Here is a 71,317-nt window from a genome sequence, read left to right as displayed (position 1 = left end):
TGCTCATTGCAAAAAAAAGGGCACAATATAGTCTATCGATGAATGACCAAATCATTTTAAGGGTACTTGTACAAAATCCCCCCCTGGCCTAATGACTTACCCGGCCACACATTGAGTGTTTCTCAAAGGAATTTGGGAGACTGTGTTTGGGACACTGGACCTTTTAAAGTAAAATTCATCAATCAGGTGCACTTTGAGAAGAAAGCTAAGGCTAAATCACCTATGTCAATGTGGGCTATTTAGTACTATTTTCTGGAATAATTTGGAGACACAGAATTACCAAAAAGCAGAACGAAATAATGTACATGTTTGAAAAAAAAACAGTCAGCTTCGGATTTTGTTAAATAATCCCTTATCCCGAATTCTCTCTTTGAAGTCTTCGTTAGGCCCCTGATCTCCGTACTAACAATATCCTATTAAGGTAAATACAAGATTACTGCAAGTCTTGTAACATAGAAATAACTTATGGTTGGGACAAAATAATATAACTAGCTTATATAGCTTCATGACTGATTTAGTACCACCAACCCACTTTGCGTAGTTAAAATAAAATGGGTGGACAGCTTTTAAGATATTTCAATAACATTTGAGGAACAGTTCAACATTAAAATCTGAGCTTTAAAAGGCCCTGAACAGTTAACATGACTCTGGTCTTGACTCTGACCTTTCATCTTCCTCGTTGCTGCTGGTGGATGCTTTCATCCAGGAGAGCAGAGAGCTGAAAATGACTGCTTGGTTATATTACAACCAGGCACAAGGCTACTTTTTCTGCAGGCAATTGGGATCCAATCAATCAGTACATTTTGCATTCAGGGATGGAATAAGTCATAAAGTCCCTCAATATACTGTAGTTTCTTAATGTAAAGATACTCTGTTGGGGGCGCCCTTAGCTCAGTTGGTAGGGCGTCCCCCCCATGGGCCTCGGCCAGCAGCGGACCCAGGTTCGATTCCAGCCCGCGGCCGTTCTCTGCATGTCACTCCCCTCTCTGCCCCATTTCAACTCTGTCTCTACACTATCAATAAAGCATAAAAATGCCAAAAAAATATCTTAAAAAAATAAAAATAAAATAATAAATACTCTGTTGAGGGAAAATCCTGCCCAAATTTCCTTGGAGTATCCAAAGTAAAGGTACTTCTAATGCAGAAAGGCCCACTTTGGAGTGTTATATTATAATACAAAACAAATCATAATAGACTGTTATCATTGATGGATTGACATGTGCAGCACTTGGCTACTGTTGAGCTTTATTCTTCTTATTTCATATAGGGTTGGGCAGTTTAACCTATAACAATGCATCATATTTGATAATTCACAGTAACATCTGCTGTGTAGGGCTAACTCTATCTGTAACTACACCTGCTATGGTGCTATAACTTGATGGTAAGGCACATTCAGGACTGTCCTATCGTACTTATCTCTCATTGGTTAGTAAGAGGAGAGTGAGTCCTGCCGTCATATAAAATGTCTTATGTTAGATGGTTCCCATTTGGGAGGGGAAAATGTCTCAAGTAATAACGTGGCTTGTTTTCATGGGGCTCCTGATTGCATTTGGAGCAGCAGAGCCGGAAGCTCCTTCGTGCCAGTTACTGGGCAGCCCAGAATCCCCTCTGCTTTCTAAGAAGGGCGATGTCATGATTGGGGGAGCTTTTTCCATACACAGCAAAATCACACAACCTCCACTTTCTTTCACAGATAAACCAACACCTCTCAGATGTTCCAGGTAATTTTGAGCACTGTATACAAACACTCTCTTATGAGCTTTAGCCAACAGAAGATTGCATTTAGCTCTTTTTTCCCCCCGCAGGGTCAACCTCAGGGAGTTTCGATTTGCTCAGACCATGATCTTTGCAATCAAGGAAATAAACAGAATTGAATTTCTTCTTCCCAATGTCTCTATCGGATACCGTATTTATGACAACTGTGGCTCGACATTATCCTCAATGCGAGCAGTGATGGCGCTGATGAACGGTGATGAGTTGATTGTGGGGAAGAGCTGCTCGGGTCAATCCACTGTTCATGCTATCATTGGGGAGTCTGAATCCTCTTCAACAATTGTTCTCTCACGCACTACTGGACCATTCCAAATACCCGTGGTAAGAGGGATGTATATGTGTAATCAATGTGTCTATTCTGTGCAAGCTCTCCTTATACTGTTGCTCTCTTTGTGTATTTTTGCAGATAAGTCATTCAGCTACTTGTGAGTGTTTGAGCGACAGAAAGGAGTACCCCTCTTTCTTTAGAACCATTGCCAGTGACCTCTACCAAAGCCGAGCTCTTGCCCAGCTGGTCAAGCACTTTGGCTGGACCTGGGTCGGGGCCGTCAACAGCGACAGTGACTATGGCAACAACGGCATGGCCATCTTCCTTGCCGCGGCCAAGGAGGAGGGAGTGTGTGTGGAGTATATAGAGAAATTTAACAGGGCAGAACCGCAGAAACTTATGAAAGTGGTAGACGTGATTCAAAAGAGCTCTGCCCGTGTCATCGTTGCTTTCCTAGCCCATGTAGAGATGAACAACCTCCTCCAGGAGTTGAGTCTGCGCAACATCACAGGCCGGCAGTTTATCGGCGTGGAGGCCTGGATCACTGCTGACAGCCTGGTGACTCCCACCAGCTTCAGTGTGCTGGGAGGTTCACTGGGTTTTGCGGTAGCGAAGGCCAACATTAGTGGCCTGGATGATTTTTTAATCAAAGATTTCTGGGAGACAGAGTTTAAGTGCAAGGGCAGTGCAAACACGGTGACAGAAACAGCCCCTTGCAAGGAAAATGGGGAACTACTTGAGCACAAAGATTATGACCATGATGTGGCAGAGCTGAGATATTCCACTAATATCTACAAAGCCATCTATGCTGTTGCCCATTCCTTGCACAGCATCCTTGAGTGTTCTAAAAGTCAGGGTTGTGACAAGACTGTAAAGGTTTCTCCATGGCAGGTAAAAAAAAAGAAAAAATATCATTGAACTTTATTTTGTTTCTTATTTCTGTAAATCAAAATACTGTCTTGGTGCTTTTTAGGTGGGGGAGGCTTTGAAGCAGGTGAATTTTACCATTAAGAATGGGGACCGGGTGTGGTTTGACAGCACCGGAGCAGCTGCGGCTCGATATGAGGTGGTGAACTGGCAGAGTGGATCGGACGGCTCAGTCCAGTTCAAACCGGTCGGCTACTACGACGCGTCACTACCTCCCGGACAGAGGTTCGTTCTCAAGACGGAAGCCATAATGTGGCCCGCGGGGGAAACACAGGCAAATATCATCCAACAGTAAAAGCTGCATTCATATCATGGTTTGCCATAACCATGTAGTTTGACAATATTTCATTATAAATGTCTGTTATTTTCTTTGATTCAAAGTTGCCTGTGTCGGTGTGCAGTGAGAGCTGTCGTCCAGGAACTCATAAAGTCCTGCAGAAAGGAAAGCCTGTCTGCTGCTATGACTGTATACCATGTGCAGAGGGAGAAATCAGCAACAGCACAGGTACATGTACCACACACCTGGGATATGGCAATTTGCATGAACTGTTTTCTTTCCACGCTCTGTGCATCATGCATAAGTTTGCAATAGTAAACACATTTTTTTCTGTTTTTAGGTTGTAACATAAACAACATACTTGTAATGATATTTTTATTACAGATTCTAATGTCTGCAAAAAGTGTCCTGAAGAATATTGGTCCAATCATGACAGAGATGTATGCATACTGAAAAATGTGGAGTTCCTCTCCTTCAATGAGATTATGGGTGAAGTACTTGTATGTTTCACTTTGTTTGGAGTGCTCCTTACTTTAATTGTGGCCACTCTATTTTTCATGAAGAAGGACACTCCCTTGGTTAAGGCCAACAACTCTGAGTTGAGCTTCCTGCTGCTCTTCTCCTTGACTCTGTGTTTCCTGTGTTCTCTGACCTTCATGGGCCGGCCCTCTGAGTGGTCCTGCATGCTGCGACACACTGCATTTGGCATCACCTTTGTCCTCTGTATCTCTTGTGTTCTGGGGAAAACCATAGTGGTTTTAATGGCCTTCAGAGCCACACTTCCAGGCAGTAATATGATGAAATGGTTTGGGCCTGCACAGCAGAGGCTCAGTGTGCTGGCTTTCACTCTCATACAGGTTGTGATTTGCATACTTTGGCTGACAATCAACCCTCCTTTTCCATTCAAAAACATGAAACACTTTAAAGAGAAGATTATACTGGAGTGTGCCCTGGGGTCACCTATAGGGTTCTGGGCTGTGTTAGGATACATAGGACTCCTAGCCGTCCTTTGTTTTGTGCTTGCTTTTCTGGGCAGAAAGTTGCCTGATAATTTCAATGAAGCCAAATTCATTACTTTCAGCATGTTGATATTTTGTGCAGTATGGATCGCTTTTATCCCAGCATATATCAGCTCTCCTGGGAAGTTCACTGTCGCTGTAGAGATATTTGCTATTTTAGCCTCCAGCTATGGGCTGCTTTTCTGTATATTTGCACCAAAGTGTTATATTATTTTACTCAAACCTCATCTGAATACAAAGAAACACATGATGGGGAAAATGCAATCGACTTAAAGGTTAAACCCAGTTTAATGGGAAAAATACACTTTTATTTCACATTTTGTGCTTTGGTGTTTGACTGGATTCATGAATCTTGTATGGTTCTATATGCTATTACTTCAATGCCCCAAATTATTAAACATTTTTGTCAGTGATAATTGGTTGTAATGAATTAGGAAACACAGTATCAATCTTTATTCTATATCATTAATTCAGATTTAAAAACTATCAATTGTATTTGACTCTTCAGTTTAATTAGAGTACTTAAAGGGATAATTCAGAATTTTTGAAGAGGGGTTGTATGGAATACTTAGGCATAGTTGCAGTCTTTTAAAGGAGTCTGGGGGATATAGTGTGTTGCTGTAGCAGAAGTCAGCATTGTACTGTTACAGTTGGAGCCAGAAGAAAAAAAAATGTCTCAACATAAAGTTAAAACCTAAATATCCATGCAATTCTATGCTAAACTGAGATTTTTCCACAGCTATAGTTTTTCACACAAGCATAATATCTACATATTTTACACAAGCATGTGGTTCAAATGTGTGTCAAAAGGCTTTGTAAATGTACAAAGCTGAACTTGGAAACTAATACTCACTGTTTTCTATCTTCAGTATGGCCAAACAAAGCTAGTGAAAGTACACATAAATATCTTGCCTTTATTAATTCAGGGAAGAAATCCAGAAATGCTTATTTACACCCAACCAGTTACAAACATCCACATCTTGAATCTCACCAATATAACACCAGACTGGGTAGATAGCAGATAGAAGATCTGAAGCAGGCAGGGAGTCAACTGCCTTGCTCAAGGGCACATCATCGGTCTTTGGATTTAACCAACAAACCACAAGTCACAAAAAACATGACACATATCATTTCATATATTATATCATATCAATAGATTTCTTTATTTTTCTTTGAGCATATTGTGAGGGGGATTCATTCCGGCTAGAATAAAGGATGTAATGTTCAATAAACACATAATCAATGTAATAAATAAATATAAAACACTGATGAATGGAAAAGTGTGATTTATGATTCAATATTCTTTGTTCCTATTCGAACCGATAAAGGATTTATCCTATGTACAGTGCTTCATTTCAGATCAACCTTATCAGGTTAAGTTCTAAGATGTGTTTCAGTTAGTATAGTATTGGACTCAGATATGGTATCACTTATGTTTAAACTTAGTACATTAACATGAATGCAAACAACCATTGGATCTTGACTTTCTGGTGTTTAACATAACATTTTGCATGTTAGCATTTTTGCATTCCAGCCACCCTTCAGTGCTTATCATATTATCAAGCCAGCCACTTCTGTAACAGCGCAAATACACATACACTGACTGGCTTGTCCTGAATGGGCACTGGCTTTTCTAATTGCTCCAAAATGTTATGTTTTACTTTTGAAACCAAAAAAAACACATGATGAGGAGAAACCAAGAAAATCACCATAAATGAGTATGCAGACACACTAAATTGTGTTAATTTCTGTTTTAACATTATTGTAATAAAGGGTATTGAATATGACCTTGCTGGGAGAAAGTCAAATTAATGTTGGATTCAATAATTGCCCTGAAAAAGTTACAAAAACTTACATTAAGCAACTTGCAAATGACTTGCCTTCATATGCACTGTAGTTCTTTGCTAAATCAAAACAATTTGTCTACTAATAGGATTTTTTTCTTGAGCAGTTTTGCAAAGATTATTAAATGCAATAATTTTGCAAAAATTTCAGTGTATTGTTATCCCTAAAAGTCCATTCTAAATTGAATACTGTCATATGTACTGAATTGACTCAAATCTAGATGTCTTTATTTAAAAGGGACAGAGCACATTAATAAACATGAGCAACAAAGTTCAACATGTAAATGTGCCAGATTTAGCCATGCAGGCTAATTTTCACCTGTAGTCCCCGGCAGGTAGAAAAGAAAAAAAGAAACATTAAAAAGAGAAAGAAACAAAAATACAACACATAAGCACACAAACAAATGACACAAGCACAGGCAAGTAAAATGACACAATCACTTTTCCAGCACATAACAGGTTGGTGATGCGCGAAAAATATGAAGCATACAGAAACAGATAAAAGTGCATGAACATATAGCACGATTAAAACACACAAGCACCCAAAGAAAGACAAAAAGCACAGACAGGGAGCACACAAGCGGCATGAACGCAGACAAAAAACACACAAGCACAAACAAGGGCATACAGGCAAGGAGCACAAACCCAGACACAAACACAACCAGCAAACACCAAACACAAATCAGTACAAAATACTGTACATTTGAAAGGGAAACAGATGCATGCATTAAAACATCGACATCAATCTGATTCAGATATGGCTACATGTTGTCTAATTTCTTCACATGATTCCTGTTACACAATGTATGTGGAAAACCAATTTCAGCTCCTTATAATGAGATTTCATTCCATATCTTGAGGAGAGATTTTTCTCCTTCATACAGTGGTCCAATATTCCAATATATATATATATATAATGTATTGGGCTTTCTAACAGCCCCAATCGTCATTAGTTATGTCACAAGCGCTGTCATTGGTGGAGAGAAACACAATATTCATATGGGTTGCACCCAAGCCGCTTTGGCTTTGCGATAGTAAAACGAACAATCCTATAAAATGATCAGAGTCGACAGGGTTTATCTTTGGGCCTTGGGTGGTAAATATTGAGGTGGGCAACTATGCTACTGATAGCAGAGTTGCTACTTATTTCCTTTCTGGCTGTCAGAGGAGCGAAGCCTGTGTGTCAAACATACGGGACAAAAGAGCTGTCTCAGTTTTCTAAAGAGGGAGACATCGACATTGGAGGCATTTTCTCCTTCCATCAGAACCCAGTCAGTGTCAGTCCAGATTCTCAAGTCAAACAAGAAATATTTGAATGTGAAGGGTAAGACCGTGGTGATGCATTTTATTTCGTTTTTAACTAATGAACATTTGAGTTGTTGATTCATGTCCTAAGTGTTTTTCTTTTATGTTTAATTTTGCATATTTAACTTTTTGTTTACTTTTCACAAATTGTACAATTTGGTCCACCTCATTTTTTCAGACTGGATCCAGGGGAGCTTCAGTATGCATACACTATGATGTTTGCCATAGAGGAAATCAACAACAGCTCACAGCTGCTGCCAGGAGTGACACTTGGTTACAGGATATTTGACTCATGTCCAAGTATCCCTCTGTCTATCAGGGCATCACTTAACCTGATGAATGGGTATGAGAGTGCTGGAGACCGCTGTGACAAACTCTCCAATGTGCATGCGGTTATAGGGGAAACCACATCCACCTCTACTATAGGTATTGCACGCACCATGGGACCCTTCCATATACCTGTGGTAAGCATTGGGAGCATACACACTCTCTCCTGACATGAACTGCTAAGCAAATGTGTGTTGTTAAATGAAAAGTAATATGTATTGCAGAAATCTGAAGATTTTGTATTTCTCTCTGTAACCTGTGCTTTCCAGATCAGCCATTCTGCCACTTGTGCATGTCTTAGCAACAGAAGAGACTATCCCTCTTTCTTCAGAACCATACCTAGTGACTTATACCAGAGCCAAGCCCTAGCAAAACTTATGAAACACTTTGGCTGGACCTGGGTGGGGGCTATAAGAACTAACAGTGATTACGGGAATGGTGGCATGGCCACTTTCCTGGAAGCAGCAGAGAAGGAAGGCGTGTGTGTTGAGTACTCCCTGGCTATTTATAGAACTGATCCGAGGAAGTGGTTCTTAGAGGTGGTGGACATTATAAAGAAATCCACCTCAAAGGTTATAGTGGCATTTGCCGATGGGACAGACCTTGACATACTTATTAAGGAGCTGCATGCACAGAATGTGACAGGCCTGCAGTGGGTGGGCAGTGAGGGCTGGATCACTTATCGCTATATTGCCTCACCAATGAACTATGCCGTTGTCCAGGGGGCGGTGGGCTTTGCAGCGCTAAACGCTCACATCCCTGGGCTGCAGGAGTTCTTGGCTAACAGCAGGCCCTCCACCACACAGGGAGACAGGGGGCTGGTGGAGTTGTGGGAGACGGTGTTCAGCTGCACCCTGACTCCTGATGCAAAGACTCAAACCGAGCACTCAGTCCCAGCCTGCACTGGCAAAGAGTCTCTGTGGAACACAAACACGCGTTTCACAGACGTCTCAGATGCCAGTCTGCTGAATAATGTTTACAAGGCCACATACGCTGTCGCTCATGCAATGCACATGCTATTTACTTGCAAAGATGGAGAGGGGCCTTTTGAGAACAACACTTGTGCCGATAGGGAAAATGTACAACCGTGGAAGGTAAACATTAACAAATAACTGTGCCTAAATCAAAACTGCTGTGTGTCTGTGAATGATTATACAGTTCAATAACAACATCTCCAATTCTCTGCAGGTGCTGCATTACCTCACACAGGTCAATTTCACCACTAAAATTGGTGAAAATGTGTTCTTTGATGAGTTGGGGGACCCTGTAGCACGCTATGCACTGGTAAACTGGCAGATGGATGAAACAGGTTATATACTCTTTAATACCATCGGCTACTATGATGCCTCCCGGCCTGAGGGTCAGCAATTTGAGATGGAGGCTGGTGTGAAAGCCATCTGGGCAGGCGAGAATCTTGGCGTAAGTAGATGTAGACAGACATAAGCTTTTAAAATGTTTTATTTAGACTTAACATTCTTTATTGTCTTAATTTTTTGACACCCTTGATCACTAACATCAATAGTAATTCATAAATTGTTAAGTTATTTACCTTACTTTTTTTCATACATACATGTCACTGTGATGCAGGTGCCAAGGTCGGTATGCAGTGAGAGCTGTCTGCCAGGGACCCACCGTGCTTTCGTCAAGGGCAAGCCTATCTGCTGTTTTGATTGCATCACATGTACTGATGGGAAGTACAGCAACAGCACAAGTGAGACAGCAGGATTCCTAGCCTTTTCTCTAGCACTCATCGTGTTTCTCTTCGGCAAAATCACTGCCAGCACTTTGCTGGTCTACTTGAAGATGTGTGCGCTGTACAGCCTAAACATATTTGTACTTTCAGATGCAGTGAAATGTGACAAATGCCCTCGCGAATACAAGTCCAACGAGAAGAGGAATAACTGTGACTTGCAAGCTATTGAGTTCCTCACCTTCAGGGAGTTGATGGGAATACTGTTGGTCACCTTTTCTGTCTTCGGTGCCTGCCTGGCGATGACTATAGCCCTGGTATTTTTCCATTATAGGCAGACTCCTATAGTCAGGGCCAACAACTCTGAGCTGAGCTTCCTGCTGCTCTTCTCCTTGACTCTGTGTTTCCTGTGTTCTCTGACCTTCATGGGCCGGCCCTCTGAGTGGTCCTGCATGCTGCGACACACTGCATTTGGCATCACCTTTGTCCTCTGTATCTCTTGTGTTCTGGGGAAAACCATAGTGGTTTTAATGGCCTTTAGAGCCACACTTCCAGGCAGTAATATGATGAAATGGTTTGGGCCTGCACAGCAGAGGCTCAGTGTTCTGGGTTTCACTCTCATACAGGTTGTGATTTGCATACTTTGGCTGACAATCAACCCTCCTTTTCCATTCAAAAATACGGAACACTATAAAGAGAAGATTATACTGGAGTGTGCCCTGGGATCAACTGTAGGGTTCTGGGCTGTGTTAGGATACATAGGACTCCTAGCTGTCCTTTGTTTTGTACTTGCCTTTCTGGCTAGAAAGCTGCCTGATAATTTCAATGAAGCCAAATTCATTACTTTCAGCATGTTGATATTCTGTGCAGTCTGGATCACCTTTATTCCAGCTTATGCCAGCTCCCCAGGGAAGTTCACTGTTGCTGTAGAGATATTTGCAATTCTGGCTTCAAGTTATGGAATGCTGTTTTGTATTTTTTTGCCCAAGTGCTACATCATTCTATTAAAGCCTGAGAATAATACAAAGAAACACTTGATGGGCAAAATGACCCCAAGAGCCCCTTGAGTTATTTGGGAAATGTCAGCAATAGATTATTTGTTTTATACATTTTCTATGTCTTTAATTAGTTTTTAAAATGTAAAGTGAAATGTGACAGCTGAGTTCTCTTATGCAATAGGCTCAGGCATATAACCATTAAGCTTGTGTTTCTATCACTGTGTATCTGTTTTCAAGGTTAAGAATGAACCTTTACATAAATTAAATTAAATGTTACATTAATATAATATGTTTGAAATCTGCTCTCTTTTTTTGTTGTTTTTACCGCTATAAAAAAATGATCAACTCCATAGCATTCTTCACATTACAGTTACATTATAAAACTGTACATGAATTCCAGAGTAAACTATGTCAACACACATTTGCTGTGCAGTAGACATTATCAAGACTGTATAATTTCTGAATGTTTTGATCAATGAAAGTGTATGTATGAGATCAGATCATAAAATCTTTAAGTAATCACAATAAAAAAACTAAGGCTTTGTCAGTCACTCACATGCATCTAGAATTGTACAATGTATTTAAGATAGACACATAGGCTTATTCAGAGAATCTCAGTGAGTTTATATATATTTATTCAGTGTCACATAGGGTCACGCAAGTTGGGCCTCTCTGTTTATAGCACGAAATGTGCTTGTACACAGTTTTGAATATCTATGATATTCAAGATAGGGGAGAACGGGGTAATCTGAGCCACTTTTTACATTTGCTCCCCTCTAAGTGAGCTAAAATTATTTATCACTCAAATTTACACATTTCCCATTAATTCAGGATGTTTCCTAGAAATGGGCATTAGCAGATTTTTTTCAAGACAAAGGGCAGTGAAAATATGATTGTTTTAAAAAAAGTTGTCATGTGGCTCACTTTACCCCAGCTGTGGGGTAAACTGAGACAGACCAGAAAAATCAAGGGGGTAAAGTGAACCAGCTGGGGGTAAACTTTTCCACTCTGAAACTACCATAACAACACATATTGTAACAGTTAGAATTCTGAAAGCTAGCCACACATTCCAGAACTAATGTCGGACTAGTAAAAGAATGATGGGGTTTGGTCAATTAAGCAAAGCAAATTTTCTAAACACTTGAAAGTAACTCTGAACAAAATCAAATACAACATATTATAATTCAAAAGGTTTTAATAAGATTCAAATGAAAGATAGAACCAGTTAGATTAGAACACAGTCTGGGGGTCAGAACACAGGACCCTTAGAGCCAGCTTGTGTCTGGGGGTCAAAGCATAGGAAAATCAGTACCAGCGAGAACAGCCTGGGACTCAGAACACAGGAGAAGATCCAACTGGATTATAACATCAGCCATACTCTACAACTAGGCCTACTCTACATTCCAGCCCTGAAGGTTACAGGGAAAGATGAGAAGGTGCTCTTTCCGTGTGGTTGCCCCAGGTCGTCTTCCTGGTGTATTTCCTTGGCATGATGGCTTTTCTACAATGTGTATGACATTAAAATAAAACATATGTTATGTAATATTACATTAAAATATGTTTATGACTAAACTTAACTTGTGCCTCATGGTGGGGAAAAGTGAGACAGTGTCTCACTTTCCCCCACAGCATTTGGCTCACTTCCCCCCACCACCACAATTTGAGAAAAAACTACCACTGTTAGCATTTCAAGCTAATCTTTAGCTAATATCATCACATGGTTTTTATATGTTGGTAGTTCATCAACACGTATGATAGAAGTTTTTCTACGTGAATACATTTGCTTTGGCACAACAGTTGATTAAGTTGACACCAAGAAAATTTACTTTTACATGCAAAATACCTATTTTGGTGAAAAAACGCTAAATGCTTACCACAGCATCATGAGGTCCTCTCTTTCATGGCCATGGGGAAATGAGAGGGGCTTAAAAACATATATCTCACATGACCACAAATGTTTTCCATTGCCTAGATACAGGGGGTGGCTCACATTACCCGATGCCTCAGATTCCCCCGTTCTCCCCTATACATATTCAAGTTACTGTTATGTAACAATCATGTTATCCCTACTGATTTCACCAAATGTAATGCAGTTTATTAAATTGTCATTGAAGAATGAAAGAGAACAAACAAAAAATCTAGTTTGGCTCTCCTTGATTGGTTTTCTTTTAACTCCTGAAGCTAAAGTTCAATAAGGACAACTTCCTCCAACAAAAATCCTCTAATACATAATCAACACAATTATAAGGTTGAGGTGCCCAATGACATTTTCACAAATTATTTTAGATTAAAATATACATTTTACCTTAACTATATACACTATAACGTACATATGTATAAATCATTTTATGTAAATACAATGTTTATAAAGCACAATCAATATTGTTTTCTGAAAACAAATACAGCTATTATATATAAAAAATTAAAAATCTAAGCCTCAAAAGTATTTTTTTCTGTTTTGGCACCTCCCTCCCTCTGTCCACAGAGACTAAACATCCTTGCTTGAATAGTATTTTTCATGCTGCTCCAAAATGTATAAATATCGGTGCAAGCTTTTGATTTATACGATAAGGAACATGCCAGTGGTGTATCCCTCTCAGACAGCATGACATTCACACAGAGGTGGCCAGAGCAGGGCTGGGCACTCTTACAGCTTTTGCTGGTGGCTTCTGTCTCACAGGCGGAGGAGCCAGTGTGTAGGAGGAAAGGGGATCCTGAGAACCCCCAGCTATTTAAAGATGGTGACATCATGTTGGGGGGAATCTTCTCTTTCCACAGCAGCTGGAGAGACAGACAGGATACCTACATGTACAAACCACTGCCACTGCAATGCACCAGGTAAATTATATTGTAGAAATATATTTCATTTTGAATATGTAAGAGGATGTTGGTTCAGATACAAAATATGTTCAGAAAATGTTAAACATTGAATTTAAAAATAAGAAATACTCATTGCTGTTTGTTTTCATGTTATATGCTATTCTTTACATTTTATGTAAAACTATATTTCCAATTAAAAAAATGTATTACTGTCTGCATCCAGTTTAAATTTCAGAGGGTTCCAGTTTGCCCAGGCTATGCTCTTTGCTATAGAGGAGGTTAATAACAGCACAGACCTACTGCCTGGCATCTTTCTCGGATATAATATATATGATGTTTGTGGCTCCATTGCACAAGGTGTGAAGGTCGCACTGGCATTGGCTAATGGTAATGAAGTAGTATCTGCACCCTCTGAGGCACCATGTATCAGACCAGCCCAAGTGCAGGCCATTATGGGAGAGACCTCCTCCTCTCCTTGCATGGCCATAGCTACAGTCATCGGACCCTTTTATATACCACTGGTGGGTAAGATTGATAAAATATTAAATAGTTTTTGGGACAAAAAAATTATCTACTATTACAGTTTGTCATAGCAATGGGGGAAATCAAACTATTTGTAGTACACTGTCTAAATGTTTTATATGATATATCTTTCTCATGAGAAATCACTGTGTTTTTCTTTTAGATCAGCCACTTTGCTACTTGTGCTTGTCTCAGTGATAAAACCAAGTACCCATCCTTCCTTAGAACAATACCCAGTGACTACTTCCAGAGCAGAGCCCTGGCCCAGTTGGTCAAGCACTTTGGCTGGACTTGGGTTGGAGCTATACGAACAAATGATGATTACGGCAATAATGGCATGGCCACATTCATAAAAACCGCCCGGCAGCTGGGCATCTGTGTAGAGTACTCTGTATCTGTCTTTAGAACAGACCCAGCGGACAAAATACAAAAGGTTATAGACATAATCAAGGCTTCCACATCGAAGGTGATTGTTGCTTTCCTCTCCCACATGGATATGGACGTGCTAATACACAAGTTGTCTCGTCACAACTTGACTGGGTACCAGTGGGTAGGCTCTGAGAGCTGGATCGTTGATTCCCATACTGCAGCGATGGATAGGCATCACATTCTGGATGGTGCCATAGGCCTGTCCATCCCCAAAGCACATGTGAGGGGCATGAGGGAGTTCATACTGGACGTGAAGCCGCTCAATTCTACTAGTAATGAAATGTTTACTGAGTTTTGGGAGACTTTGTTTGGTTGTACATTCAAACAGTCAGAGTCATCAGCTGGGATTCAGAGAGAATGTACTGGACATGAAGATCTGTCTGAGGTGCATAACAGCTTCACGGATATGTCGCTCATGCCTATCTTTAACAATGTCTATAAAGGAGTATATGCTGTGGCGCACGCACTTCATAGTATTCTCAACTGTAATAAAACATGTGACAACACGGTGCAGCTGGATCCGTTCACAGTGAGTTGAACACCATCTTCTTGTATTATAGCTATTCATTTTTACCATAAGTGACAATAACAAAGAAAATGGTTGTCGATTTAAAAAAAGTACAATATCTACATTGATGCATATCTTTTTAGATTTTACAGCACATAAAAAATATTCGGTTCAAAACAAAGGAAGGAGATGAGGTTTACTTTAATGAGAATGGAGACCCAGCAGCAAAGTATGAAATAATAAACTGGCAGCCAACAGAAACTGGCCTGGTGGACTTTGTCACAGTTGGTCTTCATGATGCATCTTTACCTATAGGCAAACAGCTGCATCTGCTGAATAAATCTTTAATTTGGGCACAGAACTCACAACAGGTAAGGGACCATAATCACTGTAATTGTTCATGAAAGTGTATTTTAATTGTTAACCATTTTTTCTCATAGCTGTTTGTACTGTATATGCAGGTTCCTTTGTCAGTTTGCAGTGAGAAATGTCCCCTGGGAACTCGCAAGGTTCTCCAGAAAGGAAAGCCTGTCTGCTGCTATGACTGTTTACGATGTGCAGAGGGGGAAATAAGCAACATCACAGGTTTAGTAATATTGTATTTGTCTCAAAGTTGTTTACATACGTAAATGGCATACAATAGTTATGCAATTTGATTATATAAGTGTATAGGTAAGGTTCATGTAGGGAATATAAAGTAATACAATAGTATTTCATGCAAACAGAAAAAGTAGAACCCAATAAGAATACATTGAAAATCGATTTATCCAATATCCTGAAGAAATACAAATTATGAAATGGTCATTAAAGTGTCAGTTTACTCAGATCGCAAAAAAAAAAGTACAGTGTTTTCTTTGGCTCTTCTTTGTGGCATTGGAACATGAAGATAGTTTTGGTCTCATCTGCTGAGATTTTGACTTTTCTCTTTCTGAAACTACAAACAAACACTGTAGCGACTGCTCTCCAATAAAGGCCGCTAAGAGGCTTAATGGGCTCCAGGCAGTTACGCGTCCAAACAATCTCCAACTCCGGTGATGGGTATAGTTTAAGAGTTTAATGAATGAAAGGCAGAATTACAACGGATGAATGAGAACATGTAGATGGTGTTGAAAACAAACAAATAAAATATAAACTGCTGTAATTGATGGTTATTTGACGTTGTTGACGATAAGTTGACGGTAAACAGAAAATAAAACAGGTGCGCCACTAACCCCCTTTGTATCCTAACCCCCGCCCGCCACAAGTGCCCCGGTATATAAACCACACCCACACCCACATGTGTCAATCAAAAACGGAAGTGTTTGTAACTTTTCAAAATAAACAATTTTGGCCCCTACAAACACTTTGACAGTGAATTAAATTGTAGTATACATATCATTCTTAATATTGAAGAAAAACTAAGAAAAACTATTACTAAAAATAATGCATTTCACATATTTATTCTGTGCAACTTATTTTCAGATTGAAATCATTCACAATAATCAATTGAACCTTATCAGTTTTCTGGTAACCCGTGTGTCTGTCTTGCAGTCATTGAAACTATGCAAAATCTAGATATAAAAACCTGCTTCAATACTATTTTTCAGACTCTATCACTTGTGTGCGATGCCACCCTGAGTTCTGGTCAAATCATGGAAGAGATGCCTGTGTCAAGAAGGAGGCAGAGTTCCTATCCTATGAAGAGATCATGGGAGCACTGCTCACTGCTGCCTCCTTATTTGGAACCTGCATGACTTCTGTTGTGGCATTCATTTTCTTCAGATACAGGCAGACTCCTATAGTCAGGGCCAACAACTCTGAGTTGAGCTTCCTGCTGCTCTTCTCCTTGACTCTGTGTTTCCTGTGTTCTCTGACCTTCATGGGCCGGCCCTCTGAGTGGTCCTGCATGCTGCGACACACTGCATTCGGCATCACCTTTGTCCTCTGTATCTCTTGTGTTCTGGGGAAAACTATAGTGGTGTTAATGGCCTTCAGGTCCTCATTTCCAGGCAGTAATGTGATGAAATGGTTTGGGCCTGCACAGCAAAAACTCAGTGTAGTGGGTTTCACGCTAATACAAGTGGTCATTTGTATCCTCTGGTTGTCGATTTCACCCCCTTTTCCGTTTAAGAATATTAGGGAGTTCAAGGATAAAATCATATTAGAGTGTGCTCTGGGCTCAGCTGTAGGCTTTTGGGCTGTTCTTGGGTACATAGGACTTCTGGCCATGTTATGTTTTATTCTTGCATTCCTGGCTCGGAAACTGCCTGACAATTTCAACGAAGCAAAATTTATTACGTTCAGCATGTTGATATTTTGCGCAGTATGGATCACGTTTATCCCCGCATATGTGAGCTCTCCTGGGAAGTTCAGTGTTGCAGTGGAGATATTTGCTATTCTGGCCTCAAGTTTTGGACTGCTTATTTGTATCTTTATTCCAAAATGTTATATTATCTTACTCAAACCAGAGACAAATACAAAAAAGAACATGATGGGAAAGGGTACGCCAAAATCTTTTTAAAACTTAAACTTAATGTAATGTGACACATAATGCCGAATGTTATTATGTACTATACTATATATTATAATGGGAATGTGCATGCATTGATTTCACAACATTTAATAAAGTTTACATGATTGTACCTGTAAATAACTGTAAAAGAATAAAACCGACAGTTTCACACACAAAAACATTTTTGGCTCAATTTGCTTGGTTGCTTTCAATCTCCCGAGACTTGAGTTTGTCAAAGACAACTTCCCCCTTGTTGTTGAGCGTGTATAAATCCACCAGCTGTAGGGCTGCTTGGCTTTGCCGGTAGAGCAGAGCAGAGCTATGCCATTGTTGAGGCTCGTTGTCTTGGTTCTGCTAACAGTGAAGGGACACTCAGTGTGTCGACTGCAAGGCTCGGCCCAACCGGCAGAATTAGCCCAAGATGGTGACCTTTTGATTGGAGGAATTTTTTCATTTCGCACAAGGCAGAATTATGTCAGGAACACATTTCAGACAATTCCAGAAGTACGGAAATGTAAAAAGTATGTATTGTTAGGCTTTCTTGTTTTAATGGTTTTGTGTACTGCGTTACATTTATAATTAATAATGATGAATTAAGACATTAACAGAAATGTATATATACATTATTTCCTTCTATCTTTTACGCCTGCAGATTCAACTTTAGAGAATTCAAATTTGCTCAAACATTGATATTCGCTATAAATGAGATCAACAAAAATCCCAATATGCTGCCTAACGTTAAACTAGGCTACAAGATATTTGATAACTGTGGAACAATGGACATACTGAGAGCGGCACTGGCCCTGGTGAGTGGACTAGAGGGAGAAGTCACTGATGACAACTGCACTAAAAGTGAGACAGTGCAAGCTATCTTGGGACATTCAGGATCAAGACCTACCATTGCATTTGCACGAGTTGTTGGAAGGTTTCATATACCTGTGGTAAGTCAAAGAATTGAACTTGGTGTCAGTGAAGTTAGTGTTATGTGTTATTTAGCCTCTCATTAAGTGTGTCTTTTGAAATGTCTGCACTATATTATGACGCAAAATCTAATCTCTTATATTGATTTAAATAATTGTGTTGCAAGATATGTTTTCTCTGTCACTTCCACAACCAATTGTGTGTTCGTCATTACAGATCAGTCACTTTGCCACCTGTGCCTGTCTGAGCAACAGGAAAAAGTATCCGACTTTTTACAGAACTATTCCCAGTGACTACTACCAAAGCAGAGCCCTGGCAAAGTTGGTCAAGCATGTCGGCTGGACCTGGATTGGGGCTATAGCTGCAAACAACCAATATGGCCTCAATGGCATTAATGCATTTATCCAAGCTGCTCAGGAATATGGAGTGTGTATTGAATATTCTGAAGCGTTTTCATCGTCAGGTCCCCCGAACAGCCTGCGGAGAATAATAGAGACTGTCAAACGTGCCACTTCCAAAGTGATTGTGGTTTTCACGTCTCACAGAGAAATGAAGTTGCTGGCAAAACAGTTGCACAGAGAAAATATAACAGGACTGCAGTTTGTTGGCAGTGACGCCTGGATCACAGATCCCTCCCTGACTGACAGTGAGGGACACAGCATCCTGGTGGGCTCACTGGGGTTCGTAGTCAGCAAGGCTCAGATCCCCGGGTTAGAGGAACATCTAAGGCGGCTCCATCCAGCACAGTTCCAAGACAGTCAGTTTGTCAAAGATTTCTGGGAAGATACCTTTGACTGTGCTCTGAATGAAACCGCAAACACACAAAGAAAGCCATGCAGCGGCTTGGAGAGCTTGCAGAACGTGGATTCGCTGTTCACCGACGTGTCCGAGCTGAGATTCACTTATAATGTTTACAAGTCAGTTTACGCAGTGGCTCATGCTCTTGACAACCTGTTGAAATGTGAGCAGGGTAAAGGGCCCTTTTCAAATGGGAGCTGTGCAGATAGCAAACACATTCAGCCATGGCAGGTGAGAACCCAGGAGTTCATTATTGAAGAAAAATTAAAAAAATTAATTAAACATAATTTAATTCCTGTATGATTTCTTCTCACTAGGTCTTGCAATATCTCGACACTGTGAATTTCACCAGTGCGGAAGGGGAAATGGTTTATTTTGACAGCAACGGAGACTCACCAGCAAGATATGACCTTGTAAACGTACAAATGACAAACAAAGGAACCATGGAAGGAGTAACGGTTGGCATGTATGATGCTTCTCTACCAGAGAGTCATCAGTTTATCAGGAATAGCATCCCTATTATCTGGGGAAATGGGCAGGCCGAGGTAAAGCAGAAATTAAGTTTATGAAATATAAACTGCTCACTGATTTATATAAAATGATTCTAAAAACCTTGATATGGAATGTTGTGTTTTATACTTGTGATCTGTATTTAACTGCACATGTGGTACCGATTGCAAATGAGGTTAATGATTTGTTTTTATGTGTGTAGAAAGCGCCTCTGTCAGTCTGCAGTGAGAGCTGTCTCCCAGGAACTCGTAAGGTCCTCCAGAGAGGAAAGCCTGTCTGCTGCTATGATTGTGTTCCCTGTCCATCAGGCGAGATCAGTAATTTAACAGGTAAATAATCAGTGTACAAATACTTAATTTGCTGCTCAAAATGCAATACTATATATTATACATAATGACTTAAGAGAAACCTAAACACAAAATCATTAATACAGTTAATTGTTATATTCTTAATGTGTTAACCTCTGAAATCATAACACATATTTAACTCCACATTCCTCTGTATTCCTATTCATTTTGCAGACTCAATACACTGTATGAAATGCCCGCCCATGTACTGGTCCAACGAGCAGAAGGATGCCTGCATTGCTAAAGCAATAGAATTTTTGGCCTATGATGAAATCCTGGGAAAATTGATAGCCTTCTTTTCCCTGCTGGGAGCTTTTCTAACTGTGATCACAATGCTAGTCTTCTACTGTCACAGAGAAACCCCACTGGTACGAGCCAACAACTCTGAGCTGAGCTTCCTGCTGCTCTTCTCCTTGACTCTGTGTTTCCTGTGTTCTCTGACCTTCATGGGCCGGCCCTCTGAGTGGTCCTGCATGCTGCGACACACTGCATTCGGCATCACCTTTGTCCTCTGTATCTCTTGTGTTCTAGGGAAAACCATAGTGGTTTTAATGGCCTTCAGAGCCACACTTCCAGGCAGTAATATGATGAAATGGTTTGGGCCTGCACAACAGAGGCTCAGTGTGCTGGCCTTCACTCTCATACAGGTTGTGATTTGCATACTTTGGCTGACAATCAACCCTCCTTTTCCATTCAAAAATACGGAACACTATAAAGAGAAGATTATACTGGAGTGTGCCCTGGGATCAACTGTAGGGTTCTGGGCTGTGTTAGGATACATAGGACTCCTAGCTGGACTTTGTTTTGTTCTTGCTTTTCTGGGCAGAAAGCTGCCTGATCATTTCAATGAAGCCAAACTGATAACATTCAGCATGTTGATATTCTGTGCAGTCTGGATCACTTTTATCCCAGCATATGTCAGCTCTCCTGGGAAGTTCACTGTGGCTGTGGAGATATTTGCAATTCTGGCCTCCAGTTATGGGCTGCTCTTCTGCATTTTTATGCCCAAATGTTTTACAATTTTGTTCAGGCCTGAGCAGAACACAAAGAAACACATAATGGGGAAAGCATCTAAATGATATACATTATTAACTGTTATTCAGTCAATTGTAATGTCTTTTTGTGTCTCTTTATTTGCAGTTTCTCTTGCAACCAAATTGTAGTTTCTGCTGCTTCTTTTTGTATCATAGTTTTCTCAATGTATATGGATTTGATTAATTAAAATACATTTTTAATCACATTAAAGAATGTTGTGTTGTTTATCAAACTTACCACAAACATTTGAATAACCTGAGTTTGCCCAAATATACTACTTATTACTTCTTACAATATAACACATAAGCAATTTGCAGAATATTTCCATCCAGAATAAGCCAACATTGGTAAACTATACTGGCACCAACAGAAGCAATACATAATGTCAGAATTGAATAATAGCAGTTGTAGCCACAAATTATTGAGTAAGTATACTTAAAGAAGTCTGTAATTTTTTGGAGGGCCCTTATTAATAGTAAACTTTTTTTTTTTTCATTACGGGCTACGATTAATTTCTTACCGTCTTGAGGTAATAGATGAAGAAAGAAAACTGTTCAAAACTATTTGATGGAATTAGTGTGTAAACATAACATCACATATATAGAGGGAATAATTGTTTTTTCGATACCTGACAACTTTAATCTTGATTACAGTTAAATGGTTGCGCCCGGGTTTATACTTGGTATGCAAGCTGCATGAAAGTGATAGTTCAGTATTTTTTAAGTGGGGCTATGAGGTACTTACTGTATGCAAAGTTAGACTGTTATCTTATTGTTGTTTAAGGAGTTTGTAAGATACATTGCTGTAGCAGAAGTCAGCATTGTACTGTTGCAGATATTTAACTCCACATTCCTCTGTATTCCTAATAATTTTGCAGACTCAATACACTGTATGAAATGCCCGCCCATGCCCGCCCCCATCCACTGTTGCAGATGGGGTCATCAGACATATATACAGTAAATGCTTACCTAAAGAATAAATAACCGTTCAATTGTATGCTAAATGTAGGATTTTTTTTATTGTTGATTTGCGGACTGATATGCTAGACTGCACGGGCCAGCAGCCGTTCATGTTTGTGCTTTTTTCAAGGGCAGTTCGGCCATGTTTTACTACTTCCAATTTAAGCAGATCAAAGAAATGTTTTCATGCAAAAACTGCAATCTGGAGTTGTGTATGGTGTGGATTAATATAGTATTTCCTTGGGCCACTATTTAATTTACAGACAGATAGAAAAGAGCAACTGAAGTCCTGAGAAAAATTATCTGGTTATTCCATTTTTGCAGTCAGAGGTGGGGTTAAGATGAGGTCAGGTGTAGACAGATGAAAATGAAATTCATTGTGGTTTTGGATTAGATGCCACGTAGCCAGCAGTTGGAGTGAGGGATAAACCATATTTAAGTTTCACTAACCCATAAAACTTCAACAAAAATATCTAGGCTGTAAATGACTTATCTTCAGAAAAAATATTGATTAATAATTGTGTAGCAACACAATGAATGAAACAATGTACCATAGTGTTCTGCAACACAGCCCTGGATGCCCCATTACATTAGAAAAAAAAATCAAGTTCAAAAATACCATGATGCAATTCAACAGAAATAATGGTAACACGTGTGCATACACAAAAACAACACAGAGGATAAACAGTTGAAGATGAATAAGTCCCCAGCTGTTGGGAGCTTGATTTCGTTACCAGTAGCTTGATCTCAGTGGGAAAGCTACAGCGGAGCGCCAAAGTGCAACCACTAGAGATTAAACATTGCTTCATCCTTTTACACAACAACAGGAACAACAGGTGGCATGACGCCTCAAGCAGAAAATATAAGGTCAATATTAAATAACAACTTTGTCACAACATGTTAATGTTCCATTTTAAAACAATTAAGGGTTTGTTTTGATCTCTCTCTTCCTTCCCTGTGTTTTCCCCTTTCTTTCTTTTTTTCAATTTGTTTTGCTCCGACATTGGGTCTGCTGATGTGCCAGTGTTTCCTCGACCACCAATCTAAATTAAATGTAATATTGTATTTTTTACACAGTATAATACAATTATATGTAGCTATTAATCATGTTTATTATTACTCTCTCTTTAGTTAGAGAGCCCTAAGAGATCACAAAGGCCCTAAATCTCCTTTCAAATGACCTTATATGTCGGCATCCAAGTTGTAAGGGCTTGGGCTCCAAACATCATGCAGTATTATGAGTGATCAAGCTGACATGTTTCAGTCTCACGTCAGTTTTAATTGATTTATTTTTTTAAATATTAAGTGAAAGGGACACTTCCCATCATCCCCACCCGACATGGGATTCACATACAAATACATTTGTCACAAAACAAAAACATATCATTATGACATTTGTGAATAAAGGGAAACCAAGAATATAGATGAGAAACCTATTCTGCACATTCTCTTTTTGTACAATGAATTCAACAACAAATATGATCAGAGCAGTTACACATTTTTATTTTGATATATCTCACCTCTTTTCATTAACAAGACAGAAACTATGTATATGCCTATCATCTTTAAATGTGGAGTCAGAGATTCTGGAGAACACTTGCTGTCAAAATCACTTTTTGTATAAATTAATGAATATCTCCTCACAATCCCCTAGACGTCAGTATTGTGTGTGGGCTGGAAAAAATCCAGTGTTAAAGCTGTAGTCTGTGACATTTGAGTTATGTTGTTGTTTCTAGTGACTGTATATTTATTTGCAGGCGCTTCTGGACCAGAATTTATTTCAAAACCGAACATTATTGACTGTATGAAGTCAGTAGATTGGCAATTCTTAACTGCGCAACACTTTCTCTGTTTGTTCTGATACGCCATTGTGACCCAGAAGTTATGAGAAGTTGGCCTACAGGCTGACAGAGTCTGTATCCTACAGCTTTGGCACTTCACAGGACAACACTCACCCAGGCATGCCTGCTGCCTTCGATTGTATGTGAAAAATCGTGAACTTCAGATACAGCAGCACACACAGTGTGCAGACAGACCTTACATACATTTTGAAAATGTGGGACCAAGGACTCTCTAAAACCATAGTACTGGAATGCACACAGGTAGGAACTCAGTACAATTGAGTCTGAAGGGAATGCACTACTGCAGCGCGGGAAGGTTAAACCAGACACTACAAATAAACTACATGATTATGTTACGGAGAACAACTTTAATAAATGGCCTAGGCTCTGTAAACGGCCAACAAAGCTTCGGAATTAATTCTAGTGTTGATTCTACTGTATTAACACTAGAATTTATTTTTAGCGCACACAGGACAGGTAGCGGATCGTGAGGAGATATTCATTCATTTTGACAAAAAGTGATTTTGTCAACTAACCTCCACCTTTAATAAGTGTGAAATATTTTTCACCAATGACAGTAAATAATTGATTAATTTCTGCTAGTTCAGGGAAGACAACGGCATCGTGTTGAACGACATGATGGATTATTAACTGGATAAATAAAAACCTGAATAAACTAATGCAACATTTCTATTAACAGCTCTGTAGAAGTTTCAGTGTTAGATTTAAGAAATCTGTGCTATTTTGCAAGTCTAATTTTGGGGACCATAGCAAAACAATATGACACATGAACATGTTATGTTTGCTCTGTATTTTTCTCTTTTCTTTTTTTTTTAACACCATCCCACTTTTCTGATCTCTCCCTCGGATACCTTCTGTATTTGCTGTAGACCCATGGACAAGATCATGGACATGAAGTAGGTTGAAAAGACCGTGCAGGGTATAAAGAGTTCCACAGGGGGGGGAGTTAAAGAGGCCAGTCTGCCCAGTGAAACAATGCCACTGCTGTACCTGGTTCTCTTGGCTCTGCTGATCAGTGAGGGGACGCCTGTGTGTCGGCTGCAGGGGAGGGCACTGCCACCTGAGCTGACCAAGCCTGGAGACTTTATCTTAGGTGGCATTTTCACCTTCCGCACTGGGTACAGAGGCAGCGTGCCCACCTTTCAAACCTTACCAAATCCTCCGGTGTGCCTGAAGTAAGTATGTGCTTTCTCATTTAATAAATGTTTGTGCAACTCATATTAATAATTTTAAAAATGTTTTTGTTTCTAGCATCAATGTAAGAGAATTCAAATTTGCCCAGACCATGATCTTTGCAATTGAGGAAATAAACCAAAATCCTGCTATTCTTCCCAACCACACACTGGGCTACAAAATATATAACTCCTGTGGCAAGGGAAACATAATGAAGTCTGCCATAGATTTAGCCAACGGGCAGAGGGAGATTATAGACGAGAGGAATTGTACCAAGGCTGACACTGCACAGGCTGTACTGGGCCACTCTGGCTCCGCGCCCACTGTGGCATTTGCTCGGATTGTAGGACGGTTCCAGTTACCAGTGGTAAATATTGTAATTGTATCCATTGTGTACAAAAACAATCAAGAAAAAGCATGGAGCTTTTAAATCTCTGTTTTAAATCTTTGGCTTTGGAAAAAGCTTCTTGTCAAATAATATACATCCTTCATTATTTCACGATATTTTTTATGGATGATATGTTTCTTACGATCTGTATATTTATTCTGCACAGCTCAGCCACTTTGCAACCTGTGCATGTCTCAGCAACAGAGAGGAGTTTCCATCCTTCTTCCGAACTATTCCCAGTGACCTCCACCAGAGCAGAGCCCTGGCAAAGCTCGTCAAGCACTTTGGCTGGACCTGGGTGGGGGCAATAAGTAACAAAAACAACTATGGTACCAACGGGATCGCCGCTTTCATACAAGCTGCTCAAGAAGAAGGGGTGTGCATAGAATATTATCAGGCATTTGAGCAAACAGGTCCTCTCCACCAGTTAACAAAAGTAGTTGAAACTGTGAAGCACTCCACCTCTAAAGTCATCGTGGCCTTCATGTCCCACAGAGAAGTGAATGTGCTGGCAACTGAGCTGTACAGACAGAACATAACAGGACTGCAGTTTGTTGGCAGTGACGCCTGGATCACAGATCCCTCCCTGACTGACAGTGAGGGACACAGCATCCTGGTGGGCTCACTGGGGTTCGTAGTCAGCAAGGCTCAGATCCCCGGGTTAGAGGAACACCTGAGGCGGCTCCATCCAGCACAGTTCCAAGACAGTCAGTTTGTCAAAGATTTCTGGGAAGATACCTTTGACTGCACTCTGAATGAAACCGCAAACACACAAAGAAAGCCATGCAGCGGCTTGGAGAGCATGCAGAATGTTGAGTCTTATTTCACAGATGTTTCTGAACTGAGATTCACTAATAATGTTTACAAGTCAGTTTACGCAGTGGCTCATGCTCTGCACAACCTGGTCACATGTAAACAGGGGAAGGGCCCCTTCGAGGATCAGGGCTGCGCCGATGCGAAACACATTCAACCATGGCAGGTGAGGAAGAAAGTCGTTGATTTGTTTACATCCCTTAAAACTGAGATGTAGTTTGAAATTACACAAGATTACAAGGAATCTTGTGTTTGTGTGACTCGGCTTCTCTGCAGGTGCTACATTATTTAGAGAATGTTGACTTCACAACAAGTCAGGGGGAAAGAGTGACCTTTGACCGGAATGGAGATTCACCTGCCAGATATGAACTTGTAAATGTACAACATGTAAACTCAGACACTGTGCACGTTGCCACAGTTGGTGTTTTTGATGCCAGTCTGCCCCGTGAGCGTCAAATCATAATGAATGAGGTGAAGATAGTGTGGGGAGGAGGAAGTCATACGGTACATATTCATATTGCTTTGTTCTCACATTTCTGGGTTGTCAGTCACCATTCCATACTGCATCATGTTTCATAACAACACGTAAACATTTTTTAACTTTAATTTAATGTTTCTGATTGAAATTCAAATGACATTCTATGGGTCACATATATAGTATAAACCACTCCACATATTCATGCATCAGGTGCCTGTGTCAGTGTGCTCTGAAAGCTGCCACGCAGGAAAACGCAAAGTCCTGCAGAAAGGAAAACCTGTTTGCTGTTATGACTGTATACCGTGTGCAGAGGGAGATTTCAGCAATATTACAGGTTTGATCAAGAAAAACTTACAATATAAGTGTTAATACGTAAGGTATACTGTATATATATATATATTATGTGCTTTTTACCTTTTCCCTGATTAGCAGACAATCTAATCAATGTTTTTGTCTATTTACTTTTTTTACACAGACTCTCTGGAGTGCTTCAAATGTCCCACTGATTATTGGCCCAATACCAGAGGAGACACATGCATCTTGAAAGAAATTGAATTTCTGTCTTATGCGGAGACCATGGGGATCATTTTAACATTGTTTTGTTTGATGGGGGTGATTTTCACAACTATGATAGCATTGGTGTTCTTTCACTTCCGGGAAACTCCTATAGTCAGGGCCAACAACTCTGAGCTGAGCTTCCTGCTGCTCTTCTCCTTGACTCTGTGTTTCCTGTGTTCTCTGACCTTCATGGGCCGGCCCTCTGAGTGGTCCTGCATGCTGCGACACACTGCATTCGGCATCACCTTTGTCCTCTGTATCTCTTGTGTTCTGGGGAAAACCATAGTGGTTTTAATGGCCTTTAGAGCCACACTTCCAGGCAGTAATATGATGAAATGGTTTGGGCCTGCACAGCAGAGGCTCAGTGTTCTGGGTTTCACTCTCATACAGGTAGTGATTTGCATACTTTGGCTGACAATCAACCCTCCTTTTCCATTCAAAAATATGGAACACTATAAAGAGAAGATTATACTGGAGTGTGCCCTGGGGTCAACTGTAGGGTTCTGGGCTGTGTTAGGATACATAGGACTCCTAGCTGGACTTTGTTTTGTTCTTGCTTTTCTGGCTAGAAAGCTGCCTGATAATTTTAATGAAGCCAAACTGATAACCTTCAGCATGCTGATATTTTGTGCAGTCTGGATCACCTTTATCCCAGCATATGTCAGCTCTCCTGGGAAGTTCACAGTGGCTGTGGAGATATTTGCAATTCTGGGCTCCAGTTATGGGCTGCTATTCTGCATTTTCATCCCCAAATGCTTTGTTATTTTACTGAGGCCGGAACAAAACACCAAAAACAATATAATGGGCAAAACAAAATATAAATATTGATATTTCATTGATTTGATTATTTCTTTTAAACGTTTGTTTTAATTAAAGTCATACCCCATTGTAATCCAAAACAATCGTTTTCAAAATCAGCTAATATCTCCTCATCATTCACTTACCTGTCTGTAGTGCGCTGAAAAAGCTCCAGAAATACTGTATGTTAACACACTGGTTCGGTGCAAGCGACACAATCTCACTCCCAGCTTGTCCGGGATCGCACATGAAATAATAGCTACCAGATGTATAAGATGTTGTTACTATTATGTTATTGTAATTTAGTAATATTTTATTAATTATAATAATCTTAATTTGCATTGCCTACTTATTATTATTATTATTATTATTATTATTATTATTATTATTATTATTATTATTATTATTATTATTATTATTATTACATCCACATAGCATTTTTGTCTGTATTTCACACCAGTTCACATGTACAATTAGTTATGTGTCCCTCTATAGAGAATTAGATGTTCAAATTGGATAACAAATCTAATAATTTTTCAGTTAAGCAATTAATCCTCTTGTATCCGGAATATCAGTTCCAAGACTAAATGAACATTGCACACAATGTTTGGTTTTCAATAAAATACAACTTTTGAGATTGATTGCAAATGGGTTCTGTATCCTTTGGCTTATTTACATTACATTACAGTACATGCTATTTCAACTGCCATCCTTCTTAGCGTAGAACGTTTGTTTATTGTTGTTGTTGTTTTACCTTGATTTGTTAGTAGGATTAGGTGATTCTAAAATATGCATTTTCTATAAAGTTATGGACATTATACATTGTAATTAATTGTCCTCTGAAAAGAAACAAAGACATTCTGACAGATGTGTAATACAGTAAGAAACATTATGACTTGTCATGTAGTCATGTATTTTAAACACTTCATAGCTAACACGACAGTTAAATTAATTCAAAGTTTACGTGCAAGATTCATTTGCACTCGCTATTGAGTGCTGCTTTCCAGAATCCGCTGTCAAACCTTTAAAGGCCAATTCGGTCCAATAAGTTTGATGGTTACTTGGCAACGGGGCCCTTGTGTATTCTTGTCAGATTTATTCTTCATGCATGACATCCTTTAGGTTTTACGCAAAAACAAAATATTTGCATGTAGGATGTCCCCACAAGTTGCCTCCTACACTTGAGAAGCTATAAAACATCATCCTTCCAAGAAAAACTGTGCCATAGGCGAAGCTCTGAGATGACAATTCGAGTCACATTCGTCTTCTTAACGCTGTTCACTGGCACATGGATCCAACTGGGCCAGTGCACGGAGCTCAGTCATTATGGGCACACTGAAGAAGCAAAGGGCTTCACCTCAAGTTTATCATATACATATGATGTTATTCATTACAAAGCTAAACTGACAGTGACATGTCAAAGGTGAGTACATTTTAGGTAAATTACAGTATTTTCAGTTTTCTCGATTTATTCAATTGTTTCTTGCTCATTAACTTGCTTTTTTTTGTCAAGGACATGGATAACCCAATGCTTTCTCACAGATTCATCAGTAATATAATTGTAATATTTCCCCAGTGGGGAAGCACCCTGAATTATTGGGGCCTAAACAGGATATTGAGACCACTCAAAATACAATTAGTCAATCTCAAGATGATCTGTATTTGTCAATTATGATCGAAAAGTCTGTTTGCTTCAATGATATTCAATGTCTTAGCTGGGTTATTATGTTTTCCACATGGGCACTTTTGGATTTAAAGATGTTTTCTTTGTTTGTTAAAATCTTGCTTATTTACCTGTGTCTGGCTTCAAATGGTGATCAGTTGGATAATTAAGGTATGAGAGCAGTTTTGGGGCATCATGAATATGTGATGGTTTTCTACATAATATGATGAAAATATGTGTGTCATTTTTTTCCTCGCTCTTTAGATCTCCCGTAATGAATGTTGCCTTGAAGGGAATTTGCATACAGGACTCGCACACAAAAGGCTTATTTGCTGATGTGACTGTGATGCCCATTCTCTTTACACAGCTTTGCTCTGTGAACCTGTGGCAAAGGGAGACTGTAAATGGAGAGAAGCAAAACTGGCATGTCTCAAATTGTAAATATCAGCCGATGTTGATTTATTTCCTGTCTAAGAACAACTGTCTACTAATAGCAACAGAGGTAAATGTTATCAGGAATTGTATTTGTCGCATTACATGTGAAGTGAAATGTGAATCGTAAATATGAACCATGCTTTCAACGATTACTGCAATTTTTTGTGTAGAAAATGTTATTCTGCTCATGCCAATGTATTATGAAATGTTTTAATGATAGTATGTGTTGTTCTGTTTTTTTTAATGCAGATATATGGGAATTATCACAGCAGAAAGTTGAATTGCAGTAGCCTCAGTCCTTCATCTGTTCTCCTAGTATCTGTGACAAAAATGGATTGCATCTGCATTTCTAAGGCATGCAAAACTGAGGTCAAAATCTTGCAAATACTTTTGTACAAAGACCTTGGACCTGCATTTCCAGTGTTCCTTGTCTACATCCTGTCTGAGAGCCAAATGATCTTGATTTCCTTGGAAGAATCAGAGAAAGATTGTGTCAGGATCTGCCTGGTGCAGGTTTGTGTTTACAAAAATATAATACATAAAAATCAAATCAATTGCTAATTCTTCTTAGCTAATTCAGTGAATGTATATGCACTAATGCAAATATTAGAATCTGTAAATCCAACAATGCCATGAAGCCGGTAATGGAATAGAAGAGTCTGGCAGTTGTTATCTCACAGAATATTATATTTTCATATCACTGAATCATATTTGCTTGAATGTTTGATGTGTGTGCGGTAACTCTTTTTTCCTATCTTGTCAGCAGATGCCATCAAAGTGGCATGCACCACAATGTTCACAAGAAAACCCTTTAACACAACAAGGTAATGAAAACTGGAAATACGTAATTTATTACAAGAAAAGCATGCTTTAACGTGGAAGGAAATTGCATAATAAAGTTTTTTAGCTTTCCTCAAATGGCATCTGTTTACACAGGCAGGGTGGAGAAAGTGCAGCCTACAGACACTACCAGATGGGGTGCAAGATTTTTTCTGGCAGCTGTGTTAGTGCTTGGAATCTACATGATGAGGCTGAAAATCTCACCCGGCGGAATCGGTCCAGCCAATGGCAGAAACTCCACTATGTTGATACTCTTTACAATGACCTTTCAGTGTTTTTCTCCATCAGCTACCATCCATCAGCCCCCTGAGTGGTCCCGGATAACTGTCCGGATCTCCTTCGTACTCTGTGTCTCCTGTGCTCTAGGGAGAACTGTACATGTGTTTGTCTTCTACAGGGCTGCTCGTACTGTTTTGAAATGGTTTTGTCCCCCACATCACCAATGTAGGGCTCTGCCAATTACTGTATTGTTTATTTTGTTTACTTTCAGCCCTGCTTTTCCAAATAAGACACACTGGTATGAATGCGTACTCGTTGGATGTAGTGTGGGATTTAAACTGAGGTCCTGGGCTGTGTTAGGGCAGATAGAGATGCGTTATACTGCGTGTTTGCAAATCCCAGTTCGCTACCATCCATCCTGACTAAATTTGACCGTTTTTACCTACAAAGCATGTATTGGTTCTTAGGGTCAACATGTTTGATTTAAAAAATATATATCATTAAACCTGTCATATTTGAATATGAGCTGCTGATTATTTATTTACCTTTATTCCCAACCTCTTGTGTGCAGCTTTACCAACCAAGTTTTTAACAGAAGCATTTATTTAAACATGAATTTGACTTATTTTGGCGCTCACATTTAAGTGGTTGCATGCCAAGAAAGGGAGAAGATTTTTTTTTTCTTTTTTTAATGTCATGCATGAATGAAGTGTACTAGTCCTGGACTAGTACACTTCATTCATAGTCCAAATGATTTTTGCTCAACACTTTCAAGACACTGGTTGAAGTCCATGGCACGTAATATACCTCTGAGGCTCTGCTTTAACCATTCTACACAACTACTGATTGCAATGAATACTTCTACAGAGCTCTTCATACCTAAACTCAAGATTTTAAGTTAAGTTAAGTTTGTTTCTTCACTGGAATCTTTTCTAATGGCAATTTGACAGTAAGCAAACTGTTGGTGAATAAATTAAACATATTGTAAATAAAGTCGTTCCCTAACATTTATTTCCAATGAATCATGTTCAATGTCCTTAATTACAACCATTGCAACTGATGATAGCCTACTAATGAATTGAAACTACATTTGCATATACATCAGGCCAGAGAAATAAAGATGTTATAAATAAAAATGTGTCCCTGTGCTACCCTTCTGCATGCTGAAATTACAATTTACATGTTTTTTTTTATTATTTTCTAAAACAAAACAATCACAGACAACATATACATACACCATAAGACAACACACTCACAGGACAATACAAAATACAACACAGGGGGGGGGGTGGTGCAGATCCATACTTTTAAATTAATTCATTTAAATGTCCAGTTTCTTAAGTACTTATAAAGTTCCAGGGTCCTTCTTTGCCACAGTCATGGTCATTGAGAGCTGATGCTGCTCGCTCCATTGACAGGAGGTCTAAAAAGTCAATGCTGAAGCAATTGGGTTTACGTATCCTCCAATTTATCAAAATAATTCGCTTCGCTGACAGGAAAGCCAAGGCTATGATGCGTTGGGTGACTGTTGATTCAATGCTTTCGACTCTACTGCCTAGAAGGCAGGTTAATGGGCAGACTGGTATTCTCACATTCAAGAAATAAGACAAATTATAAATAACACATTTCCAAAAACACTGTACTGCGGGGCACTGCCACAATTGATGTATCAATGTTCCTGCCTCTCCGCAACCATGCCAACACAAATGAGAGAATGAATTGTCAATTCTTTAATCTGCTTGGTGTTATATAAACCCTGTGCAAAATTTTTAATTGAAGAATTTTATATCTTACACATTTGGATAGGGTTGTAGTTTTTTGTTACAGTCTCCCACTGTGCATTACTCAAGGATATGCCCAAGTCCTGCTCCCATTTGTGTTGGATAGAGGATAGGTTATCAACGGATGCAGTGGTCAACAACTCATACAACCTTGGCACTGTTCTCTTTTCTGATGCAATCTCCCTCAGTTTAATATCCAACTCTTTATCCTGGATCTCTACTGTGGGTTCTTTTGAAATAGGTAACCCCAAAATAGATTTTAATTGTAAATACGCAAAAAAGTCGACATCTTTTAAATCATATTGTGTTTTTAAGACATTAAAGGGTACCATATATCCATCCTTCACTATCTGACCCACTTGGTTTATACCTCTTTGTTGCCACGATTTGTTTGTTAATGTTTTACCACCAGCTTTTAATACAGGGTTACTACATATAGGGCATGATGGTAAGTATGCTCCATTGAAGGGGAGACGTTTCTGGATAATTTTCACAACCTCACAGGAAAATTTTATTAGAGGATTTCCTATTTTCAAGTTGGTTTTAGGGTAATACCATAAAGCGGTTAGGGAGAGGGATTTGTCTTGGTTGGCTAAAATGTTTTCGTCACCCCATTTCCAACTCCCAAACTCGCTCTGTCCTGTATAGGCCCACAACAAAGGAAACCTAGCATTGTAGGCAAAGTAATAAGAATAAACATCTGGGACTCCCAATCAACCTCTTTTCCTCGGTCTGGTTAATCTTTTGTAACTGATTCTTGTTTTTTTATTACTCCACAAGAAATCTGTGAATAATTTATTAATTTCTTTGAACCAGTAAAGCGGGAATTTAAGAGGAATTGCTGATATAAGAAATAATAATCTAGGTAAAATATTCATTTTAAGCACTTCTGCTCTGCCCTATAATGAAATGGGTAGAACTGCCCATCTCTTAATGTCCTCCTTAATTGTTTTAAGGAGGAGAGGGCCATTTAAATCAAAAATATCCTCAATGGGAGTCTTAATGTTGATTCCTAGATATCTCATACCTTGTGGCTTCCATTGAATGGGGGCTGAACCCAGATGTGAAGGAAAGGTCATAGTATTTAATGGGATGGCTTCACTCTTATTAAAATTCACCTTATACCCTGAAAACTTCCCAAATAGCTCAATTAATTTCATCACTTGCGGGATTGAATGATGTGGTTGTGATAATGTTAATAACAAATCATCCGCAAATAGATTAGCTTTAAAATCATGTCCCCCAATCTGGATATCAGTGATTTTCCTCTCTGCTCGGATAACACATACTAGAGGTTCTAAGGCCAAAATGAAGAGTGATGGTGAGGCAGGACAAACCTGCCTGGTAGATCTTAGAAGTTGGAAAGGTTCGGATACAGTTCCAATAGTTCTAATTGAAGCACTAGGGTTGCTATAGAGGGCCTTCACCCAGTTAATAATAATTGGTCCAAAACCAAATTTTGACATGACATGAAACAAATAATGCCACTCTGATAGGCCCCATAGGCATTTTATAATAGTTTTGTGTTTCACAAATGTTTAAAAGTTTGAATTATACTTAATTACATTTTCAAATACTTAGTAAATTATTTACTTCGGGGAAAAACTGAGGTTTGTGTGTTACAAACCAGCTGGGAAACAACTGTGTACTTACTGTGTTCTTAAATAGCAGCTATCCAGAGCTTATTTCACATGCTGATGCACATGCCAGAGCCAATCAAATCAGCTTTATTTTTTATTTAGTTTTTTTGTATAGCCCAATATCACATATACTGTAGGCATTTGCCTCAGTGGGCTTCACATTCCGCACAGTATGACACCCTCTGCCTCTTAGACCCTTAGCTCGACTGAACAATGCATATAATGATAATTTGAACATAATTGCAATGCCCAAATGTCAACTGATCTCTCTTCTCTGTGTGTTTGGCCCAATCTTAAATGCATTGTGTCACATTAGCTAGAGACTGTTGTGAGATAAAAGTGAGCTATGTTTTTGTTCAAGCACAAGATAGAAATTGTGATGGGTACAGGAACACAAAACAAAACGCATAAATGAAAAATAAAGGATCAACCACTTTAAAATCCCAATCATAAATAAAAAAAGAGGATTTGTTGTTCAAGCAGCTCATGAATAAATGATTAATAATTTAAGCAAATATTATTTTGATTACTCTGACTGCGATTAGCTGCTGAACAATGATTCATTTAATTGGCAAAAGACTAATACAATAAATGAAAGTAGCTTTTTGAACTGACATTGAAAAAACTCAATTCCAAGTCAATGCTCAATGTCAAACAGATAGACACTCAAAAACAATTTATATTAAATTGCTTATTAAACAGTAAATTAAACGTATCTATCTTTCTATAAACTCAATGATAATAAGAGTATCTACAAAACTGAAAGTTAAGTGTTGCCTTTGAAAAACAAGGCATCTGATGTATTGGCATAAAATAAAATGCTATTTTTAATTCAACCATTATGAAATGATAATAATAATGCAGTCTAGTCAATTATTTGATCATATAATGATGCATGAATGAAATCGAAATTCTAACTAAATATAGTATGTCAGTAACTAAGATTTTTTTATTGAATAATTACCATAGCAATGATTATGATGACTATAATATATTTTGTAGGAATAGATTTCAGATTTTCTTTTAAATCATACATTGAGCTGACCTCTCTACAGAACGTATATATTACTCATTTTCAAAAATTAACTAATTAAAAAAGTACCTGTGTAGCAGCTGGCTGCTTGTATGACTGCTGAAGAAAAGATAGAGACAAGGAATTTCATTATGTTATAATGTACACCACTCCTGAGTCAAACAGCCTTATCTGAGTGACTGAGAGATCTAACAGTTACTGTACAGTGTACCCATAATAACCACAATGTATTCGATACTTCCTTACACTTGTTGATTCACAGAGAACATGTCAAAATGGCCTTTTCTCTAAATCAGCAAACCTACTGTTTTTTTTGTTGTTTTTTTAACTGGAAACTAATCTGTTGAGGATTGAGTGTGTTCTTATTGGCAGTTGGTGTTTATCTTTACAGAAAAAAAGGAACTATAAAGGTTAGCGCGCACATCTGCATTGCTGCGGCAAAGGGGAGTGATGGGTCGCATCACTGTTATCTTACTCACTCTGCTGGCAGGGACAAAGTCAGAGAACCAAACATGCAAATTGATTGGGATGACAGGGTTCACAGAATTCTCAAAAAAAGGTGATCTTATTATAGGAGGGGTTTTTTCTATGAGTAGTACACAGACACGGATAACCAATGGCTACCAGGCAATACCATATGAATACTGCTCAAAGTAAGTGTTTATGCCTACAATATGTAAACGATGCAGAGTTACAGGGGGAAAAAGAGCATGTTTTATGTGGTGATTGGATGTTTGCAAACTAAACAGCTGTAATAACTTGTGTATCAGAAATGTGTCAACATTTAACACTTTGTGTGCAGGTTGAATGACAGGGAACTGAAGTTTGCGCGGACAGTGATTTTCACTGTAGAAGAGATCAACAGAGACCCTAGGCTCCTTCCTGGAATGAGCCTGGGCTATAGGCTATACAACGGCTGTGGGAGTATGAACCTGCTACGAGCAACCCTAGAGGCTATTAATGGAGAGGAATCAAAGGGCTGCAGCAGTCAGAATCAGGCTGTGTTAGGCCACTCATCCTCTGGAGTGAGCAATCTCATGAACATTATACTAGGCTCGCTATCCATTTCACAGGTGAGTAAGTGACTTGGAAACTGTCCATCTATTAATTGTCCTATTTGTGATTGTATGTAGGCTAACATGTCATGTTTTTCTTTTGAAGGTTAGCCATCTTTCAACCTGTGCTTGTTTGAGTGACAAAACAATATACCGCACGTTCTTCAGAACTGTGCCAAGCGACCGCTTCCAAATCCTCGCTCTGGTGCAGCTTATGAAATACTTTGACTGGCGCTGGGTGGGGATAATTCATTCTGAGGCGATATACTCAAAGGACGGTGCAGCTGAATTCACTAAGGAGGCAAAGAAAGAGGGCATTTGTGTTGAATACACTTTACCCTATTCCGAGACAGTTCAAATCGTCTCAAAGCTTAATACTATTGTAGAGGCACTGAGGACATCCTCATCAAAGGTGGTTCTGTTGTTTGTTTCCAACTATTTAACCCGCAGTTTTTTGTCAAAAATTGAGAATTATAACATAACTGGAAAGCAGTTCGTCGGCAGTGAGTCTTGGATCACACAGACAGACATGGCTTCTGCCCAGAGACACACTATTTTACAGGGGGCCATGGGCTTTGCACTCCCTGAGGCATCAATCCCAGGTTTAGGAGAATTCTTACTCAGCTTGAAACCTTCTCATGAGCCACAGAGTGATAAAATCAAAGCTTACTGGGAGAAGTTTTTTGACTGCAACTTCTCTCCATCAAACACCTCTACCTTGTGTACCGGTACAGAGGACCTCAGGACAGTCACCAATGTCTACACAGACGTGACACTTTTCAGGACTGAAAATAATGTCTACAAAGCTGTGTACGTGGTGGCACATGCCCTTCATGCACTATTGCAATGTAAAAACGGCTCAAATCCCACCACGGGAAAGCCCTGTGTGACCAAGAACGAAGTTCAGCCCAAACTAGTAAGTTCTCTAATCAAAACAGATGGTTTTAAGGCATAGTATACTTATGAAATGTTTTTTTTATTTTAATGACAAACAAATAAGGTTAGGTATTTATTTAGGGTACATGCAGTCTGAATACTACATGACTTGATGTTGTTTCTTTTGCCTGTGTGTTTTCTCAAGTGTGACAATTGTCTCTCTATAGGTGTTAGAACACATTAAGTATGTGAACTTCACTACAAAGAACGGGGCCAAGGTTTTCTTTGATGAAAATGGAGACTCAGTCGCCCAGTATGACCTAGTTAACTGGCAAATAAAAGAAGACGGCTCTCTCAAGATCATAAACATTGGTCAATTTGATACCTCTTTTCCAGAGGGGCAGAGATTCAAACTAAAAGACAACACCAAAATAGTCTGGGGAGGAAACAGTAACAAGGTAAAGTGAATGGAAGGTGGCATGTGTAATATAATGAATTATTAATTAAACGTCTTTGATCTTACAAAACATTTTGGTGCATTTCATTATTTTTCATGCTGTGTTTCGCCTAAGCAGGTGCTGAGGTCTGTCTGTAGAGAACCATGCCCACCAGGGACTCGTAAGGCCACTAACAAGTTAAAGCCTGTGTGCTGCTTTGACTGCGTTGAGTGCCATGAGGGAACAATAAGTAATCAGACAGGTGAGTAAGGATTGCAACATTGAATGAATTTATGTGTTTTATAGTAGGGATAACTGAAAAGGAAGAAAAGGGAAACAAAAATCTGTTTGTATGGGGGTTTCATGTTGGTGTAATGATTGTATGTCTGTGTGATTTCACATCGTCCACAGATTCTCCCAACTGTTTCAACTGTCCGCCTGAATTTTGGCCAAATGAAAGGAAGGACAAGTGTCTTCCAAAACCCATTGAATACCTGTCCTACAAAGATATTATGGGGGCACTGTTAACTGGGTTGAGCTGTTTGGGCATATTTTTGTCCCTTCTGACAATAATAATATTTCTGACACATAAAGAGACACCCATTGTAAAAGCCAACAACTCTGAGCTGAGCTTCCTGCTGCTTATATCTTTAAAACTGTGTTTCCTGTGTTCTCTGACCTTCATGGGCCGGCCCTCTGAGTGGTCCTGCATGCTGCGACACACTGCATTCGGCATCACCTTTGTCCTCTGTATCTCTTGTGTTCTGGGGAAAACCATAGTGGTTTTAATGGCCTTTAGAGCCACACTTCCAGGCAGTAATATGATTAAATGGTTTGGGCCTGCACAGCAGAGGCTCACTGTTCTGGGTTTCACCCTTATTCAAGTTTTGATTTGCATACTTTGGCTGTCAAACAGCCCTCCGTTCCCAAAAAACAACCTGAATACCTATAAAGAAAAGATCATCATAGAGTGTGCCCTGGGTTCAGCCGTTGGATTCTGGGCTGTGTTGGGATATATTGGAATCCTTGCAATGTTGTGTTTTATACTTGCTTTTCTTGCTAGGAAGCTGCCAGACAGCTTTAATGAAGCCAAACTGATAACCTTTAGCATGCTGATATTCTGTGCAGTCTGGATCACCTTTATCCCAGCGTATGTCAGCTCACCTGGGAAGTTCACTGTGGCTGTGGAGATATTTGCCATCCTGGCCTCCAGTTTTGCTTTGCTGGTATGCATTTTCTTTCCCAAATGCTATATTATTATCTTCAGGCCAGAACAAAACTCAAAAAAACATTTGATGGGGAAAATACCGGCAAGAACTCTGTAATATGAAGTTCAAAAGTGTTTTCTAAAACAAAAGGCAACAGTGAGACAACAAATCAACCGACTTTATTGCATAGTCTGACAGATACTGTAAAAACACTAGAAATGGTTGTGATCTTGCAGGTGCACCATGTTGAATAAATAGAATAAACTGACTCAGTTTTTTTTTTTTTTTAATGTACTGTAACTACTTTTTATATATACAGCCGCGGAAAAATTAAGAGACCAGTCTGGATTTTTCTTCAATCTTCATCTCTACATTACTTCATGGAAATGCTCTTAATGACAACTATTTGTATTGTGAATTTGGTAGAAAGGCTGTCAGAAGTTTATAAAATATAACCAAAATGTTCATTCTACTCAAACATATGCCTATAAATATTAAAACAAGAGACACCGAACATTTGGAATGGTCTTGTTAGGAATTTCCAACATATTTATGTTATCTTATATTAAAAGAAGTCAACACAGAACTTTGAGTTGATCAGAGTTTAGGGCAAGAAAGTCACAGGTCATACAGTGACCTTACAAACTGCAACAACAACTGTTGCAGACACAGCAGAATATAGGAACACGATTGCAAGACCTGGCTACGAATAGACTATCATCTGATTCTATTAAAAGCACACTATTGCTAATAAGGCTTGATATAAGATCTGTCACACACACACACACACACACACACTCACACAGTCACCCACAGACACACATACACACACACTCTCACTCACACACACACACACACATGCACACACACACACTCACACAGACTCACTCACACACATGCACACACAGACACACACACACACACTTGCACACACACACACATTCACACAGACACACACACACATGCACACGTACACAGACAAACACACACACACAGACAGATAGTGTATTTAAACCAACCGCCTTCACTAGATCGGGGCTTCTATGCCCGAGGAATGAAGACTGCTGAGGGGAACTCCCTACCCCCAAAGTTGAGGCTAGATACCTAGGATAGGGTTAAATGAGATCCGAACTATTGTAATGAATAAGTACATTTGTGTTGGAGAAATAGAAGTTGTCTATTGAGCTGAAACCTGATGTCAACCTTTAATAAAGAACCCTTTAGACCTGACTTCCTGCTCTCCGCGTCTACCTTTGCCTGAAGAATGCCTGCTCCTATAGTAGTATCTTATGTGGTCCAAATTACATACCACTCGGCCACGGGAACAACACATTGTTCCACCACAGTCTCTTAATTTTTTCCACGGCTGTATATAGAATATGTAGTTTATAAATGAATACACATTCTTGTTGGACCCAATGTTTGTATCTGTATAACATTAATAAATGACATTGAGCCAAACATATAACTTGCAATTTCCTAGTGGGGTTACTTTCATGCATCAAGGACTATGAAAAATAAAAATTTTCAAGAAAAGTAGGTGCACATATAAAATATAAAAGATAAGGATTGTATTAAGCATGTATTAGTCTGGCATGACCACTTCCGCCAGCGTCTATTCGCTTGCGTCGAAAAGCTACGCAGCCCTGACGCAGCCCCCTCCTATTCCGGTTGCTGGCTTTCCCCTATTGTGATCCCCCTCAAATTCGGAAACAATTCGCTCAGTCAACCCGTGTGCTTATGTGCAGCGCTCTCTCTCTCACACACACACACACACACACACACACACACACACACACACACACACACACACACACAGGGTGTGAGAAGTCACATTACTGTAGACAGAAATAAAGTGTGGCGATACTTCGGGATAATAATATTGGCGGCGGCGGTCCGGGATGCATCCTAGCTTAGCCTAGCTGTCCAACTTCATTGTACAACTACCCCCGGGCAGAAATACCCTCATAAACTCTGGAAAATGAAGCGTGGGGGTTTGAATTGAGCACCGGACCTTATAACCAGCTAGATTAAGATCCGCCGTTCCCTTTCTTTGGTGAATTAGGGACTATGCAGCGGTGTTTTAGCGACGGGGAAAGATTCCAACGGCTTCCACTATCACCTAGCAACTCTTACGGCTACTTGCTGCAGTTGGTGTAGCGCTCACAACGTCAAAACCCTGTTCTGCCTGTAAACAGACGGACTACGGCTCTGACTACAGCGATAGGAGGTGGTGACATAAGTTCTCGAATGCTAAAAATTCTACTCGACCGCTGTAGCCGTCCTCTCAACCGCCGATGATAATGTTACCAGAGATAATAATAAAACTATAATATTAAACGTGTTCGTTTCTTAAGAGGGAAGAAAAAGATGCAAAAATGCTCGAGGAGTCAGACGAAAAAGGTTCTATGGTATTTAATGAAAAAATGATGTTCAGCAGGTTACAGTTATGCAGGTCAAGCGAACAGCCAAAAAAGTGAGAGTCTCTCTCTTCATCAACACATTATAACAAGTACAGATATGCATTTGATTGGTCTATTCTGAATCATCTTCTTTCGTCTTCCGGATTGTTGAATCTGCCATATGGGGGAGAAAAACGCCTCTGAGCTGGTGTCCTTGATAGAATAAGGTGTCTTATCTGTTGCTAAACTACCGGTGTGAGCGAGCCTACAGAGGGCCATTGTTAGAAAGGGATACTCGTTGGCCTCGAGCCTTTGGGAAAGTCAAAAATTGTTCAACAGTATGTCATGAGATGTCTCAGTTCTTACAGAAGGAGCTTTTTAACGCAGTATAGAGTTCTACGACTTTCTATATCATATGTTTATCAATGATGAATTGTTAGTTAGGCTATATAAGATATATTGATTAAATGAATTAATGATGGGGATATATCATCATTAATTATTGAGAATTAAAATCCTGACAATAACACTACGTGGGTGGCTAGTTAACTCCGGTTAAGTTATCCCGTGAGCTCCTCGGGGGCTAAAGTGTATGGTGTCTTGACATGCTGGTTAGAAAGCAACACACTATGTATATTCCTTTTGTCTTTAATAGTTTTTGTGTGGCGTTTGCGGGTTTAGCCATTTCTCTGACAGTCTCTGGACGTGAAGACGTTCCATCAAAATAAGTCCCCCCCCGGCACTATTTTGCAGGACACCGCTGCTGCTTCCCGGGGTTAGCCCCGCCCTAGATGATTGTGATTGGTTTAAACAAATACAAACAGGCTAGCCCAGTTTCCCCCGGTTTCCCCACCTGAATAGACGGCTCTAAACAGAGTGCTTCCAGACCCTACTACTTGCTGTAGTTTGGTCTGGCTTTGCGAGACTAAGCATGTATTGACTCTTGTCATCTAAATAAACTGAATATTGTTTTAATGAATGTGTATCTGTAGTTTGTCTTTACAGTAGCACCCACATATTATACAGAAAGACAAAAATAAAGGAGAAGGTTATAATACACGTACTGCCCTGTAGAATTATTTTGTTATAACTTAAACATTTTTAAAATTTTATAAATCGGCCAAAGTCTAACAAACCCATATGTTTTTTTCTTTTTCTTTTCGAAAAATTACACCATCAATTCATCTTTCCATATTCTTTATAGAAAAATATATTTTCTTACACATCAAAGATAACACAGGTGGAATTATTTATGATTGAATCATTGCTTCAGAAGGGGTATGTTTTAATCCTTTCATAAATGTAGGACCAGGTTGTGCCCAGTAGATGTCACTGTGTTTACTGTATTGGAAGTTTTTACAATTAATCGGTTTACTGTAAGTACATTTTCTTCAAAATGTTTCAGTCAGTGACCTGGAAAATTGTGTTGGCCATCACTGCCGCATACACATGCTCCACTATAAGTAAAATCCCTGCATTCAGAACCATACTTATAAGTATTAGAAAAAAAGTAGTCTATAGAAGATTTATCAACATACATCAACATTATGCAATAAAATGGCCTCTTTCAGTGTTTTACTATTAAATATAATATTCTTTGATTTATATTACTGTTGCATGTTTATGTTGCGTCTCACTGCTGTAAATGTTTAAGCTTGTGTTGTGTAGTTTAATACAACAATGCATCATGTTCCGTAAGATCTGCAGTATAGGGTCAGGTTTGGAGATACGTGGTTTTCACTGGACATGAAGGGTACAAACAATAACCTGAAATATGAGTTAATTTGTGATATTAACTGAGACAGTCAAACACATTTCGTGGAGTGAAAATTACAATATTGGCTTTGCAGATGTGGATTAGAAGTATAAAGTTGCATAAATGGAAATATTCAAATACAAGTAACTCAAACTTGTGCTGAAGTTGACTAAACTTACTTAGTTAATAAATAACAGGTGCATATACTACCAAACATTCTTTAGTTACAACTAGTAAAGGCCATATATTAGTAAATTCAACATGAGCACTTCTAAATGAATCTTATTTCATGTGTTGGTTCATATGTTTAATGATAAGAGCTCAATTAATGATAAGTCACCACCCTTATAATGCAAGGGTAATGACAAGTGTTACAAGTGTAATGCTGTCATTAGCGCACTACCCCAAATGTTAGACGTCCTCCTTATCACCAACATGTTCTTTTAAATTAATTTCACATACAATAAAAGCACACAAAACAAAACAAACACACAAGAACCCATTCAATATTAAAACCAATCCTATGTTCTTTATCAACATAATCTTGTATGATTTGTGCAGTATTCACCTACTTAAGGTGCCAACACACTGCACACCGCCGCGCGGCGAGTTTACATAGAAAGTCAATGTATTTTGAGCGCTGCCGCGCGAATGGGCGGCCGGCGGCGAGCGGTTCACGCGGGGAGGCGCGGCCGCCGCAGGAGTTGAAAATATTTAACTTTTCGCCGCCGGCCGCGCCGCGATAGCCAATCAGCGTTGAGCTCCTCCCGACGTCACTCACTTCAGGACGACGGACAGAGGAAATTAAGATGGATGAAAACATAATAGTCACAGTTTGCTCCCATACATTCTGTGAATAGCCTCTGTGTCTGTTGCCTGCTGTGTGCAGCTATCAGTTTTGCTTTATGAACAAAGTTAGCACCGGTTAGCTTGGGTAAAGCACCATCAGCACAGCAGACTGGTGCTCTCAGCACCGGTTAGCACCAGCGCCAGCATGTCCCCAGAGTAGGAGAAGCAGAGCCGGCCCAAGCCTTCAGGGGGCCCTAAGCGAAATATGATTAGGGTGCCCCTCTCCAATGTTACCGCTGCTGAAACTATAGATCTTTGTTAAATATCATTCACACACCCAGTGAAAACTTTTTTTAATTTTTTTAGGGGGCCCCCCAGGCAGTCGGGGGCCCTAAGCGGCCGCTAAGTTCGCTTATGCCTCGGGCCGGCTCTGAGGAGAAGGCTACTCTGGTCGGGCGGCCGGTGGTGGACACAATATGACCCAATATGATCACGCGGCGCGGAACCTGCGATTTGCGCGGCCAACCGCCGCGCCACGGAGTGCAGTGTGTTCGTACCTTTACGATGCTGTAGTTGCCCTCTACAAAGATTTGTTGTCACTGCATCAATGAGAAGCTTCTTAATTTCTCTCCTTAGCAAAAGATTTTCTTTGTTAAATGATGTGCATGTGCATTTAGCATGCATACAAATAATTCAACCATTCACCATTCAATACTATTCATTTTAACATACACCACTGATAAATAAGAATAATTAAACATCTGTATTTGATACTGTTTGTGTTTTATTCAGGGCCAACCCTAGGATTTTTAGGTTCCTATCAGGATTTTGTTTGGGGACCCCCTCATTGTAACGGATAGTACTGAACCAACTTGTGTATTGTGAATAGTTTGTGAAAAGTTAAATCACACATAAAGTACAACTTAGTGATGCTCCTAATACACAACAGGCTTCAAAAATAGTTGAAACATCCACCATGCAGGCAGGAATCAACCTCCAAATGTAATTCAGTTAATTATTATGTTATTAGTAAGTTTTTTTTTTTTAAAAGTATAAGCAAAAGAATTTGTGCACACACAACCTCCAAAAAGACCAGAAAGCCGAACCAATATCTCTATTAAATTGTTTCATCCATAAAAAGGACATTGAACTGTGATGAAGGCATGATTTATAGCATTAGAATGCATTTGTTTTAACATGGTGTACGTAATAAACTGAAAATAAAAAGGCATTCACAAAACATTTCTCTTCTTTCTTAAGACTTAATATATCTTCGCCCTGTTTCATCAGTTATTTTTCTACATTGAGTCTGCATTAAACCCACTTCAGCAAATGAGGCGGGGCTGCTCAGGGCAATCCAATGTCCCTCTCTCAGTGATAAGATGCAAGAATGAGGTCACGTATGGTATATAACTTGAATGATTCCTTGCTCGGTCACTCCACTTTGGGGGGGGGGTGTAACATTATGACTCTACTTGTCTTATTTCCCTTGCTTTGCACTTTCTGTCTCTTAACCACAGCTTATACCCTAATGTCAAGCTTCCCTTCTCCACCCCCATCTGTAGCCAAAGTGTGCATGCTTAAAAACAGCTTTCATCCAGGCTTTGTGGCCAAGGGTGACTATGTTATTGGGGGGATCTTTCCCCTTCACTATAACCAGGAGATGCCAGACCTCAACTGTACCTACAGACCACCGCCAGTGAAGTGCAATGGGTGAGTTCTATAAATGTGGATTGGAAATTATATTTGAGTGCTTAACTCATTGTTTTCAAATGTTTCCTGATTGCATAAAAAACATAATGCAAAGTGTTTCAATGAATGGAGTATGCAGCATGTATTGATATTTACCAGTGAAAATACAGTAAAAGTGATTATTTAGCCTACTGTGTTGCCTTGAAGTGACTTGCACTTTGAATTTGAGTCAGAGATTATAATTCTAGAACAGAAAGTTGTAGATACACAGAAAAAAAACACAAAATGTATTTGTGGGGTGTGTGATTTCCCAATCATTTCTAAATAATTTACAAGGTGTTTCCTGCAAAGAAAAAATACATATTTTCCCTCAAAATGTTCCAAATAACATAGCTTGGATAATATCATAAATGCCTTTTGCTTTGATCGCCTCTACATTATTTTGCTGTGCTCAATGTGTGTGCTACGTGTGAATCTCTGTCTGCTGGGCTACAGCTTTGATCCCAGGGCTTTTCGCTGGGCTCAGACTATGAGGTTGGCAGTGGAGGAGATAAATCAGAGTACAGAGCTCTTGCCCAATCACACCCTCGGTTACAAAATCTTCGACTCCTGTGCATATCCACTAACTGGCCAGAGGGCTGCTATGGCTGTGCTGAACGGGGTGAGCGAGGACGACACTCCCACGTGCACAGGGGCCTCTCCGCTACTCGCCGTGATCGGAGAATCCGGATCTGCTCAGTCTATTGTGGTGTCAAGAATCCTGCAGCCATTTAGAATCCCAATGGTAAAGATGACTCTTTCTCTCTCCAAAAAAAAAGAAAAGAAAGAAGAGAAATGTAACCTGTTATACTGTGCTCTTTATTTGTTTCCCCTTTTTGTTGGCACAGATAAGCTACTTTTCTTCATGTGCATGTCTCTCTGACAGAAGACAATATCCTACATTCTTCAGAGTAATTCCCAATGATGACTATCAGGTGAGAGTTTATCGGTAAAAGACATATTTTCAGAATGCCATTTCTTTCTGTATCCCTCATAGTTTAGTGAACACATTCTTTTTCAATTATGTTGGTTCATTTGTCTTTTTATTACTTTAAAAATGTCTGTGTTTTGAGTTGGCACTCTCTAACCCTTCTGTTGGATGTACAGGTGAAGGCGATGGCTCAGCTTCTGGTACGCTTCAACTGGACTTGGGTGGGGCTTGTGCGAGGGGACCATGAATACGGGCGCTTTGCTGTGCAAGGTTTACTGAGGGAATTACAGGGTACTAAAGTGTGTGTGGCATACCAAGAAATGATCCCTCTGCTCTACAATCGCAAGAGGGGACTTGAAATCATACAGGTATATAACAACACATGCTGAATTTAGTTTGATGCCATTAGAGAGTTGTTGTATTAAATATCAACCCTAGACCATTGTATAGAAGGTGCTGATTACTGCCACAATTTCAGTTCTTGATTTTACCACTAAGTGTCACTCAATTTGTAAAAGTTCATATCCTACATAGGTATGGATTTACGATATAATTATTTCACAATTTATTTACTGTGAGTCCTGCTCGATATTTATTTGTAACCCTCTCTTTCTGCTTTCTCTGTTCCCTCCTTTTTCCTCCCTCTCTCTGTAAAGGTAATGCGTAGCTCTTTGGCAAAAGTGGTGGTGGTATTTTCAGCCGAGGGGGAGATGACACCTTTCTTGAGGGATTACATGTTGCAGAACATCACTGGAATCCAGTGGGTGGCCAGCGAGGCCTGGGTCACAGCTTCTCTCTTTACAGGGAGTGAGTATTACCCCTACATGGGGGGCACCATTGGGTTTGGCATCAGAAAAGGTCCCATCACTAGACTCAGTGAATACCTGCAGAGAGTAAACCCTCAGACTCACACCAATAATCCCCTGGTTGAGGAGCTGTGGGAGGCCCTGTATGGTTGCAGTCCTTCTCTGTCTTCTGGCTCCCAGTTGCCTCCCTGTTCAGGAAAAGAGTCCATGTTGGACCAGCATTCAGCCTACATGAACACATCCAGCCCTAGAGTGGCCTACAATGTATATAAAGCTGTATATGCCATTGCGCATTCCCTCCACAACCTTCTTCTCTGTCAACCGGGCAGTGGGCCTTTCCAAAACAACTCATGTGCTCAAAGCAACAACATACATCCCTGGCAGGTAATCCCACTATGCTTACTGTTACATGATGGCACTGAAACATCATGTTTTGAAGTGTTTTTTGACTCATTCATATATTCTATTGGTTTTCAAGCTCCAATACTACCTCCAGGAAGTGACATTTAACATTGCAGGGGAGGAGGTGAACTTTGACCTGAAGGGCGACTCCATACCTTATTACGATATTATCAACTGGCAGAGGGGAACAGGGGGGAAGACTGAGTTTGTCAACGTGGGCTTGTTTGATGGGACCAAGCCTGCCGGAGAGGAGCTGGTGATCCAGGAGGACATGATCATTTGGGCAGGGCATCAGAGTGAGGCAAGCTGCTCACACTGTGTTTTTACCTTCATCAGATGCCAACTGTTGAAGTTCTGTAGGTTGAGGTGGAGGTGAGTCAGGTGGGCAGGGCAAAACTGGATTTGGCTTCCTTTACAGTAAAGCCTGCCTTACAGTATCACAAACACACAAGAGCATAAAGATCTATCTATGAGCATTTTTCTCATATCAAACCATACTCTGAACTGAATAACTGCTTCTTTAGAAAATGCCCATCATAATATCCTATCGTCTTAAGTGATGATGGCAAATTGTTTATTTCCAAACAGCAGTACAGCATGCACTTTCACATTTTAATTGAGAGTGATGAGCAACAGAGAAAATAGAACACCTTCACATATGAAGAACTAGATCCAGCAAATATTGATGTTTTTGCTTGATAAATGCAATAATTTAGAAAAAGGTGTTGTTTCCAGAACATGGCCTAACCAAGTTGCCTAATTGCCTAATCATTTCAGCACACTCATATAACACTGCAGAGCTGATAAGCCATTATCTTCTCCCTATAGGTTCCAGTGTCTGTTTGCAGTGCCAGCTGTCTTCCAGGGTCCCGGAAGGCTGTCCGTCGTGGGGAGCCTGTTTGCTGCTTTGACTGTGTACCATGTGACAGTGGCAAAATTAACAATCAGACAAGTGAGCGCAATGAAAAACACAATCATCGAAATCCAATATATTCTTTTCCACCGGGTAATATTTGCATATAGTGTATTTGAATGTTCAACTCTTTTTTTTGCCCTTAGATTCAATAGAGTGCACTTTTTGTCCCGAGGACTTCTGGTCAAACAAAGATAGAACAGCCTGCATCCCCAAGAATGTGGAGTTCCTGGCCTATGATTCCTTGGGTATAGCCCTGACAGTGACCTCTGTGGTCGGTGCCTGCCTCACTATAGCTGTCCTTGAGGTCTTTTACTATCATAGAAACACAGCCATCGTGCGTGTGAATAACTCTGAACTCAGCTTCTTCATCCTGTTTGCACTGACTCTGTGTTTCCTGTGTTGCCTGGTGTTTATCGGAGAGCCAACCACTTGGTCGTGCATGCTGCGCCACACTGCCTTCAGCATCACATTTTCTTTGTGCATCTCCTGCATCCTTGGGAAGACTCTGGTGGTGCTGGCTGCTTTCACTGCAACCAGGCCAGGGAACAACATCATGAAGTGGCTAGGGCCGTGGCAGCAGAGGGTCATAATCTTTAGTTGCACTCTGGTTCAGGTGGTTATCTGTGCCGCCTGGTTAATCGATGCTCCCCCCTTTCCATCCCGAAATACACAACACGAACCCTCCAAGATCATACTGGAGTGTAGTGTTGGCTCCAGCCTGGCCTTCTGGTGTGTTCTGGGATATATCGGTTTACTGGCCTGTCTGTGCTTTGTACTGGCTTTTCTGGCCCGTAAATTGCCGGGCAAATTCAATGAGGCCAAGTTCATCACTTTCAGCATATTGATCTTCTGTGCCGTGTGGCTAGCGTTCATCCCTGCTTACATCAGCTCCCCCGGACATTATGCAGACGCAGTGGAATCATTTGCAATCCTGGCTTCCAGTTTTGGCTTGTTGTTCTGCCTGTTTGCTCCAAAGTGTTACATTATTTTACTGAAGCCTGAAAAAAATACAAAAAACCACCTAATGGGAAAAAAGTAACACATGTATATGAGATTTATGTTTAACATTTATTAGCATTTAAAACTAGTGTTACATTTGTGTTGATGGGTCAGTGGAAAAACGTAAATAATACATTCTAAATTGCACAGCTCTGTTTTTAAATATATACTTGCACATATTTATATTTGTCTAATATTTTATTGTAATTGTTCTATTTATATTTTGACTTGCCTATAATTATGTTCTCAATTTCTATTTCTATTCAGACCATGGCAAATTCCTTGTATATGTAAATGTACCTTGCCACAAATCTCATTCTGATTCTGACTCTAAATGAATAAGAAAAATAAGCAAGATAACAAGAAGCTTAGTAAATAAGTGATTAAAATGTTGCCAACATGTCTGATGTTTCCAATGTATTGCAACATGGCATTTTGAGGAAACTAAAGAAAAATGTGTTGATATTTGGAGAAATGTACAAAGAGATGACCATCATTAAAGGCATGATTGACTGAAAGTGAAGTAAAAGTGTCAACTTCTTATACCAAACTGTCAATAAAGTTTGTTCCATAGACAGGCCAGTCTCATCATGTCAGATTATATATACAGTGTGAATTTGAAGCAGTTATATTTAAAATATTTTCATTCCATTTCTGAATATCTGTGCACATAGTAAATGTGGCGCATCAATGCAGTTAGAATGTGTAAAATTGTTTCGGATCAAGGATGTTAACTGCAGGAACATTGGTACAGACATCCCCTGAAGCAATGGGCCGCTTGGCTTTCATTGGCTTAACAGTAGTCATTACACAGTAATCCTATGTGTCAATGCAATGGAAATGAAGTGACTGATAAAACTTAAATAATTTTTATTTTTCATATCAATTTCACAAAAATTATAAATTCCGTGATAATGTTATGTGATTGTGATGAGTAACTGTGTCCTCAAATTCTTAAATTCGATTTTTCACTTACTGAAACTGTTTCAAATCACTTCACTTGATGTGCAGTATCTGTGTCATTGTCCAAAGAAAGGCTTTCATGCTCAAAATTAAAATCGAAGCAGATAAATAGCCTTTTTGGCTGTTCAGTTTATTGAATCTTGGGCAAAGGCCTGTAGAGGACAGCAGTTTGAAAACAGTCGAAAACTCACATTTAAGTCAAGTATGGATATTAAGCATATTATTTAAATAAAACATGGAAGCTTGTTTCATACAACATTTTATTTGATTTCACATTCAAATATTCAAACCTTTATTTTGTTTTACGTTTAAAATCATAAACGTAACATGAATTAAAATGTTCATCTGCTTGATGGCCACTGAAAATTATCTCTCATTTGGCTTGTTTTCCAGTCATGCCTTTCTTCACGTTTTTCTCGGGTTTGAGTAAAATGATGTAACATTTGGGCACAAATATACATAGTAACAGTCCAAAACTGGAGGCTAATATAGCGAATACTTCGACGGCCACAGTTAACTTCCCAGGGGTGCTGACATAAGCTGGGATGAAAGAGACCCACACGGCACAGAATATCAGCATGCTAAAGGTGATTAGCTTTGCTTCATTGAATGCATCAGGCAGCTTGCGTCCGAGGTACGCCAGGAGGAGGCAGAGAGAAGCCAGTAGGCCGATGTAGCCCAGGACCAGATAAAATCCAGGAGGCCATGGCTCGTTACATTCCAGAACAATCTATTTATGTCCATTAAAACACGAATACAGATCAATGAATACATTTACATAGGGTGTGAAATACAATTTTAAATCATTATTTTAGTTCCTTATCTCCGTAATAAACAGTGAGGTCCCTATGTGTAGGATTTGGACATTTTTCGGACTTTGGCGACTCCCAATGGCAGTACCTTAAAAGACACTGGGACGATATCATACTTACTTTTCCAGTTGTAGCTTGGTAGGTTGGGTTCCTGAATGGGAATGGAGGCGCGCCAAATAGCAAACCAGCACACAGACAAACCTGAAGGGAAGATGGACCATTTGTGTTATTAAAAAATAAATAAATGTAATGGTCACATGTTTTTGTTCAAATGAGAATTGGTTCAATAGCCGTCCTACCTGGGGAGCTGTGGTGCAGAGGATCAGAGTCCTTTGTTGAGGGGGACCAAAGAGCTTCAGACCCCTGCCACCTGCAGTAGCCCGGAAGGCCAAGAGAACCACTATGGTCTTAACCAGGAGACAGGACAGACAGAGTACAAAGCTGACCCCGAATGCAGCCTGGCGGAGCCTACATGTCCACACAGACGGCTGGCCAATGAACATCAGGGAACACAAGAAGCACAGTTTGAGCGACAGGAGAAGCAAGAAACTTATTTCTGAGTTGTTGGCCTTGACGATCGGTGTCGAACGGAAACAGTGAAAGACCGCGAAGGTGGTGATTGTCATGACGACTCCCAGTAGTGTGAGCGCGACCAATATGATGCCCATGGTCTCAGAGGAGGACAGGAATTCTTCCACCCCAGCCACACATTTCACTTTTCCTTTGTCTGACCAGTAGTACTCAGGACATTTAGTGCACTCGGTGGAACCTTTTGAGATAGTGGACATATGCTGTGTAAGCACACATTCTCAAACTGTACACATGAACAGATTGCATCCACATAACATTGTCCATAGTGCAATTCTGAGGTTGTAATGGCCTTCTGCTTTTTAGATAATTAATAATTAAAAAGGATGTATGGGCTACCAGTCTGGTTGCTGATCTCTCCATCTGCACAAGGTACACAATCAAAGCAGCAGTGGGGCTCTCCTGGACGTCTGGCCTGCCGGCTGCCAGGGGGGCATGGAGCACTACATTGAGATACAGGCACCTGGGTAAAAAGGTCCAAAATAACATGCAAAGATTAGCTGGATACTTGGTGGAACTTTTATTTAACAGAAGAAGGAAAACATGTGTGGACCTGATGATATATATTTTTTTTGTATCCTGTAGAGAAACTTGAACAACACACATATAAAATCAGTTAATTGGGCATAAGACCAACCTGCAACTGTCCTTTTGTCCATACAATGGTGCTCTGCTCCATCTGCAATTGTTGTCTCACTGGAGCAGAACCGTCATAGCTTCCCACTTTGACAAATCTGAAGAAAGCATCAAAATATAAAAAATGCTATAAGGCGAAACAATGCGCATCACAGTTTTACATCATTATTCTGGTGCATGCAAAAATACACATACACATATTAATTTGTCTTGAAGTCTATTATAACACCTAATTTCACCCTTGCTGTCCTTCTTCCAGTTAATGATGTCATATAGAGGGACCGGCTCTCTGTTGGAGTCAAAATATACCTTCTCCCCAAACTGGTTGGAGAAATTCACTGTCTTCAGATGGTGCAGCAACTGTAAGAAAGGTGGAAGGGAAAAAAAGGAAAAAGAAGAGGACAACCGGCAATGATGCAAATAATTTTTAGAAATATTAATAATTACATCATTCAAATAAATGTTTGCTTTATATTTATTGTAGTTGTTTAACTAACCTGCCTGGAAGTAAAGGATTTATCTTTCTCACATGCTCCCTTGTTTTTTCCTGCAGTATCACAGTTCAGCAAAGTGTGCAGAGCGTGGGCGATGGCATACACGGCTTTATACACATTATAGGATATTCTGACCTCAGACACATCCGTATAAATGCTGTCAGAGTTGCTCAAATCCTCCGAACCGGTGCATACAGGCCTTCTCGCAACACTTTTATAGTTTGCCTTGATTGTACTTGTTCGCTGAACAATAGCCCTGACCAAGGACACAGTATTGTTTTGAGAATCTGATTTGAAACCAAAAGCGTCAAATCCCATTATGTTGTCCCCGGTTTCAGTTGCATATCCTCTGGGTTTTTCTCCCCCAAACTGTAGCCTACAGTTAAAAAGCTCTTCCCAGAACATGTTGACAAATTCCATGCCCGGTTTGGCAGAGGGGCGGACATTCAAAAGGAACTCTTTCAAACCTGGGATGGTGACTCCAGGGAAGGAGAAACCCAGCGTGCCCACCAGGACAGGGTGGAAGCGGGGAGAAGTCAGCAGGCTAGCGGTCACCCAGGCTTCACTAGCCACCCATTGGATCCCTGTTACATTTCTATCAGCCAACTGGATAATAGAACAAATATAAAGAAATATTATGATAGTATGAAAACAAAATGCATTAAAATGAGCATCAACATTGTTGTCTCGTATCGTTAGTTAAAATACAGCATTTATTTAATATTTTATGCCTTTTTTTTCTCTTCTTTTTTTTACTCATTAGAGTAATTACCTCTAAGAAAAGACCCAGTAGCTGTCCCTCGGTGGCAAAGACTACCACTACCCGTGCGGCTGAACTCTGCAGGCTGTCTGCCATTTCTTGTATATCAGCCGCTGTGGGTAATTTGGGGATAGTCAGATGAAATGCCAAACACCCTCCTTGTTGTCTGAACTGATGAGAGAATGCTTGGATGCCGTAGTGACTGTAGTCATCCTGAAATATACACAGAAAAAAGGTTTGTGATACTATCAGGTGTGTTAAATTGAATAATAGTGGGGCAAAAAAAAGAAGCTTAATCTCACCGTGGTCCCTATTGTGCCCACCCAGAACCAGCCTAAGAAAGTCACCAGCTGAACAATACCTCTCACTTGAAAGAGATCACTCGGCACAGTCCGCAAGAATGACGGATACATATTCTTGTCAGTAAGACAGACACAAGTAGCAAAGTAGCTCACCTTTATGGAGACAAAGTTAACTTTATCATTATTTAGAGAAGACAAAACACAAAAGACAAAATTGCTAAATATCTGAAACACTGGTATGTCATTTACTAGAACAAAAATGTGGTGGAATGAAAATCAGAGTACTGTGCATGATTTTGCCTTTTTGACTGCTTTCTTACCAGTGGGAGGTTGAATGGGCCAAGAGTGTGAGCTAAAGCTCTTGTAGGGGAAGAGGATGCAAGGCCGATCACAGCAGACACAGGAGAATCAGCCAGACACAAGGGCAAAGTTTCAGACTGTGTACTCTCCATTCTCTCCCCTGTTCGATTTCCCTTTCTGTAATTAGCTGTTTTCAGCATCCTTTTCTTTCTTGTGCCACTGTCATTTAGTGTATCTAATCTTTTTACAGTTTCTTCCATTTGTTTCACCTCACTCGTCACAGCTTTGGAGCGGCTGACTAAAGAGAAAAGAGCTTGCAGGCTGGTGTGAACATGGTCACAGCTGTCCATGATCCGGTAGCCTAGGTTAACACCCGGTAACAAACTTGAGTTACGGTTAATTTCCTCCACTGCAAACACCATGGTCATCATCCAGCGGAAGGCTCTGTGATCAAAGCTGCAGGAAATGTAATAAAGTTAAAACATTTGAACAGTGTGGCTGCAACATAGATATCTGATCAAAGCAAGAGGACTAGGCGGTATTATATCAGATACCAAGATTATCAAAACACTCACCCGCTGCAAGGCATAATCTGAGGTTTGCTCTGGTAGCTAAACTTTTGCTCAGGGGCTACATAATGCAGGGGGAAAAAGCCTCCAATCACAACATCCCCTCCGGACTGAAGGGCCAGAGGTTCACTGCCTGCCAGTTTCACACAATGAGGTAAACTAAAAGCATCATCATCACTCAATCCCGCTATCCTTAAACCATTCAGTCTCTCTTTTATGGTTTCTTCTCCTTTTACCACACTTTTCTCCAAATGTTGTGGTTTCATTCCTTTGTCAAGATCAGAGAGCACTGTAAAAAGAAGGCTAAATAATGCCAGAAGAAGGAGCCAGGGAGAAGCCCCAACAAAAGTTGATTGCAATGTCCATACTGACCCCATAAAGACTGTATGTGTGCTGCTGGAGAAGACGGTTCTCCAACATACTGTCTGAAAAAGGCTAGTGAAGTAGACTATATATTAACTTTGATGCTGGCCTCATTTCATGAGTCATATGAGTCATCCCCGGATCAACCAATCACAATAAAAAAGCATTGGCACAGGAGAAAGGACAAGAGGTGGTTTACACAAACTATGAGTATTGCTAGAGATGACTTATGAAAAGAGAAAAAAAAGACAACAGCCTATTGAAAGGGAATTTACAAATGGATGTTATAATCAAAGAAAGAAAGAAATCCTGTTTGTGTAATATGTCAATCACATGATGCAATAAATGTGAAACTGATGTCTTGGGTTGATTCAAGAGTTTTTTCAATAAATGTTTCCTGGTGTTCTTCTCTGGACTAAACAATATAATGAAACACCTTGGAACAAATATTCACATTATTAGACCAAAGTGGAGGCCAGAATGGCAAATTTCTCCACAGCCACAGTAGATTTCCCAGGAGAGCTGACCCTGGGATAAAGGTGATCCACAATGCACAGAATATCAGCATAAAGATGTTGCTTAATTTAAATGATCAGGTAGCTTCTGCGCCAGGACAGCTAACACTAAGCAAAAATAAGGCAACTGAATCCATCTAAATTTGTTTTGTTAGCCTGTCAGATATTTATAAATGTTTTCAATTAAGAAACACAAAAAAAAAACAGTTTTTCATCATGTAGTCACTCTGTACAATAGCTTTGACCTATAATGTATATGGATAAGTTATTTGGCAATTATTTACAGAAAAAAAGATTATCACAGAACATCACACAAACCCAAACATTTATATCCCCAGATAATCTAACAACCTCTCATAGCCCATTTCGCCCCCTTACTAACCTCCTTGTTCACCTCACAACCCCACCCCAACTCAGGCTTGGTTGTGTGTTATGCTGTAACTGTAATAGTATATCGAGAAAACTGAAACCCAAGATGAGACAGTAAAAAATTTAAAATTCCTCAAACATTAAAATGATAAACAGTAAATAAAGATTATAAATGGGGTTATCGTATCATGCCCTGCCCCTAAAGGTCTGTCCATCCCCTGATGGGTGGTGTGGAACTATGACGAAAAAAACACCAAAGGGATGACATTAGCCAGCATATATAATACCGTTCCTGTGCCTGAAGAAGATTAACTGTGGTGTTTATGGAGGAAATTTTGTTATGGGGGCAATTCGAGACAGAGTTTTGTTGTATTTGATAGTGATTTTGTTCTCTTCCTCTTTCTCTCTTTCCTCCCCATGTAAATTAAGGAAACAGTTTTCTCTGAATGGAATGCACAAGCCCGGTGATGTGATTCTGGGTGGGCTGTTTGAAGTCCACTACACCTCTGTCTTCCCTGAGCTGACATTCACCTCAGAGCCAAATCAGCTCAGCTGCCAAGGGTGAATCTCACACTCGTGCAGCAAACGGAAAAAAAAAGTGTATGAAGATTCAGAGAATAATTATTACTTTTCAGTGGTTAATAATGACATTTTATGTGTTAGCTTTGACCCTCCAGGTTTCAGGCATGCCATGACCATGGCATTTGCTATTGATGAGATCAACAAAAACTCCCACCTACTACCTAATGTGACTCTGGGATACAGTCTGTATGACAACTGTGCCACACTTGTAGTTGGATTTAGTGCCGCGTTGTCATTGGCCACTGGTCGAGAGAAGCAGTTTCTGCTTCAGGAGACCTGTTTGGGGACCCCTCCAGTCCTAGGGATTGTGGGTGATTCCTTTTCGACATTCTCTATCGCCACATCGGATGTGATCGGTTTATTCAGACTGCCTCTTGTAAGTTTTCCTTCAGTCTTCAGTCTTAGCTTGTGACCTTGAAGAATTAATATTGAATAAATGTAATTTTTTTCATACATATTAAATCTTTGCTTCAGCTTTTTTATCAAGCATTATGTTAAGCAGTGATGTTTTGATTATAGATTTTCAAATTATAAAAAGTTTTGAATGTTTCTAATGATGTCCTTGAGAAGCAAAACCTGTGTGCATTTTATAAATTTATTTTTATAGGTGAGTTATTATGCCACATGTTCCTGCCTGAGTGATCGTCAAAGGTTTCCATCATTCTTTAGAACAATTCCAAGTGATGCTTTCCAGGTAAAACTCTGCTCTAGAAAAAAATATGCAAAAATGTGTTTCACATGCAGTGAAGAAAGGACCAAAAACCGTCAAACCAAATCATACAAATGTTTGTCTTGTCTAGAAAAGTGCTGTATTTGTTATGTGTGTCATTGATAAAACTACATGGATTGAAAGAAAGGGGATAATGGGAGAATCAATTAACGCTGATCGTATTGAGATATGATGGATAGATAAATTAAAACGATAAAAAAATAATTAAGAAAATGAATACTATATAAAATAAAAAGTATAACAATAATTCCACTTCATTTTTAATCAGGTGCGTGCAATGATTCAGATCCTAAAACGCTTTGGCTGGACTTGGGCAGGTCTGCTGGTCAGTGATGATGACTATGGACTCCATGTTGCTCGATCCTTTCAATCTGACTTGGCTCAGTCGAGTGGAGGTTGTCTGGCCTACTTGGAGATTTTGCCCTGGGGCAAAAACCAAGCTGAACTCAGCCGGATTGTGGAAGTAATGAGGAAATCCACAGCTCGTGTGGTCATTGTGTTTGCACATCAGATCCACATGATTCAACTAATGGAAGAGGTATCAATCTACCATTTTCTTGTATCTATATATCTATCCATCTATATTACATTTGATTATAATGATGATTGGTTTAATGGGATAAAAACCTATTGTAAACATCACTGTTTAACATGTATGCCTAAGGTTGGACTTGTACTCTATAAATCAACAAGTTTACTGTATATCTTGTCTAGTAATTTTAATCTATTTGTGTAACTCAGCAGTTCAGACCAAAGAGTGCTTACCCGACTTTGAATTGATATCCTGTCTAATTTTTGTTTTATATTTTGTTGGGATTTAGTCCCGCATAGTAGACTACATTGTTCCACATGAGTCTGGAAAAATGTAATTTTAATACAACTCACTGAACAGGTGGTAAAGCAGAATGTGACAGGCCTGCAGTGGCTGGCCAGTGAAGCCTGGACGGCAGCTGCTGTGCTCCAGACCCCCCACCTCATGCCATACCTGGGAGGCACACTGGGCATCGCCATCCGCAGAGGAGAAATACCAGGGCTCAGGGATTATTTGTTAAGAATAAGTCCTGACCTCGATTTCAACCATAATGATGGAAATAGCATGGTAAGATTTTAACCTTACAATTAGATCTGTAATTATGATACATGATTATATATATTGTATTTGCGGATAAAACATTTGTTGTATATTTACATTTCAGGTGAGGCAGTTTTGGGAATACACATTTGAGTGTAGATTTGCACCGCTTCCAGCAGGTTGGTCGGAAGCCGGGGGAGCAATGTGCACTGGAGATGAAAAGCTAGAGAATGTTGAGACTGAGTTTTTGGATGTTTCTAACCTCAGGCCTGAGTACAATATTTACAAGGCTGTGTATTCTCTGGCGTATGCCCTCGACGACATGCTGCGCTGTGTGCCAGGTAGAGGGCCTTTCAGCGGGCACAGCTGTGCTACTGTGCAAACAATCGAGCCATGGCAGGTGTGATAACAGTTCATACTTTTTTTTTTTTTTTTTTTATAAATAATTCTTGAGCAGGCTACTGGGCCCTAGGCCTCATAGTAACTTTTCATGTTGCATTGTCAAAGAGCTCAGTCACTCATGTCAATAACAGGGTCCAAAAAGGAATAAGCCTAAATATAAAGAAATAAATCATCATGGGCCCCTCAACTAGTAGGGGGAGAAATACAAAAGCATAAGAAAACAGCATTAGTAGCTCTGTCTAAGGGGCTTCATGATGAGCCTTTAGGGCCCCCACACACATACAGGAATACGATTTCTATTTGTAAATTCTATGCTATTCATAAAAAGTAGCTATCCACCCTGTATCTGTTGAAATGAGTCTCTCCATCATAGAACATGAGTCTGCAGACCAATCTACTGTACTGTTTTTACAGTAGCAGAGTAAAGAGTGCTGCCTGATTAAGAAAAATCTGAAAAATAATGTTCCTGCTGCATCTCTGGTTTTGATATAGCCTCTAAATTTTCCCCTCAAAGTGCACCAGATTGATGCATTTTAATTCAAAAGGAACACATTTTCTTGTGTGCCCCTTTCCTTTGTAGCTTATGTATTATTTGGAAAAAGTTAACTTCACCACACCATTTGGCGATCAAGTGTCATTTGACGAGAATGGGGATGCCTTACCCATCTATGATATAATGAACTGGCGGTGGCTCCCTGATGGAAGAACAGAGATGCAGCGTGTGGGGGTCGTTAAGAAGTCGGCCTCCAACAGTGAAGAACTCACACTAGATGAAGACAAAATCTTCTGGAACTCCAAACAGGTTACTACTGTTTATTGTTTTGTTTTATTTTGTTTAAAGCTTTAGCAGTGTATGACACCCAATAAGAGAATCAAACAGTATGGGACAGCTGTGACATAACTCCTACAATCTCTACAGCCACCCCGCTCAGTATGCAGTGAGAGCTGTCCTCCAGGTACCCGCATCGCCAGAAAGAAAGGGGAACCTGTGTGCTGCTTTGACTGTGTCCCTTGTTCTGATGGAAAGATCAGCAATGCAACAGGTTGGTATCAATATGAAACTTTATAATGTAGGTCAATTATTAATTTGTATTTTCAGAGTATTCCACTACTTGATGCCCAGAACAGGGTTGACAGCTGAGAGAGATGGTGTCCCTTGATGTTCCACAAGCAAAGGATATGGCCAGTTAGGGTGGCTGTATGGAGGGGATAGGCAGTGATAGCATTACCTCCTCAGGTCAGCAGTGGATGTTAATATTGACAAGGGCCAAAGACAATTGAAAACTTGCCATTTTAAATTGATATACATTATGAAGAAATTACTTAAACAAATGTATTGCAGAAACTAAGAGAATCTCCCTGTATTTCTTAGATTCCATGGAGTGCACCAGTTGTCCAGAGGACTTCTGGTCAAGCCCAAAGCATGACCGATGTGTTCCTAAGAAAACAGAGTTCCTCTCTTACCATGAGCCTATGGGTATCTGCTTGACAGCTGCCTCATTGCTGGGCACATGTATCTGTGTTGTTGTCCTGGGGATCTTCACTTATCATCGCAGCACACCTATAGTACGCGCCAACAATTCAGAGCTGAGTTTCTTGCTTTTAGTGTCACTTAAACTATGTTTCCTGTGTTCACTGCTGTTCATTGGCCGTCCCAGACTATGGACATGCCAGCTGAGACATGCAGCATTCGGGATCACTTTTGTGCTTTCTGTCTCGTGTATTCTGGTAAAAACCATGGTTGTTGTCGCTGTGTTCAAGGCCTCTAAACCAGGAGGCGGAGCCAGTCTGAAGTGGTTTGGTGTGTTGCAGCAGAGAGGGACAGTTATGGTTCTCACTTCTGTTCAGGCAGCAATCTGCACTGCCTGGCTTGTATCTGCCTCGCCAGCTCCTCATAAAAACACTCAATACTACAATGACAAGATAGTTTATGAGTGTGTATTCGGGTCAACAGTTGCTTTTGCTGTGTTACTGGGCTATATTGGCTTACTGGCTATCCTAAGCTTCCTGCTGGCATTTCTGGCAAGGAATCTACCGGACAACTTCAATGAAGCCAAGTTCATCACTTTCAGTATGTTGATTTTCTGTGCTGTGTGGGTGGCCTTTGTCCCTGCCTATGTGAACTCTCCTGGCAGATATGCAGATGCAGTGGAGGCATTTGCCATCCTGGCCTCCAGTTTTGGCCTCTTGGTGGCACTGTTTGGTCCCAAATGTTACATAATCCTGATACGACCAGAGAGAAACACGAAGAAAGCTATGATGGGTCGAGGCCCCACCAAAACATAGAGTAACAATTATGATACTGTTTGTATTTCAAGTCCCTAATTGCTATTTATTTGTCACCATGAAGAGTAATTTCCTCTTTAACTTTAACATTTTCTTTACATGAAAGAAATACTTATTGACATAACGATGATTTCCATTCAGCTAACCTTTAGTCTTCATATGAAATGACACGCAATATGATATCTTTTCGATTTCAAAACTTTCTCTGAACCGTTTGAATAATCTGTCTGAATAATCCAATCATACAATACACTCCAGCACATAATGTTTACATTTTCCTTTGTTCTGTCCACCTCATTGAACTCTAGCATGATTTAATCCAGCCATTGTTTCACACAGAACCCTGAGCCAATAAAGCACATTGTACAATAAGCCCCTTGTATATCTCCATTTTTTCTCTTTTTGTTACGTATGTTTTACCTGGAAATGCTATACTGATACCTTACCTTTAATCTATGATTAATTGGCTGTGGCTCCCTTATAGAAGTAAAAAGATTCAAAGTGTAGGTTTAATCCGACCCAATAGCAGGCAGTGAACCAAGACACAGCAGATTATAAAGTGTCTTGTGTTGAGATGTACAGTACATTTTTAACTGATGTTTAGTCTGTGTATTTTACAGGTGAGTTATTTTTCCACATGTTCCTGCCTTAGTGACCGGAGGAAATTTCCATCCTTCTTTAGGGTGATCCCAAGTGATGCTTTTCAGTTGACTTTCTATAAGGAAAAATGTAAATGCATAAAACAAAGTATTTTACAGCTCCACAAACAGAACATTCCTGCACTGCAATAAAACAAAAAAAATTGTTTAATACCAGTCACATTTATGTAGTTTTGACGGGGTTGTTTAGTCACATACAATGCTAAATTTCCCTGACAACATGACCCATTGAATCTGCTGACTTTCCAAAAAAAAAAGATATTCCAGGTGTGAGGTATGACTCAGATTCTAAAACACTTTGGCTGGTCTTGGGAAGGTCAACTGGTCAGTGATGATGATTATGGACTCAACGCTGCCCGTTCCTTCCAATCTGACTTTGCTCAGTCTGGTAGAGGTTGCCTTGCCTACTTGGAGGTTCTGCCTAGGGGCGATGACCCCAAGCTAAAGAGCATCGTGGATGTGATGAAGAAATCCACAGCTCGCGTGGTCATTGTGTTTGCACATGAGAGTCAAATGATGAACCTCATGGAAGAGGTTGGGATTGGAAAAAACTATCATTATTATAAATGATAACAATAATTCCACATACTGTTTTATTTTTCTATAACTGAAAATTAAATATTAAATTGAAATAGCATACTGTAATTGCCTTTAAAAAATATATCTTAAATGTAGTTAATTATCTTTTGAAGGAGCTGTCAACAGGTTTTTGGTTAAGATCACTTACTCAAAACAATTACACTAAACTCTAGCTGTATTGATTGAGTAAGAGAACCCATCAATCATGTGTTTGGTTTAATGCAATGCAGGTGGTGAGGCAGAATGTGACAGGCTTGCAGTGGATTGCTAGTGAAGCCTGGATAGCAGTGATTGTGTTCCAGAACCCCCACCTCATGCCATACCTTGATGGCACACTGGGCATCGCTATCCGTCGAGAAGAAATACCAGGGCTCAGGGAATTCTTCCTACGAATACGTCCTGACCTACACTACAACAATAGCTATGGACATAACATGGTGAGAGTCCAACCCTAAAAAACGTGAGGACAAATAGCTTGAATATTTTATTGTTGTTATCCTTGGTATTTTTATATCTTTATATAATGCTTTTCAGGTGAAACAGTTTTGGGAAAACACATTTAAGTGTAGATTCGTACAAACTCCAACAAGTTGGGTTGACGCTGGGAAAGAACTGTGCACTGGACAGGAAGATCTAGAGAGTGTGGAGACTGACGTCTTGGACATTTCAAGCCTCAGGCAAGAGTATAACGTGTACAAGGCTGTGTATGCCCTGGCATATGCTCTCGATGAAATGCTGCGGTGTGTGCCAGGGAGAGGGGCACAGCTGAGGCAGTTTGCAGAGACTGCAGCCTTGGCAGGTATAATATCAGTATACAGTACACACTCCACATTACATTAACATGACAATAAACTGTGTTTTAGGATTTCTTGCAAAGTAGCATTGATTGTATTTAATTATAAATAATGCAAAGTACCTAGCAATATCTTCTTAATAGGTATTCAGAGAGGTGAGTCCACATAGGCTACAATCTTTATCATTATCTGTTTTCCTGTATCCCTTATTCTGTTATTCATAGCTTGTGTATTACTTGGAAAAGGTAAACTTCACCACATCTTTTGGTGATCAAGTGTCATTTGATGAGAATGGAGATGTCTTGCCAATCTATGATGTAATGAACTGGTTGGTGCTCCCTGATGGAAGAACTAAACTTCAGAAGGGGAAGACCTCACACTTGATGAAGACAAAATCTTCTGGAACTTTGAATCAAAAACGGTTACTACTGAATTTTCAGACACCTATTTTTTGACCCATGGATACAATGACAGATAACAGATAACAGTCTTTTTCTCCCTTCAGCCACCCCAGTCAGTGTGCAGTGAGAGCTGTCCTCCAGGTACCAGAATGGCCAGAAAGCAAGGAGAACCTGTTTTGATTGTATGCCTTGTTCTGAAGGAAAGTTCAGCAATAAGACCGGTTGGTATTCAGTTTTTAAACATTACAGTTTTAAGACTTAATATACACATGTATCTCAAGTCTTTCCCTTTTTTCGTATAGACTCCATGGAGTGCACCAGTTGTCCAGAGGACTTCTGGTCCAGCCCAGAGCGTGACCGCTGTGTTCCTAAGAAAACAGAGTTCCTATACCATGAGCCTCTGGGTATCTGCTTGACAGCCGCCTCATTGCTGGGCACATGTATCTGTGCTGTTGTCCTGGTAATCTTTATCTATCATTGAAGCACACCTATAGTACGCACCAACAATTCAGAACAGAGTTCTCAGCTATTGCTGTCAATTAAGTTATGTTTCCTGTGCTCACTGCTGTTCATTGGCCGTCCCAGACTATGGACATGCCAGCTGAGACATGCAGCATTTGGGATCAGCTTTGTGCTCTGCATCTCATGTATTCTGGTTAAAACCATGGTGGTTCTGGCTGTCTTCGAGGCAGGAGGCGGAGCCAGTCTGAAGTGGTTTGGTGTTTTGCAGCAGAGAGGGACAGTTATGGTTCTCACTTCTATTCAGGCAGCAATCTGCACTGCCTGGCTTGTATCTGCCTCGACAGCTCCTCATAAAAACACTCAATACTACATTGACACGATCGTTTATGAGTGTGTATTCGGGTCAACAGTTGGTTTCGCAGTGTTAATGGGCGATATTGGCTTACTAGCTATCCTCAGTTTTTTTATTGCATTTATAGCAAGGAATCTTCCAGATAGTTTCAACGAGGCCAAACGCATTACTTTCAGCATGTTGATCTTCTGCGCTGTGTGGGTGGCCTTTGTTCCTGCTTACATCAGCTCACCAGGTAAATATGCAGTTGCAGTGGAGGTGTTTGCCATCCTGGCCTCCAGTTTTGGCCTCTTGGTGGCACTGTTTGGTCCCAAATGTTACATAATCCTGTTAAGACCAGAGAGGAACACAAAAAGAAAGCTATCATGGGTAGGGGGATCCAGTTAAAATTTTTAAACTAGTTAGAGAATAGAGCTGAATGCATATGAAAAATAAAACCTCTTAATAATTTGTATTAGAAAACTTCACTTTATTTTTGATTTTTTTTAGAGAGAGAACATTCTATTAGAAAACTTTAACACATTATTCTATTATTTTCCAGGATGAAGTTAAAGTATCAAGCACTTACACTTAAAATGCTATTATTGCCTTCGTGACTTTTCATGTTGTAAGTTAACCTTATATCTAACTAAACAAGTAGTTTATTTTTGCTTTCGCAAATTATTTGGGTTCAAAATTGCGCTATTAAAAAGATGACAGTGGAAATACATAGCTTGCTTATACAGTCTAGAAATCCCGGTCTGCTGACCCTCTCCTCTTATCCTGTTACATTTATATTCTAAATGTCTAATAAATCCTCTTCATTTCCTTTATTAAGTCATGTTATGTAGATTTCAATGTGGTGCCCCTGGGATAGAAAACACAAACACAATTTTATGGAAGTTAGCGTACAAAATAAGTCCTACCTATTCCCCAAAAGGTCAAAATTAGCATTCATTGCACAACCTGTGATGCTAGTAAAAGTATAGTAAAAAACAAAAACAGAAACTTGGAACTCTTCATTTTCACAATGTTTATTATTGTTATTTTTCTCTTGCTGTACAAGCTCTGCATCATAATTACTAGTAATAAACAGGCCTATGTGTTTTCATTAATTATAAATATAAAATAAAATAAACGATTGAAAATGCATTTTCTACGTTTCCTTTTTTGATCTATACCACAAACAATCCAGCACATGTGAATACAAATGACATTATATGGTCAAAAAGTGGCTAACAGTTAGTAGCAGACATTATTCGCATACTGTTTATGACACAGTACTACATACATTTTTTAAAAATCCATGCAGATTGATGAGGATATTTAGCGACCTACAATTTGTAATGATGTTGAAAATGATTTGCTACCTGGCCATCAGGTGTTTTTTAGTGTTTTTCTCAGGCCTCAAAAGAATAATGAAACACTTTGGAGCAAAGATACATAACAGTAAACCATAGCTTGAGGCCAGGATTGCAAAAATCTCCACTGCAACTGCATACTTCCCAGGAGAGCTAACATAAGCAGGAACAAAAGCTACCCAGACAGCACAGAATATCAACATGCTGAAGGTGATCAGTTTGGCCTCATTGAAGTTGTCAGGGAGTTTCCGAGCGAGAAAAGCCAAGAGGAGGCAGGTGCAGGCCAGCAGGCCAATGTAACCCAGAACCAGAGAGAAGCCCACCACAGAGGCCATGGCACACTCCAGGGTGACCGTTAACCCTGGGATGTCCAAGTCAGCCTGAGGCACCGGAGGCTGGAGCAATAGCCAAAAAATACAGATGATAACCTAAGTGAAAAAACACAATGTCAGGTTAATGAATTTAAAATGCTGTTGGAAGTAATTTTATTATTAAAAAATAACAAGTGCATATGCACATTTGACCTGTATACAGGTGAAGAAGCAGACACTCCCTCTCTGTTGGCTGGGACCAAACCACTTCATCAAAGTTTCAGCACCAGGCCGAGCTGAGCGGAACGCTGCCAAAACAACTAGAGTTTTGACTTGGAGGCAGGAAACACAAAGTACAAAGCTGATGCCAAAAGCTGCCTGCTGGAACTGACAGGACCAGACCGCAGGGCGACCGATGAACACCAGTGAGCACAGGAAGCATAGCTTCAGCGCCAGTAGAAGCAGGAAGCTCAGCTCTGAATTGTTAGCTCGCACCTGCAAATGAAGATTAGGATTACATTGGTATAATAAAAAGATAAACAAATGGAGTCCGTCAGATTTTTGGCCGAATTCCATTTTGTCAGAGTAAATATACCAACCAATACAGCTACAAACCAAAAAGGAATTGTAGAAAATGTACAAAGCAGTCCCCATAACATTACTCTGGGTTCTTACCATGGGTGTTCGACGATAGTAAAGAAACACCACAAACACAGCTGTTGTCACTGCAGCACCAGAAACAGCTACTGTAGTCAGGGTGATGCCCAAGGTTTCATTGAAGGAAAGGAAGTCCAGCTGGCGAGGGATGCAGGCAGTTTGGTTAGCATTGGACCAGAACTCAGATGGACAACGCTCACAGTGAAGGGAACCTGAGAGAGGAAGGCACACAAAAGAAGAGAGTATACCTCAACAAAAAACCTAAGTAAGAGAAAAACCTCAACAAAAAACTAGATGAGTTGAAAAGCATTATACCAATTATAATTTATCATTTCACAAACATTATCTGGGTTTGTGTGTATTGGAGGGTTATTCCGCTATCGCAATGCTGACTGAAAATGTTTATTTATTCATATGTTACTATATTTTAGTAATTTCCAGACCAGTTTTGTTGCTTATCTCCCCGTCAGCACATGGGATACAGTCAAAGCAGCAGAGAGGCTCCCCTTTCCTGTTGGCCTTTCGGGTGCCTGGAGGACAGCTCTCACTGCACACTGAAACAGGCACCTTAACAAAAAGCAAAACCAAGTTCTCTATGTTTTGTGAAACACATTACATATGTATTTAATTAAATTGATGATTGGGTATTTGGTATTGGATTATTCCTTTTTAACCACCTGATTGGATCCCGTGCTCCACTGAATAGCTGACTCATTCAGGTGGAGGTCAAACCCGTCCACCCGACCGATCAAGACAAGTTTGAGTGGCCCCTCAGGGCTGTTCTGCCAGTTGACAAGGTCGTACTTTGCTGGAATGTCCGCACCTCTGAAATAAAACATTTCCCCTTGTGGTGTGGTGAAATTTACGTTGTTCAGGTGTCGCGACATCTGAAAGCATCGAAATGTTGAAATAGTAATTATTTTACTCAAAGTAGATAAACAGTTCCCATCCATTGTTGTATGTGACAATTGCAACTACTTATTGTCCCCAATAAAAATATATAAAAATATTTCCATCGAATCTACAAAGATAGGTTATTAACTTCTAAAATGCATATCAGACACGTTGAAATATAAATGTTGTTAACCTCTACAGGTTGGATTTGTTTTGGAAAGGAGCAGGAGGAGCTGTTGCTCCTAGTAGAGCTGTTTGTATCAGGGCAGGAGAGAAGGCTGTGAAGTGCGTGGGCGGCAGCGTAAACAGCGAGGTAGACATTATATGTCACCCTTAGCTGGGTGATATCAGTAAAGGGATTATGCATTCCTTTCAGTGACTCTGTTCCACTGCAGGGTGGTAGAAAGGCCTTTTGAATCAGCGTGTTAGCATGAGATGCTGCCACAGGACTACAACCAAACTCATTTTCCCAGAATTCTCTCAAGAACACATCGTCAGGACGATCAATTGGGTTCAAACTTGTGAGATAATTTTCAAATCCGGGTATTTCTGAACTTCTAATGGCGACACCAAGAACACCACTTGCAACTTGTCTTGTGACAGGATCCTGGAGTAGATCAGCACTGGTGCTCCAAGCCTCACTGGCCAGAAACTGTCTGTCAGTCACCTAGTGAACACAACACAAACAAAAGATCATAAAAAAAGTTATTATGTTTCTGAAATTAGATCAGTAATTTTATTATGTAAAACATGTATCATACAATTTGATTTCAGCTACTCACATTTATCTTGGCTAGCTGCAGGAACAGTTCCCTCACATCTGTATACCAGGTGAAGATCAGAATCACCCTCGCAGTCGAGGCCTGAATTGTGCGTGCTGCTCTTCTGGCATCACTTACAATGTTTTCCCTTTGGAGAGTCTCCACAAATGCCAGGCACACCTCTGACCCCTGAGTCTCATCCTGAAAAACCTAACATTTAAAGGAGCAAAAAGATGAGATTAATGAAATGCATTAAAATGTTGTAAATTTTGTGTAGATTGTGTTTCAACACCATAACATTTCTCCAACAACAAGAGTAACAACAAGATGGTAACACCTTTACTGCTATATGGCCGTAGTCGTTGTTTGCTACCACTGCTCCGATCCAGGTCCAATTGAAACGTATTGCAAGCTGGGCAATGGCCCGAGCCTGGTAAATATCGCTGGGCATGGTTCTGAAGAAGTTAGGGTATTGGCGCCTATCACTTAGACATGGGCAGCTAGCTGTGTAGCTCATCTAAAAGACAACAAAAAACACATGCAGACATAAATATTGTGAAAACACAGTTATTTTGAAATCTCATACACATTAAAAAAAATGTAATCTCATTTTCACTCAGGGGTTATATTTTGCAGTGTGCTGCAGTTTACAGTAAAGTTTTTTTTTTTTATCTGAGGACAGAAAAACAACCTTATGCTTCCAGTAAGAAAGCAAGTTAAGAGAAAAAAGGTTAGAAACACGTGATGTGTAATTTATGAACCAAGAACCAAGAAATCTTAGGATTTAAATGGAACTCACTAAAGGTACAGAGAGGGGCCCCAGGATTCTGGAGAGTATCTGGGCTGCTTTAGATGAAGCACCACCAATAATCAAAGGAACAGCCTGATAATCTGATGACATTATACAATACAATAAATCAAAGTAATTTGTTTGATAAAAATTCATCATGGTCATGTTTAAAACAATATTTCAGTGTTTATTTAGTCATAGTATTTGATATAAGAGATGGAATTACATCACTTTGCACATCATGCATTGCAAAACTCAATATTGTACCTCTCCTTTCTCCAAGTTCCTCTTCATACTGAGCAGAATAGCCTGGCAGGGCTGCTGAATTACAGCTGGTGCTGTCTCCTCCAACCAGTGACAGTGCTGCCTGCATAACCCAAGGGTGTTGGGCACAGCTATCACGAATATGGTAACCCAGCTTCACACCTGGTAGCAAGGTTGTACTATGATTGATTTCCTCCAGCGCAAACACCATAGCATATATGTACTGTAATGGAAGATTTTCCAAACTGGATGAGAAGGAACAAGAGCATTATTAGTAAAAATTTCAAAGCTACCAATCTGTAAACTGTACGGGTAATCATAATGTGTCATCTTTGGAAAGGCAAATATAAAATAACATGTGGATGTATAAAGAAACACAAATAGTTAATTGCCTCTAGATTAGAAGAGAAACAGTTCATAATGCAGTTTGTAAGACATGCCTTAAACAGTATTCACAGTTAAACATCACAGTTCAGAGTTGTATTACCCAGTGCAAGGTTTGTAGTGTGGCAACTGAGTGAAGTCGTGGTCATTAGCTGGAGGGCTGTAATGAAGATTAAAAAGCCCACCGATTACCACGTCTCCCTCCTGGAACAGACCATGGTTGCCGGGCGTATCCCACTGAGAACAAGTCACCGTCTGAACCGGCTGCAGCCCCATCCTGAGCCCCAGCTGTCTGCCCACAAGCCCCACAAGAAGCAGGCATGGGCTGAAGGAGGGCCACAGAGTGAAGAGCACAGAGAACCAAGACATGGACTGAGCTGTTCTGGACACTTAAAATATGTACAATTTACTCAAATTACTTCACAACATTGGCACAACAAACATCAATAAAGGGTGCAAAAAAAGTGTTATCTGCTCTTGAAATTAAATGGTCAGTTTCAATGACATCCAAGAGAAAGTTAATACTTCAGCCTGTAAAGCAAAACCATTTTGATGACAAAATACAGATATCTAAAGAGAGGCACAAACACACACACACACACCCTCCTGCTCTGCACAACATAAATGTTTTTCTGAGTATTTATAATGGCTATAATAGCCCATGGTGGAATAATAGTTACAAGGATGACACTGCACCAAATCACGTGTGAGGGCAAAACAATATTAAGGCTGCTATGGGATACAGAAGCAGAAGTGTTTACATAAAGTGTCCCAATAGAGTTAGATATTCATCTTAATAAATGAATGCACAGTGACTCACAAAAAATAGGGCCACACCTTAAACACCAAGGCCCTTTTTGGCTTCCCAACCACAATGTTGTTTCAGTATTAAGACCTTTTAGAACATCTTTAAAAATAAAAATTTAAGTTTGTTGCACAAAATTGTTCATAATATTGGAGAAAATCAAAAAGAGAATGTGTTGCATTCCTCAAAATAAAGTAGAGCAGGGCCAGGGACCAACCAAGAAAAGACAAGTCACCAGCGAGGAACATTATTTTCAAGTTATTTCAATGAAAATGTCCATAGTGTGATATTTACATGACATGTGTCCTTTTTTTACTTTCAAGGCCCTGTTGCGGGCCTTCAGTGCAGCAGGTTTCCTGGCATG

At 39.9% G+C, this 71,317-nt stretch overlaps 9 protein-coding genes and 1 pseudogene across 10 annotated transcripts; 8 read left to right on the top strand and 2 right to left on the bottom strand.

The window, feature by feature from the left end:
• Nucleotides 1-1,530: 1,530 nt before the first annotated feature.
• On the top strand, nt 1,531-4,537 carry LOC307248391 (extracellular calcium-sensing receptor-like; the record flags this gene model as incomplete). Its single annotated transcript, XM_080024789.1, has 6 exons — nt 1,531-1,721; nt 1,806-2,094; nt 2,180-2,932; nt 3,015-3,242; nt 3,350-3,473; nt 3,630-4,537. 6 exons carry the CDS (start codon nt 1,531-1,533, stop codon nt 4,535-4,537), a joined length of 2,493 nt encoding a protein of 830 aa, XP_079880915.1.
• Nucleotides 4,538-7,226: 2,689 nt separating this feature from the next.
• On the top strand, nt 7,227-17,207 carry LOC307248390 (uncharacterized protein; the record flags this gene model as incomplete). Its single annotated transcript, XM_080024788.1, has 11 exons — nt 7,227-7,432; nt 7,592-7,877; nt 8,010-8,834; nt 8,929-9,159; nt 9,328-10,488; nt 13,001-13,266; nt 13,472-13,769; nt 13,934-14,728; nt 14,851-15,078; nt 15,169-15,292; nt 16,294-17,207. 11 exons carry the CDS (start codon nt 7,227-7,229, stop codon nt 17,205-17,207), a joined length of 5,334 nt encoding a protein of 1,777 aa, XP_079880914.1.
• A 716-nt stretch (nt 17,208-17,923) lies between these two features.
• On the top strand, nt 17,924-20,853 carry LOC307271485 (extracellular calcium-sensing receptor-like; the record flags this gene model as incomplete). Its single annotated transcript, XM_080053965.1, has 5 exons — nt 17,924-18,139; nt 18,336-19,148; nt 19,235-19,462; nt 19,630-19,756; nt 19,949-20,853. The coding sequence occupies 5 exons, from the start codon at nt 17,924-17,926 to the stop codon at nt 20,851-20,853; spliced, it is 2,289 nt and encodes a 762-aa protein (XP_079910091.1).
• A 3,827-nt stretch (nt 20,854-24,680) lies between these two features.
• Nucleotides 24,681-27,868, top strand: LOC307271486 (extracellular calcium-sensing receptor-like; the record flags this gene model as incomplete). Its single annotated transcript, XM_080053966.1, has 6 exons — nt 24,681-24,805; nt 24,882-25,170; nt 25,358-26,170; nt 26,281-26,508; nt 26,693-26,816; nt 26,958-27,868. Exons 2-6 carry the CDS (start codon nt 24,916-24,918, stop codon nt 27,866-27,868), a joined length of 2,331 nt encoding a protein of 776 aa, XP_079910092.1. The 5' UTR covers nt 24,681-24,805; nt 24,882-24,915.
• An 8,031-nt stretch (nt 27,869-35,899) lies between these two features.
• On the top strand, nt 35,900-39,142 carry LOC307248389 (extracellular calcium-sensing receptor-like; the record flags this gene model as incomplete). The annotated part of the gene is made up of 6 exons (XM_080024787.1): nt 35,900-36,102; nt 36,252-36,522; nt 36,611-37,420; nt 37,608-37,838; nt 37,956-38,079; nt 38,229-39,142. The coding sequence occupies 6 exons, from the start codon at nt 35,900-35,902 to the stop codon at nt 39,140-39,142; spliced, it is 2,553 nt and encodes an 850-aa protein (XP_079880913.1).
• A 6,361-nt stretch (nt 39,143-45,503) lies between these two features.
• Nucleotides 45,504-49,797, top strand: LOC307248388 (extracellular calcium-sensing receptor-like; the record flags this gene model as incomplete). Its single annotated transcript, XM_080024786.1, has 8 exons — nt 45,504-45,685; nt 46,160-46,448; nt 46,552-46,638; nt 46,811-47,002; nt 47,291-47,824; nt 47,919-48,143; nt 48,671-48,794; nt 48,902-49,797. The coding sequence occupies 8 exons, from the start codon at nt 45,504-45,506 to the stop codon at nt 49,795-49,797; spliced, it is 2,529 nt and encodes an 842-aa protein (XP_079880912.1).
• A 1,296-nt stretch (nt 49,798-51,093) lies between these two features.
• LOC307248387 (extracellular calcium-sensing receptor-like) lies at nt 51,094-55,201 on the bottom strand (the record flags this gene model as incomplete). The annotated part of the gene is made up of 10 exons (XM_080024785.1): nt 51,094-51,450; nt 51,653-51,733; nt 51,832-52,301; nt 52,460-52,583; nt 52,758-52,854; nt 52,986-53,116; nt 53,254-53,856; nt 54,023-54,223; nt 54,633-55,068; nt 55,188-55,201. 10 exons carry the CDS (start codon nt 55,199-55,201, stop codon nt 51,094-51,096), a joined length of 2,514 nt encoding a protein of 837 aa, XP_079880911.1.
• Nucleotides 55,202-56,879: 1,678 nt separating this feature from the next.
• On the top strand, nt 56,880-61,500 carry LOC307269893 (extracellular calcium-sensing receptor-like; the record flags this gene model as incomplete). The annotated part of the gene is made up of 9 exons (XM_080052975.1): nt 56,880-56,989; nt 57,092-57,386; nt 57,618-57,704; nt 58,009-58,278; nt 58,633-58,839; nt 58,937-59,212; nt 59,795-60,016; nt 60,134-60,257; nt 60,587-61,500. The coding sequence occupies 9 exons, from the start codon at nt 56,880-56,882 to the stop codon at nt 61,498-61,500; spliced, it is 2,505 nt and encodes an 834-aa protein (XP_079909101.1).
• A 596-nt stretch (nt 61,501-62,096) lies between these two features.
• LOC307248386 (extracellular calcium-sensing receptor-like) lies at nt 62,097-65,148 on the top strand (annotated as a pseudogene). The gene is made up of 7 exons: nt 62,097-62,229; nt 62,434-62,693; nt 62,969-63,175; nt 63,273-63,537; nt 63,757-63,953; nt 64,038-64,154; nt 64,236-65,148. The product of its transcript is annotated as an extracellular calcium-sensing receptor-like (transcript).
• Nucleotides 65,149-66,092: 944 nt separating this feature from the next.
• olfcr1 (olfactory receptor C family, r1) lies at nt 66,093-70,400 on the bottom strand (the record flags this gene model as incomplete). The annotated part of the gene is made up of 11 exons (XM_080025298.1): nt 70,252-70,400; nt 69,768-70,009; nt 69,510-69,601; nt 69,048-69,227; nt 68,732-68,920; nt 68,143-68,616; nt 67,733-67,942; nt 67,499-67,622; nt 67,074-67,267; nt 66,612-66,893; nt 66,093-66,515 (listed from the first exon to the last, which is right to left on the bottom strand). The coding sequence occupies exons 2-11, from the start codon at nt 69,973-69,975 to the stop codon at nt 66,093-66,095; spliced, it is 2,376 nt and encodes a 791-aa protein (XP_079881424.1). The 5' UTR covers nt 69,976-70,009; nt 70,252-70,400.
• Between the last annotated feature and the right edge of the window lie 917 nt (nt 70,401-71,317).

This window comes from Ammodytes marinus (assembly GCF_949987685.1).
Source record: "Ammodytes marinus genome assembly, chromosome: 3".
NCBI lineage: Eukaryota > Metazoa > Chordata > Actinopteri > Uranoscopiformes > Ammodytidae > Ammodytes > Ammodytes marinus.
The sequence above is the reverse complement of the archived record's forward strand: the minus strand, read 5'-3'. Positions and strand labels throughout refer to the sequence as shown.